The 69,257-nt window shown below is 47.5% G+C and overlaps 4 protein-coding genes and 1 pseudogene across 4 annotated transcripts; 3 read left to right on the plus strand and 2 right to left on the minus strand.

Annotated features, from left to right (window-relative positions):
* The first annotated feature begins 8,989 nt into the window (after positions 1 to 8,989).
* On the plus strand, positions 8,990 to 9,284 carry LOC121457310 (annotated as a pseudogene).
* Positions 9,285 to 14,727: 5,443 nt separating this feature from the next.
* Positions 14,728 to 16,136, plus strand: LOC121457795 (interferon-induced transmembrane protein 2). Its single transcript, XM_041666801.1, has 2 exons — positions 14,728 to 15,355; positions 15,823 to 16,136. Exons 1-2 carry the CDS (start codon positions 15,110 to 15,112, stop codon positions 16,009 to 16,011), a joined length of 435 nt encoding a protein of 144 aa, XP_041522735.1. The 5' UTR covers positions 14,728 to 15,109; the 3' UTR covers positions 16,012 to 16,136.
* Positions 16,137 to 20,944: 4,808 nt separating this feature from the next.
* Ifitm5 (interferon induced transmembrane protein 5) lies at positions 20,945 to 22,061 on the plus strand. The gene is made up of 2 exons (XM_041666108.1): positions 20,945 to 21,198; positions 21,745 to 22,061. Exons 1-2 carry the CDS (start codon positions 21,010 to 21,012, stop codon positions 21,955 to 21,957), a joined length of 402 nt encoding a protein of 133 aa, XP_041522042.1. The 5' UTR covers positions 20,945 to 21,009; the 3' UTR covers positions 21,958 to 22,061.
* A 1,599-nt stretch (positions 22,062 to 23,660) lies between these two features.
* On the minus strand, positions 23,661 to 30,600 carry Pgghg (protein-glucosylgalactosylhydroxylysine glucosidase). Its single transcript, XM_041666660.1, has 16 exons — positions 30,512 to 30,600; positions 30,009 to 30,143; positions 29,463 to 29,617; positions 29,038 to 29,318; positions 28,380 to 28,590; positions 27,869 to 28,304; positions 26,609 to 26,728; positions 26,297 to 26,428; positions 25,992 to 26,103; positions 25,815 to 25,887; positions 25,589 to 25,725; positions 25,311 to 25,444; positions 25,122 to 25,217; positions 24,905 to 25,002; positions 24,622 to 24,833; positions 23,661 to 24,546 (listed from the first exon to the last, which is right to left on the minus strand). The coding sequence occupies exons 4-16, from the start codon at positions 29,291 to 29,293 to the stop codon at positions 24,491 to 24,493; spliced, it is 2,073 nt and encodes a 690-aa protein (XP_041522594.1). The 5' UTR covers positions 29,294 to 29,318; positions 29,463 to 29,617; positions 30,009 to 30,143; positions 30,512 to 30,600; the 3' UTR covers positions 23,661 to 24,490.
* A 14,946-nt stretch (positions 30,601 to 45,546) lies between these two features.
* Nlrp6 (NLR family pyrin domain containing 6) lies at positions 45,547 to 52,228 on the minus strand. Its single transcript, XM_041667279.1, has 8 exons — positions 51,998 to 52,228; positions 51,171 to 51,442; positions 50,927 to 50,962; positions 49,023 to 50,748; positions 48,233 to 48,325; positions 46,652 to 46,822; positions 46,409 to 46,576; positions 45,547 to 46,011 (listed from the first exon to the last, which is right to left on the minus strand). Exons 1-8 carry the CDS (start codon positions 52,024 to 52,026, stop codon positions 45,888 to 45,890), a joined length of 2,619 nt encoding a protein of 872 aa, XP_041523213.1. The 5' UTR covers positions 52,027 to 52,228; the 3' UTR covers positions 45,547 to 45,887.
* Between the last annotated feature and the right edge of the window lie 17,029 nt (positions 52,229 to 69,257).

The following is a 69,257-nucleotide window of genomic DNA, read 5'->3' on the forward strand; positions in this document are numbered from 1 at the left end:
CACAGAGATCTGCCTGCCTCTGCCTCCCGAGTGCTGGGATTAAAGGTATGCACCACCACCCCCCAGCAAATAATGACGATTTCTATGGTTTGGGGAAGATGTTGATCAGCCGTTGGAGAGTTTCCAGGTCTCCTAGGGCTTGGGAACCTGAACTTTATTTCATCCTGCAGGTAAAATGGAGTCTGAAGTCAAAATGGCAGTGCTCAGGCCAAGGTGCTTTCACCTGCTCCCTTCATTTACAAACATAAATAAATAGAATAAAAACATTCTTTAAAAAAATCAGCTGGACAGTGGTGGTGCATTTAACCCATTTTAGGAGGCAGTCACTGGCAAGCCCTTGGGTGCACTCCAATAAAAATCAAGTTTGAAGTTGGACAATGGTGGTGCATGCCTTTAATCCCAGCACTCAGGAGAAAGAGGCAGGCAGAGCTCTGAGTCCAAAGCCAGAATTATCCACAGTTCCAGGACAGCCAGAGCTACACAGAGCAACAGGGTCTCTCTCTCTCTCTCTCTCTCTCTCTCTCTCTCTCTCTCTCTCTCTCTTACACAGGGCAGATGGGTCTACTCCTGCTCCTAGGGTTCATCTTTTTTTTTCCACTGAGCCATCTCTCCAGCCCCCCAGAACTTTTTTTTTAATATTTATTTATTATTACACAGTGTTCAGTCTGCATGCCAGAAGAGGGAGCCGGATCAAATTATAGATGGTTGTGAGCCACCATATGGTTGCGGGAATTGAACTCAGGACCTCTGGAAGATCAGCCAGTGCTCTTAACCTCTGAGCCATCTCTTCAGCCCCCTAGGGTTCATCTTGAGGACAGTTTCTGGTCAGCCAGCTAAAACCTTCTGTTTGTTCCTGTGTTCCCTCAGCCCCGCCTGGTGATTAGCTGTAGGGCATTGTTTACTCCATCTTGGGTGGGGTGTGGCAATTTCCCACCAGCCTGGTGGGAGAATTCCTTGTGCTGCAGCTAGGTATTTAAGGATTTCCTCAAGGTTGAATAACTGGCAGTCAGCTGATCTCCTTTCAAAAGACCCAGGTCTCTAGTGTGTTCTTTCAACCTCCAGGCCCTTGCCCGGAGTGAGAACTGTACCGAGAGGGTAACCCAGACGCAGGTGTTAACCCCACCCCCACCCCCATGTCTCTCTGTCTCTCTGTCTCTCTCTCTCTCTCTCTCTCTCTCTCTCTCTCTCTCTCTCTCTCTCCCCTTAGATAGCTCTGGCTGTCCCAGGAACACACTAAGCAGATCAGGGTGACCTTGAACTCAGAGAGATCTGCAAGCCTCTGCCTCCCAAGTGCTGGGATTAAAAGTGAGTGCTACCGCCCCCAAGTACTCTTTCGAAATGAAGATGGTTGTTTCTCCCAATAATCTTTAAGAGATTTTTTTTTTTTTTTTGGTTTTTCAAGACAGGGTTTCTCTGTGGTTTTGGTTCCTGTCCTGGAACTAGCTCCTGTAGACCAGGCTGGTCTCGAACTCACAGAGATCCACCTGCCTCTGCCTCCCAAGTGCTGGGATTAAAGGCGTGCGCCACCCGGCTTCCCAATAATCTTTAAGAGATCTTGATCTTGTACATACTGGAGACTCAACGAACAGGTAATGGTACCTAGTTCTCAAGCCCCTTTACAGATGGGAGGGTATGGCATTTTAACAAAAGAGCTTCTATTACAGACCTGCCTGCCAGCTTCTGCAGCACCCTTTAGAGCCTCCTAGAAGACAAAAGACCTTCTGCCTCCAGGCCTTGCCCTTGGTTTGGCACCCCCCCCCCTCCCTGCAGCAAAAAGTGGCCTCTCACCTCTTCAGCTTCCTGGAGGCTTCACTTGGGGAACAGATCTTCTCATCCTCCCAAGACGGGTAGACTAAATCTTTCCCCCAGAGGAAAAATCTTTGGGCCTCTTGTACTCAGCAGCCAACGGCAAGCACTGCTTCTAAGACTGGTGTTCTCTAAGGACCAAGGAGAGGATTTGGGATTGCCTGTGTAGTTAAAAAAGCTGGCTCATTTTATCCCTCCCAGATCTGTCTAAGGGCATTTGAAGGTACTAGTAGCTCATTACTTTCTTTGTAAAGTTTCCTGCTAAAATGCAGACAGGTGTGCCTCTTTAACAGGCTTTGTAGTTCAGGATCAACAGGTTTCAGGTGTATGAAAACTAACAGTCTCCAGAGCCTTTTGCTAACCCCAGTCAATTTCAAGAATATTTTACAGGTCACTTCTGCTGCCTGGGCCAATACCACCCCACAAAGTGCTCTCCAGATAATGCCAAACACCTGCAACAGCTCCTGGGGCTTCACCATTGGTATCAACTCTTCTGGATCAAGGACACCTGCCAACTAAAATCTGGTTTTTATCTGCTATTGTGTCCCATCCCATGGCTAGCCCCATTTCATAGGGCCAATAATAACAATATTTTTTTCTCCTAGCCACCTGCCTTCTCATCTCCCTCAAATGCAGCTGCCTAAGGACCCCAGGATAACAGTAAACTGGATACTGCTCCAGCCACACCTCTTGCTGAGCATAAGCTCAACTCCCAGCTCCTCCTTCTCCCACACTGCCCCATGCCCGCAGGAAGTAACCAGACTTGAGCCTATGCCCCTATATCCAAGGACTCTGGGATGTTTGATTGGAAGCGAGACCCCAGCCCTCTGACACCCCTATTCCAAGAAGTCTGGCATGATTGGAAGCATCACTCAGCTGCTGGCTTGGGAGTTGCCTTGATCCGGACTCCAACTCCTAGCCTGCCAAGCGCTGACCCCTCCCTGGGGAAGGTCAGGCCCACTCCCACAGGCTATTTAGGTGTGTGTGAGGTAGGAATAAGTGGTTTCAGGTTTTGAGTGCCCCCCCCCTTCTGTCTCTCTCTGTTCCTCACCATGCTCTTCCGGCCACTCACTCAGGAGTGTGGCATTCATTAAATGTGGGCATTTTTGATTTGGACTAATCTGGTTTAATTGGAGTTATTTTGCATCGGCAGAGAGGCTCTTCTTAAGATTTTTCCTAACATCAACCACATTCAACTTTCCCACAGGAAATGCGGGCAGTGACATGTGCCAGGGCCCTGCTCATAGTTAGGTTGCTCATGTTCTTTTATCTCGAGTCTCCCCAGAAAAAACCTTCTTTACCTTTGCTGGGTTGAGCACCTAAACAATCAGGACTCTATACATTATAAGACCGTCTTAGTTAGAATTTCTGTTGCTTCAGTTAAACACCATGACCAAAAGCAACTGGGTGAGGAAAGGGTTTATTTCATTTTACAGTTTGTAGTCGGTCACTGTCATCCAGGGAAGTCAGGACAGGAAATGAAGGCAGGAACCTGGAGGCAGGAACCCAACCAGAAGCAATGGGGGAGTGTACTCAAGTACTTCTTACCAGCCTGCTCCCCATGGCTTGCCTGGCCTATTGCACCATCCAGGACCACCTTCTCAGGGTTGGCACTGCCCACAATGAATCGGGCCTTTCCCTATCAATCATCCATCAAGAAAATGCCTTACAGGGTTGCTCACAGGCCAATTCTATGCAGGAATTTTCTTTTCTTTTTTTCTTTTTCTTTTTTGGTTTTCTGAGACAAGGTTTCTCTACCTAACAGTCCTGACTGTCCTGGAACTCGCTCTGTAGACCAGCTAGCGCTGGAATTAAAGGTGTGCCTCCCAACCGCCCAGCACAAGTGTTTTTTAAGACTCTTTCTTCTCAAATAACCATAGCTTGTTTCAAGTTGATATATAAACTAGTCAGCACAGACTTAGAGAAAAGACTCTCAAAAATCAGAGTAAATGTCAAAATACTAGAGTATCTTAAACAAAATGGGGTAGAGACGTGACTAGGACAACTCCTGGGTAGATTTTCTATGAAGGGTTAAACTTTTTTTTTTTTTTTTTTTGTTTTTCGAGACAGGGTTTCTCTGTGGTTTTGGAGCCTGTTAAACTTTTTTTTAAATTTTCCTTCTCTCTCTCTCTCTCTCTCTCTCTCTTTCTCCCTCCCTCCCTCCCTCCCTCCTCCCTCTCTCTTTCTTTCTTACATTCCAATCTCAGTTCCCCTTCCTTCCTCTCCTCTTGTTCCCCCTTTCCCTCCACCCCACCCCTCATCTGCTCCTCAGAGAGGGTAAGGCCTTCCCTGGGAAGTCAACTAATTTCTGTCCCTTCACCTTATTGAGGCAGAACCAAGCCCCCCTCCCCCACTGTGCCTAGGCTGAACAAGGTCTGTCTCCATAGACAGTGGGCTCCACAAAATCAGTTCATGCATTAGGTTAGCTCCTGGTCCCATTGACAGTGTCCCCACAGAGTGCCCAAGCCACACCATTGTCACCTGCATTCAGGAACCTAGTTCAGTCCTACGCAGGTTCCCTGCTGTCGGTCCAGAGTCAGTGAGCTCCCACTAGCTCGGGTCCCCTGATTCTGTGGGTATCCCCATCATGGTCTTGACCCCTTTGCTCATATTTATTGCTCATCCCTCACTCGATTATACTCTGGGGGCTCAGCCCGGTGGTTAACTGTGGCTCTCTGCATCTGCTTTCATCTGTTTCTGGAGGAGGGTTCTAGCTTCTGGGATTGTGGACTGTAGGCTGGCTTTATGTCTGGTATCCACTAATGAGTGAGTGCATACTGTATTTGCCTTCCTGGGTCTGGGTTACCTCACTCAGGATGTTTTTTTCTAGTTCTGTCCATTTGCCTGAAAGTTTAATTATGTCATTTTTTTTTTTACCACTGAGTAGTACTCCATTGTGTAAATGTATCACATTTTCTTTATCCATTCTTTGATTGAGGGGCATCTAAGTTGTTTCTAGATCCTGGCTATTACGAATAGTGCTTTATGAACACAGTTGAGCATATGTCCTTGTGGTGTGAGTGTGCATCCTTTGGGTATATGCCCAAGAGTGGTATTGCTGGGTCTTGAGGAAGGTTGTTTACCAATTTTCTGAGAAATCACCATACTGATACCCAAAGGGGCTGTACCAGCTTGCGCTCCCACAGCAATGGAGGAGTGTTCCCCTTACCCCACATCCTCTCCAGCATAAGCGATCATCAGTGTTTTTGATCTTAGCCATTCTGACAGGTGTATCTCAGGTATATCATCTGTAAGATGGAATCTCAGCGTTGTTTTGCTTTGCATTTCCCTAATGACTAAGGATGCTGAGCGTTTCCTTAAGTGTCTTTCAGCCATTAGAGATCCCTCTGGTGAGAATTCTCTGTTTAGATCTGTACTCCATCTTTTAAATTGGATTTCTTTTGTAGTTTGCTGTCTAGTTTCTTGAGTTCTTTGTTTGTTTCGGAGATCAGCCCTCTGTCAGATGTGGGGTTGGTGAAGATCTTTTCCCATTCTGTAGTCAGCCATTTTTACTCACTGTGTTCTTTGCTTTACAGAAACTTCTCAGTTTCAGGAGGTCCCATTTATTAATTGTTTCTCTCAGTGTCTGTGCTACTGGTATTATAGTTAGAAAGTGGTCTCCTGTGCCAGTGAGTTCAAGGCTACCTCCCACTTTCTCTTCTATGACATTCAGTGTAGATGGATTTATGTTGAGGTCTTTGATCCATCTGGACTTGAGTTTTGTGTATGGTGATAGATATGGGTCTATTTGTACTCTTCTACATGTCGACATTCAATTATGCCAGCACCATTTTTTTTGAAGATGCTTTCTATTTTCCATTTTATATTTTTAGCTTCTTTGTCAAAAATCAGGTATTCATAGGTGTGTGGTCAATATCAAGGTCTTCTATTCAATTCCATTGATCCACCTGTCTATTTTTATACCAATGCCAAGTTGGTTTTCATTACTATAGTTGTATAGCAGAGTTTGAAGTCAGGGATGGTGATGCCTCCAAATGCTCCTTTATTGTACTGGGTTGTTTTGGATATCTTTGGTTTTTTGTTTTTCCATATGAAGCTGAGTATTCTTCTTTTGAGGTCTGTGAAGAATTGTGCTGGAATTTTGATGGGCATAGCATTGAATCTGTTGATTGCTTTTGGTAAAATTGCCATCTTTACTATGTTAATGGAAGCATAAGTATGGGAGATTTTTTCCATTTTCTGATATCTTCTTCAATTTTGCTCTTCAAAGAGTTAAAGGTCTTTCACTTGTTTGGCTAGAGTTACCTCATGATATTTTATGTTGTTTGTGGCTATTATAAAGAGTGATGCTTCTCTGACTTCTCTCTCAGCTTCTTTATTATTTGTATATAGGAGGGCTACTGATTTTATTTTGAGTTGATCTTGTATCCTGACACATTACTGAAGGTGTTTATCAGCTGTAGGAGTTCTCTGGTAGAATTTTTTGGGTCACTTATGTATAATATCATATCATCAGCAAATAGTGAGAGTTTGACTTCTTACTTTCCAAGTTGTATCCCCTTGATCTCCTTTTGTTGTCTTATTGCTCTAGCTAGGACTTCGAGTACTATATTGAATAGGATACGGAGAGAGTGGACAGCCTTGTCTTGTTTCTGATTTTAGTAGAATCGCTTTGAATTTCTCTCCATTTAGTTTGATGTTGGCTGTTGGTCTGCTGTATATTGCCTTTGTTATGTTTACAAATGTTGAAAATTTAAACTCTTAGCTCCTAAAATCTCTCTCTCTCTTTCTCTTTTAGAAAGATTTATTTTATTATGTATATAGCATTCTGTGTGCATGTATGCCTGCAAGCCAGAAGAGGGCACCATATCTCATTACGGATGGTTGTGAGCCACCATGTGGTTGCTGGAAATTGAACCCAGGACCTCTGGAAGATCAGCCAGTACTGTAAGTGGAGACTGTGCCTTTGTTTCCCAGTTGCCAGACCCAAATAATCACACAGAAACTATATTAATTACAACACTGCTTGGCTGATGGCTTAGGTGTATTCCTACTTTTTGTTTTGTTTTGTTTTGTTTTGTTTTTTGAGACAGGGTTTCTCTGTAGCTTTTTGGTTCCTGTCCTGGAACTAGCTCTTGTAGACCAGGCTGGCCTGGAACTCACAGAGATCCACCTGCCTCTGCCTCCCGAGTGCTGGGATTAAAGATGTGCGCCACCACCGCCCGGCTTCCTACCTAGTTCTTATATCTTAAATTAATCCATTTCTATTCACCTAAGTATTGCCATGAGGCTGTGGCTTACCAGAATGGTTTCTTTCTCCATTGGCAGCTACATGGCGTCTCTCTGATTCTGTCTTCTTTCTCCCAGCATTCAGTTTAGTTTTTTATCCCAGTCTATTTTGTCCTGCCATAGGTAAAGCAGCTTCTTTATTAACCAATGATAATAAGACATAGTCAGAGTACATAGAGGGGAATCCCACCGTGCTCTTAACCTCTTAGCCGTCTCTCCAGCCCCACTAAAATCTCTTTCTTGCCACTTTAATTATGCTCTGTCTTTGCCCTCAGCTTAATTTACATCCTGTGATTGGTTTCTTTCAAAAGTCAAGCCTCTCTAGATATTGGGAGAAGTCAAGGAACAAAAGGTTTTTGGAGGACTGCTTTGAAAATACCCCTCTAGACTGACTGAAAAGCTTCAATCTAAAGTCTGTTGGGTTTCCTGAGGAGCATCTTGTAGACATGGGAGAGTGAGGTTGGAAGGTAAGCAGCTTTGAACAGGGTTTCTCATTGTAGTCCCGGCTGTCCTGGAACTCACTCTGTAGACCAGGCTGGCCTCAAACTCACAGAGATCCACCTGTCTCTGCCTGCTGAATGCTGGGATTAAAGGTGTGTGCCACCACAGCCTGGTGTTGTTTTTAAAATGGGTCTTGCAATGTATAATAGTCACCTAGGTTGGAGTCAAGATGATGAATATTAGGGTCAACATCTCGGGGCATCTTTAATCAGCCTGTCCTCTCTAGATTGCTGCTAGGACATAGATCACATGGAATGCACAGGCTGGCTCTGTGTATATTTTAAGTCACTCCTGCCCCCAGCTGGAGAGCCCTAGCCAAGAAAGACAATGAGTTCCACTTTTGAGGCTGACTTGGAATTACGTGGAAGTAAGTCAGAGTCTATGACCCAAGTCTCACTGTTGCATACCTGACAGATGTTATGCCCAGATCTGCAAAGTCCCCCCAAAATCAGCAAGGAGGCCGACTTCCGTATGTAAAAGCAAAGAGCCTTTATTTTGTACAAGTTTGCAAACTCGGTCTCTCCATGTGTCCAACGTATTGGAATAAATGGAGAGCCCCGAGCTCAATTAGAGTAGGGTTTTTATAGTAGTAAAGGTGAGGGTGAGGAATTTCTAAGGTTCAGGACCCCTGATTGGCTGACATTTATCTCGGGGTGTCCTGGTGAGTGTGTGCTGGCAGGTGATCCTATCTACAATGGTTAGAACGTTAGGCATTTCCTTTGGATGGTCTGTTCTTGGGTGGTGCTCGGGCAATCTCAGTTTGTGGTTCTTCCTGTAACCAGGTGTTGCTTCAGGGTAAACTACTGAGACTCAGGCCTCCATTAAACTTATTGATGGCTGAGTCCGATACTGGCTGGCTCCTACATTTACCCTTCATAAGCACCGATGACAGGACCCAATCATGGGTCCCGCTTGCCCATGGTTTTAGTGAGGTATCATTGGGACCTAAGAACTATTTTATTTAATAAATTCATTAATTGACAACTCTGGGCCTATTTTTCTGGTATATCAACCAGCACTATGGGTAGTTATTTTGTCCCCCATGCCTGGGAGTTCCCCCCTTGTCTCAGCCTTTCAACCTATTCTGTGCAGGGAGCATGGGACAACATGTTCCTTTCTGTAACTACTTCAAGATGACTTTGGGGCATTGTCATCAAGGCCCAAGCAGGTTGAAAGGCTAGCCAAAGGTAGGGAGGAAATTCAGGCAATGGGGCACTCATCAGATTCCGTTGAAGGGACAGGGAGCATTCATATCAGCTGAACTGGTCCATATCAGCTTTTGGGAAGTCCAGGACTTGCTGCATTCAGAGCAGGTTGGAGTGGGCAACTGATGCTTAGATGCGTCTGCCAGCCAAATGGGAGCCTATTGAGATAAGTTTGAACTAGGAACAGAAGTTAAAATTTATGTACTTAAAGAAAAATCCAGGGCGTTCAGTAGTCGCGGTTGGTGGGCAGCAGCTGAGCCAAGATGTTGCGGAATCTGCTGGCCCTCTGTCAGATTGCCCAGAGGACCATCAGCACTACTTCACGGAGGAATTTTGAAAACAAAGTTCCAGAGAAACAAAAGCTATTTCAGGAGGATAATGGAATCCCAGTGCATCTGAAGGGCGGGGCCTCTGATGCCCTCCTCTACAGACTCACAATGGCTCTGACAGTTGGTGGAACAGCATACGCCAGCCACCATCTATCAGTTAGCCATGACTGCGTTTCCCAAGAAGCAGAACTGACTTCGTCATCCCAGGCTTCACATGGTTCAATTGCATTCAGCGCTTGATGGACCAGGAATCTGATGAGTAATTGAGCTCTTTGGGGATCACTATTTATTGACGTGTACTAACTGTCAGCAATAAAGCAGTCTTTTCCATGGAAAAAAAAAAGAAAAATCCAGCTGGGCGGTGGTGGCGTACGCCTTTAATCCCAGCACTCGGGAGGCAGAGGCAGGTGGATCTCAGTGAGTTCGAGGCCAGCCTGGTCTATAAGAGCTAGTTCCAGAACAGGAACCAAAAAGCTACGGAGAAACCTTGTCTCGAAAAATCAAAAAAAAAAAAAAAAAAAAAAAAAAAAAAAAAAGAAAAGAAAAAATAAAAATCCATATTGTAGACAAGGAGCAGATAACAGGTATCTGTAAACAGAAGGAATAGACTCAGACCTTTGAGGCCTAGCAAAAACTACAGATTTTGTTTAGAAGCATGTATATTTTTCTGCTGTCCAGAGAACCACACATGATTTGGACAGAGATGCCTTTGGCCTAATGAGAAACACCATTTAGTTCATATTTAAATGGCAACTAGAATAAATCTAAAACCTTGAGCTTGTGGGCTAACAGTAAGTACTCATTGCTCTATCAGCTTAATAAAACTCTACCATAGAGGGGGGAAGGAAATCAGAAACATTTTCCATATCTTAACCTGTATTTACATCTTAAATCATTTATTTTTAGACCTTCAAAGCTTATAAACTTTTATATCCTCAGATCTTAAAACATTTTTAAAAGAGACCTAGTAGCTTTAGGATGAGCTAACAAGCTGGCTATAGCTTTGTGGAAGGATCTGGATAACTTTAGCTGCTAAACTGACATTATGACTGTCCTAGCCATCAATACTATCAGATATCCCAGAATGATAAATCAATTATATCTGAGTACTGACCAAGTCGTTTCCAAATCTATTAAAAATGATAGGGATCAGAGTCCATATACAGTTAGTCATACGTAGGTCTCCATAGCACTGGAGGCAGAAGTATCCAGAACAGCAGTCTTACAGTCTTAGCCAGGCCCATAAGGTGAAATATTTTTCCTGTGGAAGAGGGACATGGAAAAGACTGACCTTATTTTGTCTGGGCAAAAGCGGTGCAATCAGTTCTCCAATGTTCCGCTGTCTGTTCACAGTCTGGACCGGGTCCTGGCAGCAGGGGTTGTACTGGGGCACCTCGCCCAGTGTCAGCGTCATTGTAATCCAGGTGGAGACATCATGGTGTTCGTAATCTTCTTTGGAGCCCTTAGGCCACTGCTAGGATCTCCGAGTCTCTGTCTAATATAATAAGCCTTTTAATCATTATTTTAAATGCCGTATCCTGCAGATCTCTGAAGTATGAGGGCTGCCTAGGTATGTCTGATTAGACAAACTTTGTTTCTCATTACTTGTATTTATTTATTTATTATGTATACAATATTCTGTCTGTGTGTATGCCTGCAGGCCAGAAGAGGGCACCAGACCTCATTACAGATGGTTGTGAGCCACCATGTGGTTGCCAGGAATTGAACTCAGGACCATTGGAAGAGCAGGCAATGCTCTTAACCACTGAGCCATCTCTCCAGCCCTCTCATTACTTGTTTTAAGTTTGACTTTGAAAACATATACAGGGACCTAAATAAGGCTTATTCCCGTAATTAATTATATCAGTATTTCAGGGATGACTGACTAACTTGTACTTCCCAACAGTCTACAATAAGTTAGCAGCTTTCACAAGACTAGAACTCCACGCTCTGTAATGACTTTGAATTGAAGTTAATAAAGAAGCTGAATTAGTCATTCTGAGGGTAAAAACAGAACAAGTTTGTGTCTAGCTGCAAAGGCAAGGAACAGGTCCCAGGATAAAATGGGAACAGGAGGGAGTCTAAGGCTTAGCATTGCCCTAGGGTGAACTGAGACTCAGGCCTGTCTTCCTGCTGATCTATAGAACTCATCTTGGCAGCTGTGTACCGCATTGCTCTGGGAAAGCTGCCCTGGGCCCTACATTTCCACCCCCCCCTTCACAAGTACCAATGACAGGGTCCTGTCTGTCCAGGACTCAAGGAAGCGGTACTGAAACCTCAGTACCATCAGTCAAACAGTATTGACTCAAACAAAAGCCATCGCCGAGGTGAGAGCTGAAAGTAAGGTGGTTAACCAAGGAGACCAGTTGAACAAGCTTTCACACCATCTGGCTCCTACAACAGCTTGTGTCTGCCACCATAAAACTGCTACCGCCTGCGAGCCCTGTAGCCTCAGGCTGGGAAAGTGAGGCACCTTAGAGGTCTCACCCAGCCCTGCAGGCAAAGCAAACTCTGCTTTACTCAGGAGTATTGTAGAGAATCCTTGGTGTTGCCATCTGGCAGAGGCAGTAGTGTTAAAAGCTGGTTAAAGTTTTATAGTTAGCTCTGAAGTTTGCTGAGTGCCTGGTACTTGTTGATTCTGTTTTCTGAGACCCATGGCTTGGCCTTTCTGACTCTCAATATCCAGATTAGCATAGTTGCCCACAGTTTCAGCTCAAAATAGATTATGTTTCTCAAAAGCTGTGTATTTTCTTCCACAATTTATAGTTATGGAGCTTTTATCCTTTCTATTTGATTGCCTCACTGTTAGCGCTGTTATCTCTAATAAAAGGTAAAAGGGGAATTATGTGGCCCTGGCGGGTCCTTGCCCCACTCTTTCCTGTAAGTGTCCTGATATAACCTGCAAAGTTCTCCATCAGACCCAGCAATGAAAGCTAGCTTGGCTGTATCTGAATTCTGTATGTGAGCCTCATCAGTTCAGGATGGTATTAAAATCCAGACGTGGAACTTTTCTTAATTGTTCGAATGATGTGGATACCTCTCTAGGTTAGGTCAAATGCCACAGGGAGACTTTTGAATTCCTTAATGAAGGTGGGAGAGATCCTGGATAAATGAGGCTTATTTGGGTCACAGGTCTTAGTTACAGTCCTATTGCTGTGAAGAGACACCATGATCATGACAACTTTTTTTTTTTTTTTTGGTTTTTCGAGACAGGGTTCTCTGTAGTTTTAGAGCCTGTCCTGGAACTAGCTCTTGTAGACCAGCCTGTGCAATGGTATTTTGCCTGTATGCATATCTGTTTGAGGGTGTCGGATCCCCTGGAGTTGGAGTTACAGAAAGTTGTAAGCTGCCATGTGGGTGCTGGGAATCAAACCCAGGTCCTCTGGAAGAATAGCCGGTGCTCTTAACCACCAAGTCATCTTTCCAGCCCCGACCATGGCTACTCTTATTTAAACAAACAAACAAACAAACAAAAAAAAAACAAAAAAACCCCACATTTAACTAGGTGTAAACAGAAACTGCTTTCATTTTCCTTCCAGCCACACCCTCCCAAAAAAAATCACACAGAAACTATATTAATTACAACACTGTTTGGCCGATGGCTCAGGCATATTCATAACTAGCTCTTATATTTTAAATAAACCCATTTTTATTAACTTGTGTATTGCCAGAAGGCTGTGGCATTACCTCATTTTCTACATGTCTTGTATCCTCAGTGGTTGACTGGCGTCTTTCTTCTTTGGCAGCTACATAGAGTCTCTCTGACTCTGTCTTCTTTCTCCCTGCATTTAGTTTAGTTTTTCCGCCTTTCTCTATTCTGCCCTGTCATAGGCCAAAGGAACTTCTTTATTAACAGTAAAACATTTACAGCATACAGAGAAAAATCCCACATTAATTGGGGGCTTGCTTACAGTTTCAGAGCGTTAGTCCAAGATCATCATGGCAGGAAGTAGACAGACGTGGTGCTGCAGCCGTAGCTAAGAGCTTTATATCCTGGTCTGTAACATAGGCGGCAGGAGAGAGAGAGAGAGAGAGAGACAGACAGACAGACAGAAGGCCTAACATGAGCTTTTGAAATCTCAAAGCCCATCCCCAGCGACACACCTCCAACAAGGCCACACTTCTGAACCCTTCCCAAACAGTTCCACTAATTGGGGAATCAAGAATCCAAGACACCCTCCCCCATTCTCTTTCCCCTCTAGACACTGGGAACCACTTACCTGTTTCTGTCCTTCTAAGCACGGTTTTCAAGGCTCACCCCTGACTTGGCATATACCCAGGCTTTCTTTTTGTGACCCAATGACTCTATTTTCTGGATTTTCCCATTTGTTCCATTTGTCAGTTGATAGACATTTAATTTGTTTCTATTGCTGCTGTAGATGTGGGATATACAGTCTGCACGTAGACACGTTTTCATTCTGACAGACACAGAAGAGGGATCGTGGGTTGAAGAAGAGATCTGCCCATGCCTGCAAAGCCTGCAGTGTCATAGTTCTGGTTTTTTTGCTTCTAAAACACAATGACTATCTGCTTTTTCCCTAACACATCTAATGGGTATGAGCAGTTTGACATTGGGGCTTTGATCTGCATGTTCTTTTCTTTTTTAAAGATTTATTTATTTATTATGTATACAATGTTCTGCCTGCGTGTACACCTGCAGGCCAGAAGAGGGCACCAGATCTCATTACAGATGGTTGTGAGTCACCATGTGGTTGACAGGAATTGAACTCAGGACCTTTGGAAGAGCAGTCAGTGCTCTTAACCCCTGAGCCATCTCTCCAGCCCCCATCAGCATTTCTTGATACCAAGAATATAGAGCCTGTTGTCACTGTGCACATTTTAGAAGAAATGCTCATTCCCCGCCCCCCTTGGGTCATTTCTAAAGTTTTCTTACTTCTTATTTATTCATTTATTTGAGGCAAGATTTCATGTAGCCCCGGCTAGTTTCATGTAGCCGAGGATGACTTTGAACGCATCCTTCTGCCCACTGCCCACATCTCTCAAGTACTGGAATCACAGACTTGTACCCTGTTCCAGCTTTTGAGTCTCTCGGGTTGCACATCCAGCAGTGAGCAGGAGCTCTGGAGTTAGGTTTATTAATTTGCTCCTTCATCCATACTGCCCTGCTCGATGCAACTTAGGGGGAAAAATGTGTGGTTGCTGAATAGGTTACAGTGACAAATGATTTGTTGCATCCTTCACCGCAAGACAATTCACCTTGATTCTGACAGTTCCTCAGTTTCTTTATTGCTTCTGCCAGGACAGACTCGAGGCGGGGAGGTGAAGGGGGCTGGGGTGGGGTGTCCATGTGGCTATTCTACAGGCTTCACGTTAGCAACGACTGTTTCACAACTAGCAGGGAAACATCTGTCTTCCATAAACTCTCAGGCTGCAGCCAAGTGACTGGAATTTTCCTTCTTCAGCTAAGCCAGGAGCATCCAGGCCCTGGGCCGGAAGGCTCCTCCCTCCTCCACTGACGGCAGCATTCCCCAGCCTCTGCAACAGATTGTTTGGGCCAGGGGTAGGTGGGGGTTGTGGGAGGAGGCATGGATTTCATTAGGGGAGGCCCAGGCAGTGAGGCTGGGCTTGGGGATGTTCAAGGGGCGTGAGAGTGGAGGATTGTTTGGGTTTGGCTTGGCTGTGGCTCTGAACAGGCACAGTGAGGTGCTGCAACTATTTTTCTGGGCTGGGGAGACTTGCAAGCCTGGGGAAAGTTCCAGAACTCCTATTCTAAGCAGGAGGTGGAGACCTTGGGACAAGTTGTGTCCCTAGTACAAGTCATGACCCCAGGAAGTTTGTCTGTCTCTGTACCTTAACAGCTATCCAGTACTGAAGTAATTTGATCCTCAAGTCTTTAGTGCCGCCCCCTTCAATATCTAGCCAATTCCCTACAGTAAGGCCTTCTAGAGACAAACCCACCAACAGGAAAAGGAAATTTAGAGAAAGGGCGGGCCTACAGAGCCAGGGTAGCTGCAGCCATCCTCTCCTCCAGACGGGGTGATTGTTCGAGTCAGTACCATGAGCCATAATACCCAAGCCTTCATGAGCACCAATGCCGGACTTCCCCCAAGCTATGAGACAATCAAAGAGGAGTATGGGGTGACTGAGCTGGGGGAACCTCACAACTCAGCTGTGGTGAGAACCACCGTGATCAACATGCCCAGAGAGGTCTCTGTGCCTGACCATGTGGTCTGGTCCCTGTTCAATGCACTCTTCTTGAACGTCTGTTGCCTGGGTTTCATTGCCTATGCCTACTCTGTGAAGGTGAGTGTGGTGGAGGGGGCAGAGACTGGGAGGGGGACAGTGTGTGGGAGCCTGAAGCTCCATCTACTTAGATGGCACCAAGGTGTGTGTGTATGGGGGGCTCCCTTGTGTCAGAGAGTAAGTTTGTGTGTACACTTCCTGTTTGTGTGTGTCTGTCTGTCCGCCTGGAGACTTTCCTATAGTTCGATAAGATGAGGCTGCCTGAGGATTCTGGGGCCAAGACTTTCTCCACCCCGTTCCTGGAATGTCCCTTCACCCTGCAGACTGGGATCTAAGCTGTATGGAAAGTGGGGTGTGCGTCAGTGCTGAGGCCTCCCCTATCGTTTGAGTTTGTGTGCGTGAAAAGAGAGGCGGGTCCCCGGCCTGAGGGAGGGAGGGAGGCTGCAGTGGGCTAGGGGGACATGGGGGAATTGAATCAGAGCACCTGGCTCTCAGCTCCAGGGCCTCTTACGTCTGGTTTCCTTCAGTCCAGGGACAGGAAGATGGTGGGTGATATGATTGGAGCTCAGGCCTACGCCTCCACTGCCAAGTGCCTGAATATCAGCTCCCTGATCTTCAGCATCCTAATGGTTATAATCTGCATCATTATTGTCTCCACCACCTCTGTGGCTGTCTTTCAAGCCTTTTCACAGAGAATGCCGCATTCTGGATTCTAGTCCTGCCCCACGCGCCACAGTCCACAGCTGCCCATCCAGTGACCCTTCCTTTACCCTACGCGTACGCAAATGTTACCTTCCTGCATCTGTCCACAATGGATTCAATAAAATGCACATGACGACAACTCTGGCTGTGAGCGTCTGTTCTCTGGTTCTGTGCTAAGCTTGTCCTGCAGCCTTCCTGTCTGTAGAGCACAGAGTGTCCTTGACTTAGCAGGCTTCTGGTCTCTTGATCTGGGCAGCCCCTGACTAGCACCCTGTGTCGGTTTTTGGCTGTTCCAGACAAAAGGGATCTATCCAAGTATCATCCAACCTTGACACCGGGTCCCAGGATGCCCAGGAAGGGTACAGAGCCCTGAGCAAGGGAGGCTTCAGGAGAGAAAGACACTCAGATGCCCTTACCTTAAGGGAAAAGAAGCCTCTAGCCAAGATAAACTGTGTCCTTGTTCCCTGGTGGCCTCTTGGATATGACTTCAAACTCCTTGCCTGTACACTAGTTAGTTGGCGACTGCTGCGGAGTTTAGTACCCTTCGCTCTTTTCTTGTCCTGCACACAGCATTCAGATATATACAGGCGGGGTTTCAAGAATGCCTCTGGCAGTCTCTAAACAGTAGGGAGGACCGAAAGACAGTGAATTCTGCAGGGGTCACAGCGCCTATATTTCCACTTCACCTGGAGTGGATGCTGTCTACCTCGGTGCTCCACTGACATGTTACATGGCATCCCTCGAGTTCCTTCTAAAGGGTACCCCCTTTCTGCTTACCCAAGCCTGGTCCCTGGAAATCAGGCTGGGTTTCCAAGGACTGTTGTCCTATCCAATAGCTCTTTGCTTCCCCGACCACCACGATGATTTGAATGTATCCCAAAATTCCAGGAGTTAATGAGCCCTCACGGAGAGGTGCTACTGGGAGGGCGCTGTGTGGCTTCAGCAAGGGGAAGGCCTGTTTTCTTTCTTTTCTCCCTCCCTTTTTTCTTTTTTTTTTTAAAACAGGAAGTATAGTTTTTAATAGAAGTAAATAAGAGCAGCTAAGAAGGAGCCAGCTGTGGCCTGCAAGCCCGCGGAGTTCCCTTACTGTTTTAGAGATCTCAGCATGATTTTGACACAGAAGAGAGTTTCACAAGTCAGTGGGAAGAAGTTGGAATTTATTCAAAATAGGAAGGTGCCCAGGGTAAAATGTAAAGCTCGCCCAAGAGTGAGTGTGTGGACTTCTCAGGTGACACTGCGAAGTGTTTTAATGGTGATTATATGTGGGATTTTGGAAGGTTTTGAAATTTCAATTGCTTAACAGGATTCTAAGGGTCTCTTTCCCTCTCTAGTCCCCATTTCATAACTGAGGCTATACAGTGACCCTAAGGTACTTTGGATGGGACCACACACTGACATGGTAAAACCAGGAGCCCTTAGGATCGCACAGGGTTTCTGGTGAGATTCCTAGAAAATGGTAGGTTTATAGTTGGGAAAGGAGAAGCAGACAGTGGCGGTGGTGGCACACTCTAATCCCAGCACTCGGGAGGCAGAAGCAGGAGGATCTCTGTGAGTTTGAGGCCAGCCTGGTCTGGAAGAGCTAGTTCCAGGACAGGCTTCAAAACTACAGAGAAACCCTGTCTCAAAAAAAAAAAAAAAAAAAAAGAAAGAAAGAAAGAAAAATTAAAATACAGTTAGAAAGGAGGAAGGTCTTCAGACAATGTTAATTATGTTGGAATTCTTTTTTTTTTTTTTTTTTTTTTTTTTTTTTTTTTTTTTTTTTTTTTGGTTTTTCGAGACAGGGTTTCTCTGTGGCTTTGGAGCCTGTCCTGGAACTAGCTCTTGTAGACCAGGCTGGCCTCGAACTCACAGAGATCTGCCTGCCTCTGCCTCTGCCTCCCGAGTGCTGGGATTAAAGGCGTGCATCACCACCGCCCGGCTAGACAGAGTATCTTAAATTAGCCCCAGTGCTCCAGAAACTCTCACTGTGGTCTGTCTACCCAGAGCAGGAGGTCAGAAGCCTGAACCCCAGGGATAAGCTCTCCTCCCCTCAGACAGGATGGTAAGGGTAGGTCCTGCCCCCTTTAGACATTCATGGTGAGGGTGGACTCTCCTCCCCTCAGACAGGATGGTAAGGGTAGATCCTGCCCCCCTTAGACATTCATGGTGAGGGTGGGCTCTCCTCCCCTCAGACAGGATGGTAAGGGTAGGTCCTGCCCCCTTTAGACATTCATGGTGAGGGTGGACTCTCCTCCCCTCAGACAGGATGGTAAGGGTAGATCCTGCCCCCCTTAGACATTCATGGTGAGGGTGGGCTCTCCTCCCCTCATACAGGATGGTAAGGGTAGGTCCTGCCCCCTTTAGACATTCATGGTGAGGGTGGGCTCTCCTCCCCTCAGACAGGATGGTAAGGGTAGATCCTGCCCCCCTTAGACATTCATGGTGAGGGTGGGCTCTCCTCCCCTCAGACAGGATGGTAAGGGTAGGTCCTGCCCCCTTTAGACATTCATGGTGAGGGTGGACTCTCCTCCCCTCAGACAGGATGGTAAGGGTAGATCCTGCCCCCCTTAGACATTCATGGTGAGGGTGGGCTCTCCTCCCCTCAGACAGGATGGTAAGGGTAGGTCCTGCCCCCTTTAGACATTCATGGTGAGGGTGGGCTCTCCTCCCCTCAGACAGGATGGTAAGGGTAGGTCCTGCCCCCTTTAGACATTCATGGTGAGGGTGGGCTCTCCTCCCCTCAGACAGGATGGTAAGGGTAGGTCCTGCGCCCCCTTAGACGTTCATGGTGAGGGTGGGCTCTGCAGAACTGGCTGGGGATAGTAGCAGAGGAATCCCAGCACACTCCCGGCCAGGTGCACTTTATAAAGCCCCACTGGATGGATGTGTGAGCGTAACATCTGTGATGAAGCCTGGATCTAGGCTTGTATGCAGCATCTGTGGAGCGTATGAGACTGGGGAGTGAAGAGCTCTCAAAGACAGAGAAAGACCCAGTAAACATGCTCAGAGTTGGGAGAGTGTTTCTGGGAAGTTTCACCACTGGGATTTTGGATAGTTCCTTTTTTTTTTTTTTTTTTGTTTTTTGTTTTTTGGTTTTTTGGAGACACAGTTTCTTTGTTTAGCCCTGGCTGTCCTGGAACTCGTTCTGTAGAACAGGCTGGCCTCAAACTCATAGAGATCCATCTGCCTCTGCTTCCCAAGTGCTGAGATTAAAGGTGTGCACCACCACTGCCTGCTTTGGGTAAAATTAATTATGATATATATATATATATATATTTTTTTTCTTAAGATAGTGGCTCTGGCTGGCCTAGGACTATGTAGACCAGGCTGACCAGGAACTCACAGAGATCTGCCTGAGTCCTGAGATTAACATTCCTGGCCTATGACTAAACTTTTAAGGGGGAAATAGACTGATTATTCACATGTGAAGGTGGGGGTGGAAGCGGGGAGACTCCTGGGATGTCAGGAGTTTTTCTCTAGTAGAATCTTCTCTCTCTTTGGTCCTTATGCTAATGAGAGCAGATTTTACAATTCTGATGCTATGAAGATGTTATTATAATGAAGGAAAGGGTAGGTAGTGATCATCTGGTCAGTTTGTTTTTTCTGAGTAGTCACGTGTCCTGTTGTTTTTGGCAGCTCAGCCACCGCAGTTGTCCTCTTGCTTTCCCTGTACCTTACTAGCTGACCTCACGGGGACGACATAGCAGGACTAGAAGGCAGGATCTGTCTTCTGAAGAGATGTCTCTGAGCTTGGTTCCTAGCACCCACACGGGGCAGCTCACCGCTCCCTGTAACTCCAGCTCTAGAAGTCTGGTACTTCGTGGGCACCTGCACTCATATCCACATACCCACCCCACATCCATAATTCAAAATCATAACAATGAATATTTAAAAAGAAGTCTCTGAGATTAACAGAACTTGCAGAAACAAGATAGAAACAGTACTGCCAAAGACAGTGGCTCTTAAGGCAGGGAAGACCAGGGCACTGATATACAGGTACTTGGTGGTGGAGGAATAGGCCTGGGATTAGTAATATCACTCATCATCTTCCCGACCCCCGGACTGGAGGAGACCAAATGACAAGAGACCTTGGAGAAAGTCATCTGAGAGTCAGATGCTCTGACTAAGTCCCTGCCAGTCATCTTCCCTGCCCACTGAGGTCTCCCTGCTTCAGGTCAGGGACAACTCCTTCACACACTCAGACTCTTCTGCAGGCCCCAACACTGCTTGCTTGGTGGGTGTCTAGTGATCCTAGTGGCACAGGCATGAGTAAGCCAGGCTCTTGGCCTGCACACCCGAGGAAGGCTGGGCAGGGGAGGTGTGGAGCAGGGTCTAGCTCTTGCTAAGGGTTTGACCTGGGACGACCCTAAGGTCCCCTTTACTATTCCACTCAGATTTTAGGATTGGGAAGGGCAGCTCTAACAGGCCCAGGAGCTGGAGGGGATGCCTATCACAGGGAGTGGGGAGGGGCTTCTTACAGTTTGTGGTGGGACGGGCAGTCAGTCTCCCTCCTTATTCCTTTCTGCCTGCTATTTTCTTAGCATTCACCTCCAACAAGTACGTGTTTGCTCTCCCGTTTGTGCTTGTCGGCAGAAGGCGACCTGATCAAAGACTGGGTTCTGAGTTCTGGAGATGGAGGGCTATGGTATATGCAGCTCTGGTCCTGAGGGGGAGTTCTGGCTGCCCCCTCAAACTGAGGCAGCTTCAGGGTCCACCATGGAACTGTTTGCAGCCAGCGGCCTGGAACAGCCTTCTGTGAATAGTCAAGACTGCATGCAGGGGGCACTCTTGTGGGTGGTCCGCAGCAGCCGCTGCCCATGTGACGCGGTGGCTTTTGATGGGGTCTTTTGAGAGGGGTGGGGGATGCTGGGGTGCAAGGGCGGGCCACACTACTTGGCAGGCCGAGGTTGTAATTTGTGTTATATATAGCGGGTGGGGCTGGCCAGCCAGGGAGGGTAGTGTCACGCTATAAGCAAGCCTGGTGGTACTCAGAGAGCACAAGCCTCAGCTAGGAAGACACGGCGCTGGAACCCATGGACACTTCCTATCCCCGTGAGGACCCCCGGGCTCTATCCCGCAAGGCTGATGATGCTGCCCACACGGCCCTCTCCGTGGGAACACCGGGCCCTACGCCACGAGACCATCTCCTGTGGTCAGTCTTCAGTACGGTCTACCTGAACCTGTGCTGCCTTGGTTTCCTGGCGCTGGTCCACTCGGTCAAGGTTAGCTTCAAGGCTTGCAGGGGAAGGGCTGGGGAGGGAGAATGTGTGAGCGTGGGGTGGGGGTAGGAATTCAAAAGAAAAGTATACGAAGGGGTGTGTTAGTATAGCTACTGTCCCTCACCAAGTTTGGGGACCACAAGAGCTTATCCATCAATGGGCGAATGCACTGTTCACAGGTATGGCTATAAAGTCCCCCGAAAAGGGTAAAGTCCTTAAAGGTTGCCCATAGAGGGATTCCCACTGTAGCTCCTGAATGGGATGGAGTTCTTGGTTTCCTAGGACTCTTCTCCACAGGAGGCTCCCAAGGACGCTCCTGACCCACAATGGCCACTGATTCTCTATCTGTAGCCTTTAGGCTGGGGCCATCATGACTCAGGACCCTACCAGAAGCCAAACTGTGCCAAGCTGGGAGACTATAGGCCCAGCCCAGGGGATATCTCCTCAAGCCATGCCCCTCTGGAGTCCAGCCTGTGCCCTACAGTTGCCCGGGTGGTCTCTGGTCCCCTATGAGGGGGAACCAGAACGTGTAACATTTTGGCTCTGCAGGCCCGAGACCAGAAGATAGCTGGGGACCTGGAGGCTGCGAGGCACTATGGCTCCAAAGCCAAATGCTACAACATCCTGGCGGCAATGTGGACACTGGTACCCCCATTGCTGCTCCTTGGGCTGGTGGTGACCGGAGCCTTGCACCTGTCCCGGCTGGCCAAAGACTCTGCGGCTTTCTTCACCACCAAGTTTGATGACGAGGACTATAACTGAGAGTTCAAGGTCACCGAACCCAGGTGCCCAACACCAGCTCCTGGGAGTTAGAGCCTACCACAGTACCCTGGTCCCTGCCCAACCATGACCCTCTTGTCCACCATGTGTATTCGACATTGACCCACACAGACCCTTAGACTTTACCTCTAACCCAGAGGGTCCTCAGTACCTGTCTTTGCTCCCTTTTCCCCACTTACCAGGCTGAATCTCCATTCATGATTAAAGGTGGTAGATTCCAGAAACGTGTGTGGGTTCCTCCTTCTTGGTGGTAGTTATGTAGGGAGACCCAGCACCAGATCCTCTGGCCAACTCCCAGTCATCTGATTCTGTCCGCTTGGCGGCCCCTGACTACTGTTTTTGCTTGGCTACGGGCAGCCTGTGGGTTCTGGGGTGGAGGAGCCTAAGTATTTTAGGATGAAGTTCGGGAACTCGGGCCTTTGATTCCTACTACCCTGTGGTTTGATGGGCTGTGTCCCAGAACATGTGAGGGTGTGCCCCGAGTCCTCACATGCCACAGCGGTCTTCTTCCGTCCTGGGTCAGTAAAGGCTGAGGGGAAGGTAAGTAGGGTCCATTTTCCTATGTGGGACTGAACACTGGACTCTAGCCTTCTCTTTCGCTCGCCCATGTCCAGAGGCAGACAGGCAGTGGGCATGGATAACTCTGAGCCTCCAGTGATGCCAAGTGCATGTTCTCCCGTTATTTTCCCTTTGTGTCGCGTGCCCATGGCTCCCACACTAGATTCACAACAGACACACAGACACACCCCTGATGACGCTGCTGTGAGCCCCTCCACCCGACCTGCTTCTTACTGTGGCCGGCCTATTATAGAGCAAGCTAACTGCATAGCCCTTAACCAAAAGTAGGCTTGGGGGTTGAACACTCCACCCGGCCCCCTTCCTCCCCAGGAGCCCCTTCTCCCTGCCAGCTCTTTCTAGACTGGAGGTTTCTGCTGAGCTATCCTACTCAGAGACCAGAGGCAGCTCCCCACAGTCACACGGCTATAGCCAAAAGCTGGCCCTGAGGAGCTCTAGGCTCTGCCAAGCCAACTCCTGGAGACAGGGCCATATGATGACCTGTGTTTGGGAATGGAGATGAAGTTAGTGCTGGGCACTAAAGGACACTGTAGCTGTGCTTGGACAAAGATAGAGACAATGTGCTGACCATGAGCCCCTGGTCGAGTTGAGGAAAAGGCCAACTCCTGCTGGCTACAGGGACTTATCTGTTCCTGGGTAGATGTCCCCAAACACGGGATATTTTGCCAGCCTCCATTTATAATCTGGGAAAGGACTGCCTAGTTTGTGCCCCAGTGCTGAGGACAGAGTGTGTGGTCAAGCCAGTGAGGCATCAGCAACAGCTTCTGCTGCCCCAGGCTACTTAGACCCCATCTGCTGTGCCAGCCCACATATTCTGCCACCCTCAAGGCCCCAGAAGCTTACCATAACACATGCACAGAAGTGACTCATGCACACCCAGGTACTGGGCTACATCTGTTCTTTGGGGGCAGTGTCACTGACCAACCTGCTGCTGCCCATGCTCAGTCCTGGCTTTGAGGCAACGGATGAACACCCACTTCTGCCAGATAACGCCCTGGCCCACCGTAAAGAAGGCGGAGGAAGACACAAGGGCCCCACCTTGCCACTGAACTTTGAAACCACACCCCCAGATGCAAAGGGACAGGAATCCATCACAACCTGACTTCAGGAGCTCTTGCCCCCGCTGACTTTAATTAGCCAAGCTGGTTTGGTAGAGGGGCACAGGTTTTACCAGAATTCTGGCCCTGTTCTATGCACCTTGTTCTGGGAGGAACTCTGATAAAGTATGCCAGGAACTGAGGGCCAGGAGTGAAACCTGGGCAGCTTCTCGGCTCATTTAACTCCAGTTTCTCTGGTTGCCAGCCAGGAACTTCGTGGTCTTGATCTGATGTTCATCTACTGCATCCTCTGGTGACAGCACTGACTTCCTTCTCCCATGGTTAACGGCTTTCACCCTAGCCCACTATGCTAGACACCAACTGACGTCAAGAGGAGTCAGAGAAGAGGAAGCTCAAAGCCACAAACCCTTGAGAACTTGGCCAGTCAGGTGTAGTCCCAACTACAAACCACAGGAAGCTCTTATTTGGGTAGCTAAGCCCCTGCTTCTAGGACCCACCTGCTGGCCACCTCCTCAGCAGGGCTGCTGGCCATTTCCCATCCAGCTCTTTGACCAGAGCCATTCAGAGACCAGAGGTGAGCAAGGAAGTTAAGGACTAGGGAGACACCAAAATGGGGAGCTGAAGGGTTGGGTGCTGGGGTCGGCCCCAAAGCAAGGAATGTATGAAGCTCTAGGTAGACAGCCCAGTACAGGAGAGGGTAAGGAGAGGAAGGAGGAAGGGGAGGATACAGAGGGAACGCCCAATAGCCTTAATGGCTTAGGCCTGGATCCAGACTGAGAGACTGTGTGGGTGGGCAATGCAGCTGAGGGTCCAGAAGTGTCCGTGAGGTACTGAAACGGGTTCCTTTCAGGAAACACTGAAGAGTTGGAATTTCTGGACAGCTAGGGGGATGACTTTTGTATCCGGCCAGCTGAGTGGGGAAAGCAGACCTTATGTCCTGCAAAAGAGATGGTTAATCCTTTAGGGCATGCACCAAGACTTCTGCACCACAGTCCCAAAGGCTTTTCCTTACCTGGTGGCAGGGGGAGCCGGGTCAGCGATGGCCACAGCTCAGCCTCTAGCAAGGGCGCCCAGGGTTCTGCACGGACTGTGACCTCAAGTGTCATCGTGTCCTTGGAAAAGGTGAAGTTGAACTTGTTCCCCAGGTAGGAGATGCCAGAGACAGACACTCTGGAGATCAGGTCTGGACACAGGGGGTCAAAGGTCACACCTGCCTCAGTGATCCTGTAAGGGAGAGCTGTGTGGTGAAGAGGGTTGGGACAAGTGGGAATTGCACCGCTGGTCTCTGCGCTCACCTGAATCCTGTGCACCCGAAGAGTGCTGCCTGCAGAAAGCCCCCCATGCCCGTCAAGAAGTTCACTGTGCCAGACCCATCCGCATTCTCTGTCCACACCTGCAGGCAGCAAGAGTGGCTGTGACTTGGGTCCAGCCTCAGCAGGACCCTTACCCCGCTGAGATTCCCACAGAGGGAGAAGAGGGAGGCAGCGGGTGGTGGGCGGAAGACAGGCTGACCTTAAAGGGCTCAGTGGCATTGATGAAACTCTTGCTCAGGAGGACCTGGGCCCTTGAGGGGTCCCTCAGCTCCATCCAGCCCACGGCAAACATACTCTGAGGTCAGGATCCAGATATGAAGCAGTTAGACTCACCACGTGGGAAGGAAGGGGAGGACAATAGGGTAAGACTACCCACCAGGCTCCTTACCCAGGTCATTGCAGGGCCCTGGGGGGATGTCACAGCCTCATAAATCTCCAGATTTTTCCTTCGGATGTCGGGTCTCAGGGGAAAAGGAACTGGGTATCCCAGGAGCACGACATCTGCCTGTTTCACTTCTTCTCCTGATTTGGGGGGAGGGGACAGCAGGATAGGGATGCATTCTTGGTCAAAGGGATGAGGGTGTTACAGGATGAGTATGGGGTGGGGGGGGTGAGGTGTGTGTGTGACCAATTAGAAGGGCCCTTGGAGGACTCAGTACCACTCACCTCGCTCATAGCCGTCAAACTCAGGGTGGAAGTTCTGCTCAGAGTCAAACGGCACCTTGATCCTATCGGCCACCTCCAGCCACTGGTTGGGAACAGACAGACCCAGGTCCTTGGCCAATGCAGCAGCGAAGCGCAGGCTGGGGAGGGTACAAGCCACAGTTGCACAGCTTCTGACTGGGCCCTGTCTGCTGTGCTGGGCTAGGGAAGGGGATGTCTTCTGTCTGACCTGTTCTGGACCAGGACGTTGGTGTACACAGAGTTGTTGACTCCTGAGTGGTATTCATCTGGCGGCATGACTCCTGGTCACACGGGGCCACCATGACAGTTAGTGTAGGGGCTCAGGACACGCCCTTCCATGGTGGCAGTCCACGCCGAGCTGGCCCCTGTGCCTCCTAGTGCTCACCTTTCAGGTGGTACATCTTCTCCTGGGGGCTCCATTCTACGCGGCTGCACCAAAACTCAGCTACCGCGCTGACCACATCCCAGCCACCAGCCTCTTGGAAGAGCTGCAGGTCCTGCAGAGGGAGAGCAGGGTGAAGGACCGGGTGTACAAGAGGGCCACTGTGCACGGCCGGTGCCTACCTTCTGAACACCCAGAAAGCAGTGCCTAGCTTCCAAAGTCCCTCTTCACTCAACTTCCCAGGGTCACGGCGTGGAGTGTGGCCTCAAGAGGTGCGTAGGTGCACGTGGGACACAGTGGTGCCTCACCTGAGTGCAGTGGTAGTACAGCTGGAAGGCCAACACCACGGCTCCATTCACGTGGACCTCCTGGATCCCATAAATGTCCTCAGGGCAGACCTCCAGCCCAGTGCCTGCACTTTCCCAAGCGAACTTGGCTCCCTAGGAGGAAAGAGGATGCAGCGGTCAGGTCTTGGCCTGGAGGGCCAGTCCAGTCCTACCAGAGGTGCAATCCTTTGTGGAGGAAAGGAAAGAGGAGGTTTGGGGGTCTGGTGGTCACTGAATGACACTGGGAAGACCCTGGGGCAGGGACCCTATGGGATAGCACCCAGGCCCTGTTACCTGGTAGCCTAGGTTCTGGGCATTCTTCAGGGCCCCTCCCAGTGTACGGACTCTGTACTCCAGGATAGCCCTAGCAGCCTCTGGGTTGAACATCAGAATATTTGGGAACATCCAGAGGTCCTGAGAGGAGGAACCATTCTGGGGTTAAGCAGAAGTCCATACCGTTCCCCTCCCTTACTGCCCACATTCCATCCCGCCAAGGCTTCCAGCCTGCACACAGCAAAAAAGACATCTGGGGACTCCTTTCCCCCACCTACCCTTTGGCAATCCCTCTGCCTCTCTCTCTGAGTTTCCTCTCATGCTCACCCAGACCCACCTGGGGCCTCCCTCGCTTGCCCACTCCAATGTTATTTCTCCAGCTTAGACAGCCCAGAGTTCTGGTTCTCAGCCCGGGCAGTATCAGGAGATGCTAAGGGCTCTAGTTTGTATCAGGGCTCAGGCCTCTAGGGTGAGCTTGCTCTGCATTCTCTGGCTGCCTGACCTCAGCTTCCTTTGGCTTCATCTGCCAAATGGGCCACAGCACAGCTTTCCCAAGGTGTCAGATGTAGAAGTGGCCTTGAGTCTTCTCCCCCAATATTTCCTCAGCCAGTGGCCACTGAACCCTGCATGCTACATCCTTGACCCCTCCAGTCCTTGCTTCCCATCACCCAGCTACTCCTGGCAGATCTTTCCGGACTGTATCTCCACCCCTGTCATTCCTTTAAAAAGTCCCTATGGCTTCCTGCGTCCTCCAGTAAGCTCCAGGCTTGTACCCAGCTCACTCTGGGGCTCTGGTGGTCCTGGCCTGCTGTTCTTCCCACCTCAGTGAGGCTCCTCTGCCTTCAAACGCCACACACCCTCGGCCTTCCACAAATTCTGTTGCTCTAACCCACACCACTCTTCTCTGCCAAATTCCTACACACCTTTCTTCTGAGAAACCATCTCTTCCAGGAAGCCCTTCTGTCTATAGCCCCCATTTTTTTTAAAAAAAAATTATATTTGCTTTTTAAAGAAAGATTGATTTTTTTTATGTATAGTGTTCTGCCTGCATGTATACCTGGAGGTCAGAAGTGGGCACCAGATCTTATAACAGATGGTTATGAGTCACCATGTGGTTGTTGGGAATTGAACTCAGGACCTTAGGAAGAACAGTCACTGCTCTTAACTGCTAATCCGTCTCTCCAGCCCGCCCCCATGTTTTCTACGGTCTTGAGCTCAGGTAAAGGCAATGCCCAAGATGTTAACATGCAGTTCTTCCCGTGTAACCAGTGCAGGGTGTACCTGATCCCAGAAGATATGGCCCCAGTAGCACTCCTCCTGACTCCCATTAGAGAGGCCTCCAGGGCTAAGCCCATGGCTGATTGATCCTTGGGTGCCAGGCTGGGGAAGCTCACTGAGCAGGTAGTAGAGAGAACCACGGAGGGCCTGGCGCAGGGCCAGGGGTCCAGTCACATCTAGGCCACAGCTGGCCCAGAGCTGGGCCCAGGCGTCTGCATGGACTGTATACAGAATGCCCCTGGTCTGCAGCTGCAGGGCCTCAGCAAAGCAGCCCTGGGCCTCAGCCTGGCTGCCACCAACCACAGTCAGAAAGTCCCAGGTCCTGTCTTGCTCATCTTCTGCAAGGGTCAAGACTGGGGGTACCGGCATCCACAGCATGTGTACTTCCTGCTGTGGCTCTCCTGGCTGCTCAGGGGTGAGTGTGTGGCCATGGAGGTACCTGCAAGAGCATAACTGAGTCTCAGGAAAGGACTCCCTCTCTGGGGCACCTAGATTCACCCAGTGTGCTCCTTACCGGGCTCCCTGGAAGTCAGGCCCAACATGCAGATCCAGGTCTGGGCTTTCTGGGGAGAAGGATGCCTGTAGCAGCACCGTGATGGGCTTGTTCCCTGTTGTCAAGCGTGCAATGGATACGCTGAAGGCCAGGACATGGGGTAACACACGGTGAGCATAGATGCATTGGGAAGCCCGGAAGCTGGGGCCTTCCAGGGTGTGCAGGAAGGAACCTAGGGAGGGTTGGGAGGCTCAGTCATCCTGGGGAAGGTCTCAGATGGACTCAAAGCTGTGGACTCCCATACCACAGAGCACCATGACCTTCCTGGGCTGGGAGTGGGGTCCCTCAGATCTCATGTTGCCTCTTCCCACTGTGTAGTGGGCCCACCCAGATGAAAGGAAAGCAAGACAAACCACAGAGACCTCATTTGGGGAGGCAGCTTTTTATGCTTATTTTTTCTCTCCCTTAAATTAAAGGCCATTTATTTACTTATTTTTGAGATGGATCTTGTTATGTACCCGAGGCTGTCCTCCAATTCGCCATCTTACCCAGTGTTGAGATTACAGGCCTCAGTCACAGACTGGCCTTTGTGGTCCCTTCCCTTGTGAGATTTCATGGACAAGTGGGGAGGTCCCGCTCACCCAGAGCAATGGCTTGACCAGGATTGGTGGCTGCTAACCTGTGTTAGTATCCAGGGCAAAGGTCTCAGTCAGCGGTTCTGTTCCTGCAGGGGTCTTTAGCTGAACATTGATGGGACTGGGCAGAATTGCCCGGTGAGTGTTCCCTCCAGCTCCGTTGTACACACCATTTATATGTATAACGTCATGATACACACGTGTGCCCAGGTATGAATTGGTTACAGTGGCCCAGAACCTGGGGTCACCGGGCAGACAGTGGGTACTGAATATGGTCGGGTCATCTTCAGAATTGTCCATGGAAAGCTGTCTCAGTCCAGGTGGACTGGGGAAGGAGAGATGACAGTGACTAGCTGGGCTTCCCTCTGACTGACATAAACCGTCAAGTCTACGGTGACAGGCGTGAGGGGCTAGTTTAGGAGAGCAGTATATATAAAGCCCCCACTTAGGGGTTGCGCCGAGAACACACCCTTAACTCAAGAGGAATGCAATTGAATCTGCAAACCAGCTCCCTCAGCAACTGCAACAGGTCTCCCACTCGCGAGGTCCTGACCCATCTTCTCGAAGTAGGAAGAGCTGAGAGTGGAAACGGAGTTCCGCGCTGGCCCCAAACCCTCAGGGAGCCTGAGGCCGGACAGTGGAGGCAGAGGAATCAGGAGCTGTGGTGGGGATAGCGGGGAGTGGGGGGTGGTCGGGGGTAGGGGGGTATTGGGGTGGGAGAGGAGGAACCGGATGTGGTGGAGGACTGTGATGGGAGTGGTGGTGGCCGGAGGGCCCTAACCTGGAAGGAGCGAGACTTGGTTGGGGGGGGGGGGGGAAAGGAAGGAAAGAGGAAGTCAGTGAGTGGGTGGGGGAAGTGGGGCGGAGAGGAGGGTAGCAGGTTGACCGACAGGACGGGAGACTTGGGAGTGAAAGGACGAAAGTGAATTTTTAGAGTATTTGGTGGAAGAGGGTGAGGGCCGGTTGGGGACAGGGGTGGGCGGGGAAGGCGGGGACGGGCAGTTTAGCGACTCACCGCAGTCCAACTCCAGGCGGTGCGGGGCCCCGATGTTACAAGGCTCTGTGGGCTCTGTGCTAGCAGCCCCTGGCGGGAGGAAGGAGAAGCGACCCTGCGGCGTGGCAGGTGGGCGGGGCTGACTCTAGGCGGAACCTGGGAAAAATGTCGTGGTATTTGGGGCGAGTGCCCTGATTCAGATCGTACTGGAATTGGGCTTTGGCTTTAAGACGTGTGCAAGAGTGGGTGGGGCCTGAGATCCCTCTCTACAGTGACGTTTAGTCACTATAAAGGACACTGACTAGTCTTCTTGGACGGTCCTTCCCTTTGCTGGGGACCCCACCCTTTTGATCTTCGTCTGCCTGCTTTCCTGGTGGGACCGGGGCCTGTCTTGTCCGTCTCTCATCAGTTCCCTGCTTTGCCCCAGACTCCGTGTTTGTGCACCAGTTCAGTCAGAGCCTGGGCTTCGCCTGCTCCAGAATCTGTTTCTGCTGCTCAGATGCCCAGATCAAAGCCCTGTTTACCTTGTCTCCCTGCCACCAACAACCCACTGCCACCAATGGTTGGTGTCAAGCCCAAGCCTCCTGGACCCACTGTAGAGACTCCTGCTACTCCAGTGCCACCCAGCGAGGACAGTTAGGTTACACCCCAGTTAAACCCGAAAGTTTGCAGCTGGCTATATCACCTGACTGCACCCTGAATACTTTCTGCCGGCCTTGCTTTTCCAGTCCATTACCCACCCTCTCCTATTGTACAGTCACCACCTGTTAGGCCCCAAGAAGTTTCTTTTCCCAAAGTCTGGCATTTAGACAAAAGCCTCAGGGACTTGAGAAGATCGGTCTCATCTGCTAAATGGAGTCATTCTCCTTAGCTCTGGCAAAAAGACCTATGGCTCCTCCAGTAATTTTAGACCACGGTGCCTGTTAGCATACCAAGGTCTATGCTAGCCTCTGGGCTCCCCCAGTCTCTACCCTCAAGTACCTGTACAGAGTAATCCTGACTGACACACCCCACCCCCATCTTAGACCTCTCTAGCCCCTTCCCTTCACTTCTGTTTCCCGGGTTCTCTAATTTCCATATAACCCAGACATTTTGGCTATGAGCTGTCTTGGTGTCTTGGTTGTCATGTGCTCTCCCTGTGTCTCCAATCATGTCCTGATTTATTCTGCTGGCCCAGTTCAGTCCAGACCCTTCCAGATGCCTCTGACTGAACTCTCCTTCTTATCTACAATAAAACTTTCTTCTCAACCCTTCGAAGGAGCTGTTGGCGTCATTCGGCTGGAGAGAGACTTTGGCAGGCCAAGGGGCCCTGCGGAGGATGAGAGACAGAGACAGACATACCAGGCAGACAGAACTTCCGTGGGAAGTTTTATCAAGAGAGAGGGAATGGAAAAGGGGAAGAGAGGAGGGAAGAGACCAGCCTTGTGGCAGAAGAGAGAGAGAGAGAGAGAGAGAGAGAGAGAGAGAGAGAGAGAGAGACTGCCTGGTGTGTCTGTCTCTCACCCTCAACATGGCCTCTAGGCCCGCCAGGGTTCCCCTTCCGCCCGCCAGGGGTCCTCTCCCTCCGAATCATATCAGCTGTCAACTCCTCATTTTTCATTTACCATCCAGGCTTCTTTAGTATTTCTGATACTTTCCAAGCTACTCCCTTCCCTCACATACTCCCTTTCTTTCTCCCTTCTCTTTGAAAATCTCCCCAGAGCCTTTATGCGTCAGAAGTCCTTACCTTTAGTCTCTCCAGCCCTTCCTGCACTTTGCTGCCCTCCCCAACCTGTAGCAGCAATGACTGTCAGTGGCTGTAGGGAGACAAAGCCCAGTGTTGGGCCTGGGAGGCCCAGTTCCGCCTTAGAGACCATCACCCAGGTACAGTGAGGTCCTTCAGTCTACAGCAGAAAAGAATTTCAGGACAAGAAAAGAATCTCCAGTACATTTGGATAGAGACAGTAAGAGGTCAGAAAGAGACATGTCAAGTGACCTCTTGTGGCAGGAGAGCAGAGTCTGAACACAGCTTCATCAGAACCAGCCTGTGAAAGAAGCCAGTTGGCTGTGAAAGGCTGGATGCCCTTCCCACTTAGGCTGGTGTCCCCTTAGGCTGGTTCCCCCTTAGGCTGGAGTCCCCTTAGGCTGGTTCCCCCTTAGGCTGGTTCCCCTTAGGCTGGTTCCCCCTTAGGCTGGTTCCCCATAGGTTAGGTACAACATCTAGAGCATGCTAGGGACAGTTTGCAACGACTGGAAGCCCTTTCTGCACCTGGCTTCACATAAGGAACAGAGCATGTGTGAGAAATCCTACTTCACCCGACCGTGAGAGAGGTGGACTCTGCGTGAAGACCCTATAAATGGTCACACATCTCACAACCGCGTGCTTTTTGGGTTTTCCCCTTAGCTCACTGGACCTTTCTTATTTAGAGAAATTCTTTTCTTTTATTTTTTGAGTGGTTGGCCTGGAACTTGCTATGAAAACCAAGCTAATCTCAAAACTCACAGAGATTCAACTACTTCTTCCCCCTGAGTGATGGAATTAAAGATGAACACCACTACACCTAGCGTTTTTATTTGTTTGTTTGCTTGTTTGTTTTGGTTTTTCAAGGCAGGGTTTCTCTGCGTGTTGCTCTGGCTGTCCTGGAACTCGGGCTGTAGACCAGGCTGGCCTCAACTCACAGAGATCTGCCTGTCTCTGCCTCCCTAGTGCTGGGATTAAAGGTGTGTGCCACCACTGCCCAGCTATTATTTATTTTTGTTTAATTAAAATACAATTACATCATTTCTACCTTCTGTCCTACTCCTCCCACGTATGCCCCTCCCAAATTCACGGGGCCTCTTTTTAGCCATTGTTGTTACACATACATATACATGAATAAATGTATAAACACAACCTGTTGAGTCTCTTCAGTGTTGATGTAAATCCACCAATTGAGAATAAGACCACTACCTCAATTTAAAGCACAATTTGAAGCAAGCTTTAACTAAATACTGGCCAGGTGGATGGGCTTTGGTCAGGTCCATATCTGGTTCTCCAGAAAATGGACCTGAATCAAATTTTGCAAGGACTTAAGAAGGAAAATCCATAATTCATTACATTTCCCATCAGGCCCAGTCAGGAGCAAGCATACTTCCTGATATACCTCCAGCCTATACCCGATCACAGGCAAGCATACATCCTGATATATTCCCTGCTTGAGAACCTCCTGCCCACAGTGATTAAAAGCACTTCTAGTGCAGAGGGGTCAAACAAACTTGTTTAGGGGAGTGAAAGCACGTGACTTGCTTTCTCCCGTAAACGATAGCCTCCAGCATTTCAGGAAATATCTGTCCTTGGGCAAGGGTGTGTACAGCAGAGGCATTTTTGTTTCCTGGCTCTCTTAAGTAATTGTTGGGTCTGGGCACAGTTGGGCAATGATGGGGGGGGGGGGGCAGACCACCAAAGACTATTAAACCAGAAGCAAACTTTATTTCAGGAAAAGAAAAAAATTGCATGGGGCACACAAAGCTTATCAGCTGTAGCTGTGACCACAGCCAGAGATGGCTTCTGTAGCTATGACAAAGGGCGGTTTCCAAAGTCCCCTTTTTAGAGCAAGAAGCAAGCATTAGGCATGAACAAAAGAATTTTTACAATCTCAAGGTAAAACTCAGATAAAAATTGCTTTTTTAAAAAGTTTCTATTGACAGGTTTTTGGTTTTTTTTCCAGTTAAACTAGTGTTTGTATTTAGCCCGTTTTTTTTCCCCTCTGGCATTTCCTGATGGTGTTTACCAAAGTTCTACACTCCCCTGATACTCCCATCTTTGCATAGCAGGGAAGGGTATGGGATAATGCACAACCAAAAAGTCACATACATCCCATCATTTAAAAGTTAGCTTAGCTCACGTCAGATGCTGGTCATGAGTAGCTGGGGAGTTATCTAAAGCTGACCCTCAGTTTGCAGAGGGCCACTCCAGTCTTGCACACAGAGCTATGGGTTGCTTGTAAAACAAAGTAACCCACTGTTAATAGTTAATCCTTGCCGGGCAGTGGTGGCGCACGCCTTTAATCCCAGCACTCGGGAGGCAGAGGCAGGCGGATCTCTGTGAGTTCGAGACCAGCCTGGTCTACAAGAGCTAGTTCCAGGACAGGCTCCAAAGCCACAGAGAAACCCTGTCTCGAAAAACAAAACAAAAATAGTTAATCCTTAAACTGCTGACAAAGCTGCCGACAGCCTGCTCTCTTCCTCTTAGGCTTCCAACTTTAATTCTTTATCTCTACATTCCTGTTTTTGGAACCTATATTTCTATATTCTTGTTCTTAGACTGATCAGTAATTAAAACTTAAAATGTAACTCTGGCTCTCACATTGCCTTCCAGTTGGTGTTTTTAGGGCTGACCACTTGGTACTGAACACCAATAGGAGGTGTTGTAATGGATTAATAAAAATTGCTGCGGATCCCCGAGTAGCTTCTTTGGCAGAAATGCTGCAGGTCCCTGAGCGGCAGCAGGCAGCGGGCCACGTGGTGGCAGGCAGGGGGCAGCGAGTCTCAAAAGCAGCCAGTCCTAGGCAGGGACTGCTCTGAAGGCAGCTGGTCCTGGGCAGGGAACCATGCGGTGGTGGGGGCCCCTGCGGTGGTGGGGGCGAGAGACAGACTGATAGGCACGCCATGCAGAGTGAGGTTGGATATTTATTAAGTGGGTTATGGAAGTATAGAAGGGAAGGGAGAGAAGAGCAGAGAGAGAGAGAGAGAGAGAGAGAGAGAGAGAGAGAGGTGGGGGGAGAGGAAAGGAAGAAGATGTCTCTTGGAGAAGGAGATGGAAAAGAGAGCAAACTCAGGCTGGAAGCTGAAGATCAGCCTGTCTCAGCAGATGGGGGAGGGAGTGGGCGTGGCTTTTCTCTTAAAGAGACAACAATCATTACAAGTGTGAAATTGAAACAGGAGCCACATTGTTGTTAAGGAGGTACATTGTTACATTATTATTAAGTAGCCATACTTTACAAGAATACGTTTCTGTTTCCAAGACCTAATGTATCCTGCAAATCCTTATTTCAGCCTTTGCAGGACTTGTGACCCCACGATGTGTGCCCACCTCTTTTCCTTGCTAAACTCCTGAACCTTGACAGAAGATTGCCCTTTGCCTTACTAAACCATGTCTTCCCAGACACCTTGATGGCTCCTCTTCCACAGGATGTGTTTTTGCTCTTATTTTTATTGCCTCTTCTAACAGCCAATTATCTCAACACCTGTTTTATATCAACCCTAACCTTTCTCCATAAAAGGGACCTCAAAAGCCAGTGAAGGACTACTCTCTGAAATCCCGACTTTGGGAGAGGTTGCTGACTGGCCAGTACTAAATACAGCTTGCTTTAACCAGACAGTCATGGAATTGTTTACGGGTATTTTGCTTTTGTTTTTGTTTTTTTCCCCACGTCACACTGAGGCTGGCTCCTCCCAGGGGAAGACTAATTCTCCCTTTTCAGCAGGCAGTTGTTAATAGATTATAGCTCCATCTAGGGATGGAGCCCCATGAGCTTTCCCTGTCTACGTTTGGATGTCATCTGTTGTTGGAATTGTACAGATCTTAGACTGCCATGTTGTTCCCCACCACAGCCAGCCTTGCCCCTGCATCTTGATGTTAGGTCCAGGGAGTTATGCTATTCATGTGTCAGTGGCTCTGCATCCAACAGTTATTCTCTTCCTTTTGATTAGCTGTGGCTTTGTGCCATGTCCTCCTTTGTCAGGTTCCAAGAAATTCTTTTTCCCAAGGTCTGGCATTTAGACAGTGAAAGACCCCTAGTGTGGGGAGACTCTCATTCAAGTCTTGGGATAACACGGCCCCCCTCCCCCAGTAACTCACGAGAGACCCCGTCCTTGCTGCAATCACACAAGGTTTGATTGACAAGACAGGAACCAGTGCACTGGGGCTGAGACTCATAACCCACGCAGGGGAGGAGTTTGACCCCAGGAGTAACTGGGAGAAGAGGTTTTTAAAGGAAGAAACCACAGCCCAGTAATCTGAAAGGGGTAGGGAGGGTGTCACAGAAAATTCCGAAAATACCAGTGATGATCACAAGGGGGCAACTCTGTGTTTCTCGATTATACTCAAGATTACAATCTAACTTTATCTTCAGCTAGTTCCTGAAACTGAACCGGCTAATCCTAGATTTCTGATTCTTCTCTCCCTGCTTAGATTTTTGGCTCTATTTTTTCCTGGATTTATCCAGGTCTTTCAACAGCATTCCCTCGGTGACTTGAGAAGTTAGTTCCTACTTGCTAAAAGGAATCCTTATCTTGGGCAAAAGGAATGCCTGACTCTTCCACCAACACACACCTGTGGTGGCTATTAGCATATCAAGGGCCTCTGAGCGCCTGTTCCGCACTTGAAAGCCCCTTACACCAGTTCACAGGCTTCCTTCCTCCCAGGTACCCCTTCCCTTATAACCCTGGAGCTGTGGCCCCACTCCCACTTTCTCTGTTTATGGTAATGTGGAACAAACTTTCCCCTTTTCACCTACAGAGCTTCACTTTTGGTTTCTTTCCTTTACTCAGCGAGCGTTCGCACTGGCCTTCCCTAACTTGACTGTCTCCTTCCTTGACCCTCTGGATATTCTCTTTTGCTCAAGGGATCCACCTCCCACCTTCCCCCATCCCCTTGGTCACCCGTTCCATGCCATTTCCACGGCCTTTTGCCCTGCTGCTTGCTGACCTCCATCGCTGCACCTGCCAAGACAAAAAAGATTGACTGTCTTTTCTCCATCTCCCTTGTCCTGTAAGATTTACAGCTCGCCTGCTGAGATAACTAATCTTGGTTGTCAGTTTGACCACATCTGGAATCAACTGAAACCTAAGCAACCGGGCACACCTGTGAGAGTTTTTCATGACTGGATCATTTTGAGGTGGGTGCCCCATCCTGAATCAGGGATATCTGAGGTAAGAACACCCACCTTAAATCTGAGCCACCACAGCCTACATAAAAGGACATGGTAATTAGCTGGTATTCATAGAGTGAACACCAGCAGACATGCAGCCTCTTGGACAGAACAATGAACAGATTCTTGAGCTTTCCAACAGGAGACAGCCATTGTTGGACTAGCTGGAACCACAGCCATGATACATAAAACACGGTAAATACCTATATAATCAGGTGTACATGAAACATGGTATATATTTATGTGATATAGGTACCTGTATCATGCTTCTATATCACACATACTTACATATTATTTACTGGATGATATATATCATTTGTGAACTTACTGTCTGTCTCTTTGCTAGGTCCAGAACACAAACTCCAGGAAGGCAGATGTGGTAATGGGAAATGGCCTCCAGAGATTCAGGTATTTGAAGCTTGGATCCCAGTTGGTGGTACTTTTTGGGAAGGTTTAGGAGGCCACTCTAATAAATCCCATATACATATACATGCATATATTTTTTCTATCAGTTCTGTTCCTCTGAAGAACCCTTACTAATAATACACTTGCAATACATAGCCAAAGAGTTCTCTAGTCCCCTCTAGAATACTCTTTTCAGGATACTGAGACTCCAAAATAGGACCTCCAGATTCTCAGTCAACACTAGCAATAACTATGTATGATTTTGCAGTTTTTGAAATTACATTGCTCAAAGGATATAATTTACAGCCAGGTTCAAAGTTTAAGCAAAGTTAAAGATTAAGTAAAGTTTAAAAGTTAAATAAAATGATGTGAGCTGGCTTACTCGTTCTCTCAGTGAATTTCCTTTTGTAACTGAGTTTGTAAGGTGGTTTATGAGGTACATTGTTCAGTTATATGGGAAAGAGATGGCTGACATTGAATTTGAAGCCAGCCTGGTCTACAGAGTGAGTTCTAGGATAGCTAGAGCTACATAGTGAGACCCTGTCTTGAAAACAAAACAAAACAAAACCAAAAAACAAAAGGAAAGGGTCATAGACTGGTTGCATAGCATGTGCCAAGCCACGGGCTTACTCTGTAGCACTGCTTAAACCACACAGTGACACCTTGTAATCACGCTGGTGTGGAGGGACAGGAAGATCGGAAGTTCAAAGTCATCTTCTACACAGTGAGTTGGAGGCCAGCCTGGGTATATAAGACCATGGGCCTTAAGACAAAATGAAACAACTCATAAACGTTCTGGCCCTAAGAAAGTACATTGCGCTTGTTTACGAAATTCTTATTTGAGAGTAGGAGAGATGGCTCAGTGGGTAAAGTAATCGCTCTACAAGCATTAGGACCCGAGTTCAAATCCCCAGCACCCATACAGCCCAAGCTCTTAACCACTGAACCGTCTCTCCAGACCCAGGAAACACCATTTCCAATTTGAAATGTCTTAAGAAGAGGAATGCTGTCTTTGTAGGTGATGTTTATTTGAGCAGTTGTATTGAAAATCTTGGTTCTTTAGCCAGGCATAGTGGTACATAGGTGGATCACTGTGAGTTTGAGTTCAGCCTGGTCTACATAGTGAGTTCTAGTGTATCCAGGGTCACATAGACACTGTCTCATAAAACTGAAATAAAGAAAGAAGGTCTTAACTTTCAAGAGTAGAAAATACAAACCAGAACTTAAGTCCTTTTTCTTTTCATGCTGTCTCAATTTCCCATCTTCCTGCACATACTTATTATATTATGTGTTAATCTATAACATGTGTGTCTATGTATGTATATACCGTGTGTATCACACTTTGTTTTATTTGTGTATTTCACATGTAATTGATGTATCACACCCCTAATTATTGCATGTTTTAGACATACATTTAATGTATTATATACTATATATTACTGTATTTTGTTCTTATATTAGATTGGTATTAACCATGTTTTATGTATCAATACATATCTATGATTATACATCATACATATTTACATATTATATATTTATCTATCACATATTTACTGAATGATATTCATTGTATCATCTATGTACTTATTGTCTGTCTCTCTGCTAGGTCCAGAACACCAGCTCCAGGAAGGCAAGTGTGGTGATTTTGATTACAAATGTTCCCCAGCTGGGTAGTGGCACCATGTGCCTTTAATCCCAGCACTCAGGAGGCAGAGGCAGGGGTTCTCTATGAGTTCCAGGCCAGTCTGGTCTACAGGGTGAGTTCCAGGACAGCCAGGACTATTCCACAGAGAAACCCTGTCTCGAAAAAGACCAAAAACCAAACCAACCAAACAAAACCAAAAGACGCAACCAACCAACAAACAGAAGGAAATGTTCCCTATAGACTCAGGTATTTGAACATTTGGGTCCCAGTTGGTGACACTGTTTGGGAAGGTTTAGGAGGTGCGGTCTTGCTGGAAGATGCATGTCACTGGGTAAGCTTTAAGAGATTACATCCTTGCCCCACTTCCTCTCTCTACTTCATGCTAGCCTTTGACAATATGAGCTCTCAGCATTCTGTCCCTGCCACTGTACCTGCCGACTGCTGCTCTGCCTTCCTGCCGTGAGGGACTCTCATTCCTCTGAAACTGTAAGCAAAAATAAACACTCTCTTCCTTAAGTTGCCTTTATCCTGCTTTTAGTTTTTTATTTTTATTTTTTTTATAGCAACAGAAAAGTAACTAATGTAGAAGTTGGTACCAAGAATGGGTTTTTGCTTCAAAGAACCTGGCCATGTTGGGTTTTAGAATGTGGAAGACTTTGGAACTTTAGACTAGAACAATGATTGGATGCTTTAAGTAGAGCTCAAAGGGCCATTCTAATCAGATCCTGAAAGACAGTAGTACTGAGAACAATTTAGAACATAGAGGTCCAGCTCAAGAGATTTTAGAGGGGAACAATGTTTCCAACTCAGCTATAAGCTGTTCGTGTGATAATTTGGCAAAAAAACTGGTTGCTTTCTGCCCTTGTCCTAAGAACTTGTCCGAGGTCAAATTTTAAAATAATGGGCTAATTTCTCTAGTGGAAGAAAATTCAAGACAACATAATCTTGAATCTGTACATGGTTGTTACTGATAACACTTATGCATGTGATGGAGGAAGGTCATTGGCTAATAAAGGAACTGCCTTGGCCCATTTTATTGGTTAGAGGATAGGTGGGAGGAGTAAACAGAACAGGACGCTGGGAGGAAGAGGAAGTGAGTTCAGTCTCGACAGCTCTCCTCTCTGGAGCAGACGCCTGAGAGAGACGCCATGCCCTGCTCCTGGGATGAAGCTCCGACCCAGGATGGACATAGGCTAGAATCTTCCTGGTAAGCGCACCTTGGGGTGCTACACACAGATGATTAGAAATGGGCTAAATTAATATGTGAGAATTAGCCTAGAAGAGAATGGGCCAAGCAGTGTTTAAATGAATACAGTTTGTGTGTTGTTATTTCGGGCATAAGCTAGCCGGGCAGGCGGCTGGGGGTGCGGAGAACGCAGCCCCGCCACCCTTATTACTACATGCATGTCTACAGTGAAAAAGAGCAAGTAGGGTAAAATACAAACTGTACAGTTCGGAGAGGAAAGGGCACTAGGATGCCTACTGTATCCAGAGCTTGGGCTGGAAGAGAGAAGTGTAATTGTTAAGGAGACTAGTGTCATTAAGGAGAGAATCACTCTTGCTGGGTAGTGGTGGCAAGCCTGGTCTACAAGGCCAGCCTGATCTATAGAGCAAGTTCCAGCACAACCAGGGCTGTGCTACAGAGAAACCCGTGTTAAAAAGCCAGAAACAAACAATCAAACAAACAAAAACACAACAAAACATCTCCCCCAAACAAATAACAACAAAACCCAACCTCCCTGTAAAACAAACAAGCAAACAAAAACCACCAACAAAAAACAACCTCCCCCCAAAACAAACAAATAAAAACCTAAAAAAAAAACATCAAAACCAAAACCAACCGAATAAAAAAATCCAAAACAAAACAAAACAGGAGCTAACAGTAAGATGTTGTAAGGTTTGAAAAAAAGGTATTTTGCAAACAGGTTGAACTTACAGTCTCCTCAGGAATAGGAGACCGAAGCACCCAAGACTAAAAGCAGAACTCCTCTCTGTAGCAGGTGAGCAAGTGATTACAAAACTGAAATTTTCAGTTACCTTTATTATCATGGGAAAAGTACTGTTGTGGGTTTATGGTCAGACAGTTTCAGTAAAATTCCAGGAAACAACTGAAGCAGTTTATGACATGTGAATCGCAAGATTATAGAGGAAGAATGAATTTAAAAAAAAAAAGACAAGTTGACCTTTAGCTTAACTTTTAGCTTGGAGCATGATTAAAGCAAACACTATAGGGACCAATACAGAAATAAATAAAAATTTACCTTAAAGGGAAATGGAGTAATGTTGTGGAATATTAGCTAAGATGTGTTGTATTCTTCTGCGCTGTGGAATGTTGGTTTAATGATGCTGCATTTAATGTTGCATTCTTTTATGTTGCATTTGTGTAACTCTGTGAAGCTGTGTTACTGTGCCTGTTTAAAGCACCTGATTGGCCTAATAAAGAGCTGAAAGGCCAATAGCAAGGCAGGAGAGAAAGATAGGTCTGTTTTATCACAGTGAAGAGGCACGATGACCAATGCAGCTTATAGAAGGAAGCATTTAATTGGGCCTGGCTTACAGTTTCAGAGGATTAGTCCTCCATGATCATCATGGCAGAGAGCATGGCAGCAGGCAGATAGGCATGGTGCTGGGGCAGTAGCTGAGAGCTCACATTTGGTCTGCAAGTTGGAGGTAGAGGGAGAGAGCAAGGCTAGGCCTAGCATGGGCTTTTGAAATCTCACCCCCCCCCCATCCCAATGACACAGCTCCTCCAACAAGGCCACGCTTTCTAATTCTTCCCAAACAGTTCCACCAACTAGGAGCTAGACATTCAAAGATATGAGCCTGTGGGGGCCTTCTCATTCAAACTACCACAATAATTGCACACTTAATTTCCAGTTGGTGACACTCTTAGGAATATATGTCAGGGAGGCAGGCTTTGAGAGTAAAAGGACTAGTCTCATTTCTAGTTCATGCTTTGCTTTGTGCTTGTGGTTCAAGATGTGAACCCCCAGTTTCTACTCCAGTTGACACACCTGCTGCTTGCTGCCATGCTTCCCAGCCTGGGCGGGCCCTTCTCCCTCTGGAACTGTAAGCCCAAGTCAAGTCTTCATATAATGAGTTGTTTCTAGCCATGGCGCTTTATCACAGCACTAGAAAAGTAACTGAGAGTGTAGGCTTTTGTGTTTTTCATTTTAGAGGATGGAGGAATGAATCTCTAAAGGGATTGTGGAGGGAATTTCCCCTGGGGAGTAAGGGGCTCATTGCAGTGCTGAGCAGAGAAGACTCAGTTCTGGGGCATGCATGGCTCATCCTGATTCGCAAGGCCACACCTCTCTTGCAGTCAGGCCAGCATGCCAAGCCCATTTCTTCAGTGATGGACTGTGATTAAACCTCACTCTGTATATGTGGTTATAGGAAAAGTTGTGCCAACACCTACTTTTGTTGGAGGAGGTCACTTGTTGGTTCCCGGCTGCTTAGCCCCGAAATAATCACACAGAAACTGTATTATTTAAATGAATGCTTGGCTTATTACCTCTAGCTTCTTATTGGCTAACTATTACATATTAATTTAACCCATTTCTAGTAATTTCTGTGTCACCATGTTGCTGTGGCTTACTGGCTAAAGTTCCAGCATCTGGTCTCTGGTGGGACTTCATGGCATCTCCCTGACTCCGCCCTTCTTTCTCCCAGCATACAACCAACTTTCCCCGCCCAGTTCTGTTCTTCCCTGCAATAGGCTCAAAGCAGTTCTTTATTCATTAACCAATAAAAGTAACACATAGACAGAAGGACCCCCCACACTATTTCCCCTTTTCTGTTTAAACAAAAAAGGAAGGCTTTAACTTTAACATAGTAAAATTACATATAACAAAACAGTTATCAAGCAAGAATTACAGTTAAAATATTTATATCTACTTTATCTTTTATCATAACTAAGGAAAACTATAACTATAAATTCTTCAACTCCATCAAAGACTCCAGAAAGATATGATATTACTTAAGTAAACAGGAAGTACATTATAAGCAACTTCCAAAACTCTAGAATTGACAAAGACATCTCACTGCCTGGACAGTCACCCAAAGTTTTCCTGTACCATTGGGGCATCTATCTTCAGCCTATAGGCCTATTTGTATCCAGCAGACTTTTCCATGAAGCAGGAAATTTCAAAGACAGTTCTGCTTATATTGGCAGTTTGCCAGTCACTTCCTTTTGTATCCTGCGGAATGTCTGGCAGACTCTTTCATGTAGCAGGAAAGGACCATCTCACCTTTAGGCAAGTTCAGCAGTCATTTCTCTGTGGGTTCTACATGTCCAGTTTATCAAGCAGTCCAGGCAAGAGCAGTTTCTTGCTAAATGGTCAACCAACTCTTCAATGCCCATCTTCTTCTTGAAGAGCTTGGTGTTGCCAGGAGCAGATGTTTCTCACTGTCATGAAAACTCTTAAGTTCTTAAACATTTTAAATGCCATATTTTGAAGGTCTCTGAAAGATTTGAAGAATACCTATCTAACTGAAATATATCTCTATACATCTAGAAAATCTAACTAACATGACTAAAAGCTTGACTATTATAGATGATTATCTATTAACTTTTATTTCTTAATTTTACATTGCATTTTAAAATGAGCTTCACAAACATAGTACCTTAATCAAGAGCAGAAATATATGTATAACAAAATTGACCTTAAATTTGTATCAATAAAACAAGATCCATACCAATGCAAAGTATCCATCTCCATTACATATCCCCCTTTAAATGTAAATAAACATTTATAGACAATATTTGGGAATATGGACATAGTTCTGTCCAAACTTCTTCCTGCTGTCTATTGGGCAAAGTAATTTTTTGAGGGGTGTTCATGGTGACCTTTCAGGGGGTCGTGGTCTATCAAACAATATTAGTCTGGAAGCAATCCAGAGGTTCTCATTCTCTGTGGAAATAAAAGAAGAACCTCTTTTCCAAAGCAACATATCCTTAAATCAAATTTTAAAGTCACGATACCTTTACGTTGGTTTATCTTACAGCCTGTGCAATGAAATGTCTCTCTATACTTAGCTTCTTCACAATCAAAAAATTTAAAGAAAACACAATAGTATACAGAATCCAGACTCTCTGTGTACATTCCATCATTACGTGACTTATTCTTTTTTTCACTCCTTTTAATCTATGACTATCTATAGTCTTTAAAGTCTTTTTAAAGACTTTGTTTTATTTTTTAAAAAAACATTTACTTCTTTTTATAACTCTCTGTACTCTTTTTCTTCTCTCTCCCAAGCCTACATACATTTATCTATCACTGTGACCCATTTAGAGGTCTTTTATGTCTGAGTCTATCCTATTGTGAATCTGTAATTATTGTCCAGGAGCACTTCTTAAAATGCTAAGCGCTTCTTAAAAACTTAAGCTGTGCCATTGCTAGGGGAAATATGGCACTATCTGCTTGCTCCACACAGTCCAACATGGTGGAAGTCTGCTAGACTGCTGGGTGGGAGCCATCCTCACCACCTCAACTCTGATAACCAGTAGGCCCATGCTGCCACCAAGTAACTTGCAGTACGCTATCCACAAACCCATTTAAATGCTTGATAGCTGAACCTCCCAAAAGAGCCAGAACCGTTGTGCTGGTGAACCAGGAAGTCGCTTTTTTTTTTTTAAGAAGCTGCACAGTTTTTACTGCACCCGGTGGCACCTTACTTGCTGCAAGCCCATCTAGAAAAAAATTGTTGCTACCAAGAAACTGCTAAACTCTGTTCTTTTATGTCGAGAATTCATTCTCAAGCTCTCTCAGGTTTTTAAGTGGATTTTAGGTGGCTACATGGATGCCAATTTGCAGTGAGGAGGAAGGGAGGCCGCTAAGTCTGAAATAATCACACAGAAACTGTATTAATTAAATCACTGCTTGGCCCATTAGCTCTAGCTTCTTATTGGCTAACTCGTACATATTAGTTTAACCCATTTCTAGTAATCTGTATATGGCCACGTGGCTGTGGCTTACCGGCTAAAGTTCCAGTGTCTGGTCTCCGGTGGGGCTACATGGCATCACCCTGTCTCCACCCTTCTTCCTCCCAGCATACAGCCTAGCTTTTCCTGCCTAGTTCTGTTCTTCCCTGCCATAGGCTCAAAGCAGTTCTTTATTCACAGACAGAAGGGGCGTGCATGGCTCGTCCTGATTCTCAAGGCCATGCCTCTCTTGCAGTCCAAGCCAGCATGTCAATCCCATTTCTTCAGTGGTGGACTGTGACTAAACCTTGCCCTGTATATGTGGCTATAGGAAAGGTTGTGCCAACGCCTACTTTGACAGACAAGTGTTACAGAGATCAATGAAAGGGAATCAAAAAATCATTATTGTGTTGGAGACATCCACTGTGTTGCCCCACTCCCTCCCATCATCAAATAAAACTGTCATTCTTTTGGCTCATTGCCCTGCATCTCTCTGGCAGCAAGTCGATTCCTCTGGGTTAAAGTCCCAAGGTTTCCAGAGTGGCATCCTTCTAAAAGCCAACACCCCAAATTCCAGACTGAAATGGTGATCCACCTACCTTCTGCCTATAGAAGGTAATACTCTGGGGCCCTGCATCCACCTATACAAGAGATGTGGGCCAGATCAAATATGAGTAACACCATTAAACAATATGCTCAATTACTGCATATTCTTATTATTGTTGGGATTATCTGCAAGGGACAGATTGGAGGGTACAGAAAGTAAGGTAGCAGTGGTTGTGGGGCTGGGGGAAAAACTAACCTCAGAGTGTCCAAGGCATGGTCGGACATGTACCAGGCCTATCCAGGAGCCATCAAGGGCCTATATCTACCTGGGTCTTTTGTTTGCCCTTCTGTGGCTTCTTGACTTGAAAGACTTGCCTTGAGGGAGAAGCTGGCATCTTCCTGCTTTTGAATGGGGAGAACATCTTCATAAGGGCTTTTATTACAGCATCATTTACCCTGTTCTGGCTTCCAGGGCCTCGGAAGACACTGCTTCATCTCTTGAGAGGCTGAGGATGTGTGTCTAGTTTTGGATGTAGGATGGTCAGGTCTGGCTTTGATGTCTTCACAGCTTGAAGGTCCCTCAGTGACATGTCACTCAGCTCCACAGAGGTCAGACTGCAGCCACATGCATAAGACAGACAGGACAAGGATCAGTTAGGGGCAAGGGTCTATCAGCTGGGGGAAAGAACCCAGGTGAGAGTGGAGTGGTTGGAGCTGTCTGCTTAGCTATAACAGAGACACAAGTACCAGAAGCTTTGGGATCTATTCAAAGTTGAGAGCCTTTGATGGAATATCGACAATGATTAAGGTCACTGGCCCAGATTGTCTCCACAGGCTATGGATATTTATTTGAGACCCAGAGCTTTGGATAGAATCATAGAAAGTGAGTCTTTGTAGGCTGGGTACCCAGCTCTGTGTGTGAACTTGGTCTCAGGGAGGGATTCCTAGGCATCTACTCTAACCTAGAGTTGATAGGCTGTGTCCTCAGTACCATGTCTCCCCTTGCCTTCACCTGAGTGTCTTTAGGCAGCAGTTAGGGTGTTTCAGGGCTGAACACAGGCAGGACACCATGTAGTTAGGCAGCTGACAGCCACTGAGATCCAGGGTGGTCAGGACCCGGCTCTGCTGGAGCAGGATGGCCAAGTACTGGATTGCTTCTTGGAGGTTAGGCATTTGCATCCTGTGGGAAGAGCTGACTTCAGAGGTTGCAGGAGTTGGGATCCCCTACCTCCAACCCTCCAAAACCAGGCCTCACCTGAGTGTCTGCACCTGGCACGTGGGCCAAACCAGTCCGTCACTCAGTAAACGCAGGCCTGCCTCAGTGAGCCGACACTGGAGAAGACCCAGCTCCCTGAGAGCAGGAGCTACCTTCAGGGCCTCAGAGAGGTCTCGACAAACTGCATCAGGTAGTTTGCAGCGTGAAAAGCTGTGGTCAAAAAGTGTGTAGGTTGGTCTGCAAGCCCCTGACCGCTTTTCCGCCTCCAGCTGAACCAACTACCAATCCCCTTGTAGCCTGATGACCAGCCAAGAAATGTATAGCTTTTCATAAATACCCCGTGGGTTCAGTTGGGCCGTCATTCCCAATGGTTGAGCACTTTTACTATTTTAGACTTTTTTTCTATTACAAATCATGAGGTGATCACCTTCATGTACTTCGTTTTCTGGGCCAAATTTTTTTTTTTTCGAGACAGGGTTTCTCTGTAGCTTTGGTGCCTGTCCCAGAACTAGCTTTTGTAGACCAGGCTGGCCTCGAACTCCCAGAGATTCGCCTGCCTCTGCCTCCCGAGTGCTGGGATTAAAGGCGTGTGCCACCACCGCCCGGCTGAGCCAAATCTTTTTGGGTCTTTTGTTTTATTTTCAGGGTGCTGGACCCTTCCCCCCACAAACCCAGCCTTCTACCTCATCCTCTATTGAAGCATGACCATCTGCTTCACCGTGGCCTGTCACTATTATTCTTATAACTTTCCTTACTCTCTGCTCAACAGTGATAGCTAAAATAAGAACTCTACCCATGGAGCCTCAGCAAATCTTATATCAATCTCGAGGTGGAATTAAATTATCTGGATATATATATATATATTTCCAAGACAGGGTTTCTCTGTGTAGCCCTGGTCATTCTGGAACTCACTTTGTATCACTTTGTAGCCCAGTCTGGCCTCGAACTCAAAGATTCACCTGCCTCTTCCTCCTGAGTGCTGGGAGTAAAGGTATGAGCTCCCACTACCCAGCTCAATAATAAGATTATTATTATTTTGAGTATATACTTATATTCTTTTAAAAGAGGATTTGTTTATTTATTATATATACAGTGTTCTGTCTGCATGCATGCCTGCATACTAGAAGAGGTAACCAGATCTCATTACAGATGGTTGTGAGCCACCAAGTAGTTGGTGGGAATTGAACTCAGGACTGTTGGAAAAGCAGCCAGTGCTCTTAACCTCTGAGCCATCCCAGCCCTCAGCTGGTTATGTCTTACAGGGAGGACACCAAAGCATGGGCAGACTGATTTGCTCAAGGGTACAGAGAGTCAGGATGCACTAGCTGGTGACCCCTCTGAACACTTTCCTTCCAAGAGATGGCCCAGCAGTCTCCAAGAGCACCAGGGAGCTTCCTTCCATAGGAAAACACTGTTGCTTTTTCCGTCTCTCCCCATAGGCTGTGCAGCATCCCGTTTCCCACAAAGCCTAGCAACAGCCTTCCTCTGCCAGAACTTAATAGTGATGGAACCTGGTTAAGCTCGCCTCCTATGTTCCCAGCCTTCCTCAGAGGGCAAATTCTGTCTCTGTACCGGGCACCCAGCTTGGAATCCCCTCCATGCTGAGGCATGGTGACTCACATCAGGATATGCAGGCCACATTGTTGGGACGTCATGGCCTCACAGAGTGGACGCAGCAGGGAGACTGGGGGTTGTTTCGTGGTGTTTTGAGAACTGTAGGGAGAGAAAAAACAAGGTTGATGACCATAATGCTCCTTCCAGGCCTTTTTAGAAAGGACTCAGTTTTTCCTTTGTAATGTCCTAGGGTTCCAGAACTGACTCTGTCACTTATCCCACATCCCTTGTGTTTCCCCATCCCGACCCTCCACAACAAACTTGAACAAAACCCAAGAGTGGGCCTGTAGGTCGCTAGGACCAGGTCTTGCCACTGTCTTGGTGTATACTCTCAACAGATGGTGAGTCTTGGGATGGGTATTGAACAGAACTTAGTTCATAGAGAGCAAATGTCCTTGTCTGTGTAGGAACCTAGGATCTGGTGGAGCTGGGCTATGGAATAGTGCAATCGGTACCTTGGAGCCAGCGGTTGGACCCAAGTGGTGAAGTCAGGGTAGACTTTGAAGATAGACAGCAAATAGCGTTGGGGCAGAGGTACAAGGCTCAGCACACAGAGGACATGGAATACCAGAATGTATGAGAAACTGCATCAGGGAGGGGCCTAGGTCGCTTCTTGGAGCAATGTTGGCTTTGCTGGGAAGGTTGCCTTGATCTGCATAAGGCATGGTGAGGTCACTCTGGGGAAGAAGAGAGACAGCTACCTTGCAAAGGGTGGGTCATCAGGTGTGGACCTGTTTCCCAGCCCAGCGGGCACACATACTGCGCTGGTGAGAACAGCCTTGCCCTCTAGACTCACCCCTTCAGCCGCTTCATCAGACTCTTTTTCTTCTTCTCCTTTACCTCCACCAGCCCACAGTTGACCAGTTTCAGAGCCTGACCAGCTGGGCAGCACCGGACGCAGTAGCTCAGGACCTCGAGGTCCATGCGGGTGAACCGAACTCGCTCCAGGACTATCTCTGGAAGGTTGGTGAGAGACTGGCGAACAAAAGCATCCTCTTGTGTCTCATACAGGCAGTACAACAGTTCCAGTCCAAAGTTGAGGTCCTCCTCATCCTCCTCTGGTTCCTCAGTGTCCTCCAGCTCATCATTCTTTTCTGGCCCTACTGGAGCCACTTTGGGGTGGCTCTGTCCTTGTACCCACCGTAGGGTGTCCTGTTTCACGCGTTCTGGCACCACACAGCCAAAATAACGTTCAACGTCACGAACCCTTTCTGCACTCAGCAGTCCGAAGAGGAAGCGGGTGGTGAGTGCAAGATGACCACGCAACTCTGCGTCAGAGTTCAGGAGCATCTTCACACCTCCCGCAGGTGCCCCTGGAGCCCCCTCAGCCTCCAGTAGGTAGGACAATGCAGCCAAGAACTCCTGGAAGCTCTGGTCAATGAACTGGTAGGTGACCTCCTTTTCTAGAACGCCCAGCACTTCTTTCTTGCTGAGAAACAATGTCTGAACTTGAGAGCCCTGAAGCTTCAACTGCGCCAGGTCATTTTCTGAGAACTGTGCTTGATGCTTCAGGATGCCCTCCCGGGCCAGACGGCACAGCGTGCGCAGTTCTCCCTGCACCCGGGGTCCATTGGTGCCTGCAGACTTCAGCATGCTGGCGATGAAGAGCAGGTACACCGATGTCGTGGTCTTGGAGGTACGAGACAGATCCTGGCCCAACTCCAGTTGCTGCTGCAGCACCGTGCACACGATCCAGCACACGAAGGGCACGAAGCACAGCGCAAACAACGTCTCATTCTCTTTCACAAAGCGGTAAGCGCGCTCTGCCTTCCTCTCATCCCTGAAGAACTTGAAGAAATACTTCTTCTTGTCTTTGTCTGAGAAGCCGCGTACTTCTGCGCACTGTGGCGAGCCCAGTCTGCCCCGCAGAGTCCCTGGGGCGACATTGCGTGTAGTCACCAGCAAGCGAGCCAAGGGCAGCAGCTCCTGGCTCAGCAGTCCTCTCAGAACTCTCAAGCCACTTGTAGCCTCGAAAGGGTCTTTGCAGGGGGCGGCCTCCGGGGCTCCAACAGCAGGCAGCTCGTCTGCACCGTCCAGGATAAACAGTAGGCGCTGGGGAAGCGCCAGTATCTGCCGCACCGGAGCCTTGCGGTCCGGACACTGGTCAAGGATCAGGTCTGCCAAGCTGCGCGTACCCGGACTCTCCAGCAGCTCGCCGCACGGCATAAAGAAGGCGAAGTCCACCTGGCCGTGGTATAGCTTGCCGGCAGCCCAATCATAGAGGATTTTCTTGGCGGCCATGGTCTTGCCAATGCCCGCCGGGCCCTGTAGTACTACGGTCAGCGGCCGCAGGCCCTCGTCATCTCCCCGGAAGAGCTTATTAAAGGTGTGCGTATCCGAGCGCCTCGCGCGCTCAGGCTCCGGCTCCTCCGACGGCCCCAGCAGCTCATCCTCCACGGCGTTGCTCCCCGGAGCGATAAGCAGCTTGGTGAAGCGCTTGTTGATCTTCACGGAGCGGGCGTTTCTCTCCTTCACTTTAGCGTGCTGTAGAAGCACGTGCTCGCGGTATTTCTTCTTGTACTCTGTAAGGTGTGAGACCGGGGAAGGTAGAGATGGACTTGCCGCCGCCCTGGAACCAACGCCCTGCCTGTCTAAACCTGGCCTCACTTTCTTTTATTGTGTCATGGCTTCCTCCTCCAGCTACCTCACCCACACCCAAGGACCCCCAAGCAGTAATAGTGTGTGCCCCGCCGAACTTACCCGACAGGGAGACAACCACTGAGCTGGGGCCGAGTTCTGGAAGAAAAACCCAACATAAGGCTCAATGAGCATGAGGGATGGGGCAAGGCATTTCCCTGGAAGTCTCTGGAACAGTACCCCCGCCCCGTGCACGATTTTTTTTTTTTTTTGGCTCGTTCTCGGGAGTAGCACAGCTTCTTGTGGTGGAGGAGAGGACGGAGTAAATCTCAACTGATTCCGCCCCATGTAACCCAACCCAGCTTACGCTGCAGCTGCTGCGCCTTGAGCCGCACCGCCACATCTCGAGCATCCGCCTTCTTCAGGATCTTTCGGGTCACATCCACGGCTGGCTCTGACCCATAAAACTGGGTCAGCTTGTCGACGAGGTCCACGGCGTCTGAGTTCTCCAGTCGCCCCCAAGGGATGCTCCGGCCATCCAGGGGCGCATCCCGCAGCTTGTGGCGAAAGCGCTTTAGCTGCTCCTGGCTCAAGTCTTCTAGTGCGGCCAGAATCAGCTCCCTTGCCAGCGCCTCCCGGCTGGGAATGAGCAGAATTATTACTGATGTGACCTGCAAGAGACCTGTCCCCAAACCTCCAAAGCACCCCTCGCGCCTCGCACATTCTCCACAGGGAGCCCCAGGACAATGTGCTTCTAATTTCTAACTGCTTGTGGTGAAGTGGACCACTCCACATCTAGCTTTCCTGCGTCCTTCCTTTCACACGCCTGGCCACACCGGATAAAGCCAGTTAAGGTCTCTACACGGGTCTGTGCTCTCCTTTGTCCCTTTGATAGCGCTCTAGCACAGCTCGCCTAGGACATAGTGAGCAGATAGGCCTGGCCCTGGCAGAGTTCCTAAGTTCTGCACTCCAAGCCCGTGTAGCACACCTTGGTAAGTCCTTTCTGGACCACAGGCACCAGGGCCTGGGTCTGAGTTCCTTGTGGGGAGCAGACTCATAAATGACCCAGCTTGAGGTTGGGGGTGTATGGGCAGGCAGAGTTGCAATAGAAGATGGGTTTTAATCAGCAGCCCAGGACAGGCTCTCGAAGTGAGCCCACTCCTTTGGAAAGTTTCCCCTGAAAGGCACACTCACCTGGAGCAGGGGGCCCCAGCCGCATCCATGGGGTCCCGTCACAGGATCTAATGCTCAGAGGTAGATACAGGGAGCAGAGGTGATCTTTCCCTGGCTAAACTGGTTTCATCCTGGGACTGGGTGCGGGGGTTGCTCAGCCTTGTCCATTTCGGCTCAGCTAGAGTCTTGCTGAGAGCGTCACAAGGCTCCCTCACTTAAGCACAGTTCAGGCTTAAAGGGTGGTGACCTTTGGTTTTCTTCTATTTTATTCTATCAGTACTCCTCCTACCAGGTGTGGCATCCAAGCAGCTGTGTAAAGGTGATTCAGGTTGTCAGAAATCGCCTTAGGTGACTTTAATTTTGCAGACTGGGTGTGAAGGCAAAGGGGGAGTGTGTGGGCAGGGCTTTGTGGAAAGGTTCTAACCAGGGGAAGTGGGGGGGGGGGGGGCGGGCCCTGAACTCTGCTGCCTGCTAATCCTCCCACACCCAGCTAAGGGGCAGAGATTGGATGCTTCTGACCTTAGGACCCGCAGGTGACTACAGGGACGTGGAGCTCCACTGACTGTGTGGGATGGTCGTGAGATAGCCATGCGTGTGTAGCGCCACATGGCAAAGATAGCGTGGCGTTCGAGTGCAGGAATACCTTTACAGTCCCTGAAGACACAGTTCACACACGCAAAGCTCTATTGCCCTTTACAGCGCATCCTTTTCTTTAAGTTCTTGAGAGCAAGTCTGCTTTGTCTCCCTCTCTTCGCTTTTGAAGGTAGACGATGCAATGCCAAGTGAGGGCCAGTGAGATGCCTTCTCAGATAATGGCGCTCGCCTGACAACCTGAGCTCCGCCCCTGGAACCTACATAAAGATGGAAGGAGAGAACCAACTCCATGAAGTCGTCCTCTGACCCCCATACCTAAGCTGTGGAATGCATACCTCCCAACAGTAAATGTTTCAAAGTGGGAGGCTGAAGAGATAGACAGCACATAAGAGAACTTGCTGCTCACGCAGAGGGCTAGTTTAGTTTCCAGCACCCACGTTAAATAGCTAACAACCACCTATAACTTCAGCTTCAGGCCATCCAGCTTTCTCCTCTGGGCTCTGTAGGTACCCCCACACAAGTGTGCGTGCATACACACGCATGTGTGTGTGTCCACCACATGCATGCCTAAAAAAAAAGCAGGGGTTGAAGAGATGACTCAACAGTTAAAAACACTGATTGTGAGTAGGGCAGTGATGGTGCACACCTTTAAACCCAGCACTCTGGGTAGCAGAGGCAGTCAGATCTCTGAGTTCAAGGCCAGCCTGGTCTACTGAGTGAGTTCCTGGAAGCCAAAACTGTTATACAGAGAAATCCTGTGTGGACAAAACAAACTAACTAACTAAAAAAGAAAAAAAAACAACAAAAACTGACTGTTCTTCCAGAGGACCCAGGTTCAATTCCTAGTATCCACACGGCAATGCAAAACCATTAAGTACAATTCTAGAGTTCTGACACCCTCTTCTGGGCTCTGTAGACACCAGGAATGCACAGGGTTTACAGACATACATGCAGGCCAAATACACATACATATAAAAATAAATTTCAAAAAATGAGCCAGGGGCTACTGGTGCACGCCTTTAATCCCATAACTCAGGAGACAGAAGCAGGTGCATCTCTGTGAGTTTGAGGCCAGCCTGGTCTACAGAGCAAATTCCAGGACAGTCAGGGCAGTTATAGAGAAACCCTGCATAACTCCAGTTCCAGGGGATCCAGCATCCTCACACAGACATATATGTAGGCAAAACACTGGAACACATAAAATAAAAATAAATTATTAAAACAATGCAAAAAGAAAGAATGAAAAGAAGCACTCATGGTATTCCTGTCCCATGGTTTGATGTATGGGTCTGACTGTGTAAGCCCGAGGACTGCTGTAAGCTTGAGGATCAGAGTTTGAATCCCCAGAGCCCATATTGGAAAACAAAACAAAACAAAACAAAACAAAACAAAAAGGCGTGGTAGCCCACAAGAGATGAAATGTAATGGTGACATTCCCTGGGTGGCTTTCCCCACACTGTTCCTTAGAAATTGTGTTTTCTGGTCTTCTAAGAATGCTGGGTTTCTAAACCTGGCTCAGTTCTGCTTCTACTTCACCTCCATCAGCCCTCAACAGTGTCCTTCAGATACTCTTCTCTGGTTGTCGGGGAGAAGACGGCAATGCCTGAGACCGAAGGTCAGCGCCGCTTTGGCTGTTGGGCATCTATCACCGGAGGTGTGGGCCCTGGGACCCCAAGGTTGGGGCTAGATTCCCCACCAGCTCTAGAGGGCCCCTCTGTACTTGGTGGCCCATGCACTGCCAGGGCTGCTGATAGCAGCTGTGGAGAGATTTTGGTCCAGTTCCAGGGGACCCGACACTTTCTCTTGACCTCTGTGAGCACCAGGCACGCAGATGAAGCACAGACATACATACGGGTCTATACACATAAAATAATATTTTTTGAAAGAAACTAGAAAAATAAAGGCAAATTAAATTCAAAATCATCAGGGAAAAAAGAAAATAATAAAATTCAGAACAGAAATCAATGAAACTGATAGTAATAAAATAAAGCAATAAAAACCAAGCTGGCTCTTTGGGAAGAATAATTTTTTTTTGTTTGTTTTTCGAGACAGGGTTTCTCTGTGGCTTTGGAGCCTGTCCTGGAACTAGCTCTGTAGACCAGGCTGGTCTCGAACTCACAGAGATCTGCCTGCCTCTGCCTCCCGAGTGCTGGGATTAAAGGCGTGCGCCACCATCGCCCGGCAAGAATAAAAATTTTAAAATCCTAGCCGAACAAAGAAAGGGAAAAAGGAAATAAAAAACAAATCACTAATATCAGACCTGGAGAGAGGTCATCACTACTGATTCCATGAGTTAAAGAATAATCAGGGAACATTCTGAGTAGCCCTCTGTCTATAAATTTGACAAAATGTACCTGTCTTTTTGTTAATGTTTGGAGACAGGGTCTCACTAGGTGCCTTGGTTGGCTTGGAACCTGTCATGTAGATCAGGCTGACCTTGAACTCAAGAGATCCACCTGCCTCTGCCACCTCCCAAGTGCTGGAATTAAAGACGTGTACCTCCAAGCCCAGCTATGTACCAGTTTCTTGGAAAATAAAATCTTCTAAAATCTATAGAAGAAATCAGTAAGTGCAATAGCCCTAGGTGGTGGATTGAATGAGGTGCCCTCCATATTACTTCCTAGGTTTGGATACTTAGTTCCCACGTGGTGATCCTGTTTGGGAAGGATTGGGAGCTGTGGCCTTGAAGAGGAAGTACGTCACCAGGGTTGGATTTTGGAGCTATTTTGAGCTATCTCTTTCCTATATCTATTCATAAATTTATTGAGTCGATACCTTGTAACTTTTCAAATATAAGTATAGGCTCTGGGGGGCTGGAGAGATGGCTCGGTGGTTGAGAGCACTGCCTGCTCTTCCAAAGGTCCTGAGTTCAATTCCCAGAAACCACATGGTGGCTCACAACCATCTGTAATGAGGTCTGGTGCCCTCTTCTGGCCTGCAGACATACACACAGACAGAATATTGTATACATAATAAATAAATAAAAAGGTATCATTAAAAAAAAGTATAGGCTCTGATTGTTTCAGTGATGGAGTCTGAGAAACATTTAAAGAAGTGAATTCGAATTTTCTGACGAAGCCAGTAATGTCTTAAAATGAAAACCTGACGAGCCATCTGAGCCCAGCTTGCCCGTAGCATAGCGAAAGGAATCTTAGGATAGTTCTTTTGTTTGTTTGTTTTTTGATTTTTGAGACAGGGTTTCTCTGTAGCTTTGGAGCCTGTCCTGGAACTGTCTCGTGTAGACCAGGCTGGCCTTGAACTCACAGAGATCCGCCTGCCTCTGCCTCCCAAGTGCTGGGATTAAAAGCGTGCGCCACCACCGCCCAGTGTAGGATAGTTCTAATCTGAGGGAAAAGACTCACGTTTGCTGTTCCAGCTATGTGTCTTTATTGTTTTGCGTTAATTTTAATTTCTTGCCCTAATTGTCTATAATTTCTTAGCTCTAATTCTGATTCTTTTTTCCTTTTCTTTTTCTTCTTCATTTTCCTACATTCTGTATCCTACATTCTTTATTCTTCCGATCTTATTCCTTCCAATGTTACAAATTCCCAAGCATGTGTATATGCATATATACACACACTTTCACTAACAACTTGTTAGTGCTAAAAAACAAAACAAAACAAAACAACAACAACAAAAAAAACTACAAGGACAGTTCTCAGGGACACAGGCATTATTTGAAGATACCTCGCAAATTTATCAGCTCATTTGTAGCTAATCACAGCTGCAGCTGTGAGGAGGTTCCAGCAGTCTCTTAAAGTGGCCTCTACAGGTTACAAAGGGAGAAAACGAAACTATTGAGGGATCAAAGGAAAGGTAAAGAATACGTGCATTGTTTTACATTTCCAAAGCACTAACATCTGGATGTGGTTAGTCAGTTAGGTGATAGTGATCTCTGGAAGGACTATAAGATAAGGACAGACACCTGCAATACCACCCAAAGGCATCATAAGTCTTTGAATGACTTAGCTCTAGCAAGGCCAGACACCTGCCATTCTGCCTTGTTAAAGTTCCCCCTGTGATTTCTCCACAAGGACTTCAGTTTGGCCAAACCATCCTGTCAGGAAGTTAATGATAGAGAACAGGTTCCCAAGTTGTTTTATTGCAGTGTGGGACAAAAGGTTTCACTGTCTTATTTGCCAGAGTATACGGTTTGGGGAAAAAGTCATCCTTCTAACAGAACCTAGGGAAATTGTACTTGACATATAAGGAATCCAGTCCCAAAGCTGAGTTGGAGAGGAAGCAGAAGAGAACGTGCAGTTTGAGGCAGCCAGCCGTTCAAAAAGCAGTGTTTTTCACAGGCCATGCCTATGTGAACTTAACCTCCATCAGATGTGTAAATCTCTGGGGGGTTGGCCTTCTAAATGTCAGCTGATCTACTGCATAACTTTGCAGATCCCATGAAAAACCTACTAGAGACCCCAGGACAAGAAAACTGTAAACTGGGTCTCTCAGGGACACAGATACAATGGTCTCCCATTAAGTACCAACAAGTGGAATCCACCTTGTGTAAAATAAAGTTATATCACAACCAAGTGGGATTTGTTTCTAGCAACAAAGCCTGCTTCAATGTACAGATATCCATTAATGTAGTCCATCACATCACATGGTCATGTTGATAGAAGAAAAAAAGGATTTGAAGCCGGATGTGTGGTCCAAGTTCTCAGGAAGCTGAAGCATGAAGAATCAAAGTTTGAGGCCAGCCTGGGCTACATAGAAAGACTCTGTCTAAAACAAAGGGCATTTGGGAAAACTTCAAAACTAATCTTGACTTTAAAACAAACAAACAAACCCGTCGAAAAGGGTCAGGCCTGATGGTTCATGTCTTTAATCCTAGCACTTGTGAGGCAGGGCCAGGAGGATCTCTGTGTTTGAGGCCAACTTAGTCTTCCCAGTGAGTTCCAGTCAGGGCTACATCATGAGACCCTGCCTCAAAAACAAAGAAAGATAAAGCTTAGCGGGGTAAGAATGAAGTGGAACTTCCTCAACTTGGTGAAGAATATCTGCAAAATGCCTACAGCTAACATCATACTCATTGGTGGCAAATGGACGATTCCCTACAAAACTGAGAATAAGACAAGGTTTGTCTCTCACACGCCTATCAATGTTGTACTAGAAATCTTAACCCTGTGCAATAGAACAAGAAAAAAAAAAAGGACACACAGATTGGGAAGAAAAACACACTGTATTTGTATATGTAGAAAATGCCAGACAACAAAAACATTTCTAGAACTAGTAAATTATTGTAGTGTTGTAGAACACATGGATCATCTGCAAGTTATTTGATTTCCTGTTTACTAGCAACAAATAGTCGGAATTTAATATCTAACACACATAACTGGAGAGATGGCTCAGTGGTTAAGAGCATGTACTGATCTTGCAGAGGACCTGGATTTGGTAGCTAACACTGATGTTGGGGAGCTCACAGTTACTATAACTCCAGCTCCAGGGGAGCCAACACCCTCTTCTAGACTCTCTAGGCTCCCGCACACACACACACACGCACACGCACACACACACACACACACCACCCCTCCACATACACACATAATTACTGACAAAATAAATCTTAAAAAATTCTCCTTAAAAGGCTTTTATTGGCATTGGCATCAAAAAAGGGAAATACTTAGGTATAAATATATTAAAATATGTAGTTCTATGAGATAAACTCATAAGTTGTATGAAAGAAATTAAAGATCTAAATAATGCTCATGGAAACAAAATTTTAATAACATTAAGATGTTCTTCTCAACTTGACTTAAGTGTCAATGCAACCAAAATAAAAATTCCAACAAGATATTTTGTAGCTATCAAAAATTCAGTTCTAGCCGGGTGGTGGTGGCGCACTCCTTTAATCCCAGCACTCGGGAGGCAGACGCAGGCGGATCTCTGTGAGTTCAAGGCCAGCCTGGTCTATAAGAGCTAGTAGGAACCAAAAGCTACGGAGAAACCCTGTCTCGAAAAATCAAAAAAAAAAAAATTCAGTTCTAAAGGTTCTATGAAAAGGCGAATGAATCACAGGACCATCCCCGCTTCCCAGTCTGCTGAGATGTGAATGAGCAGTTGCCACACCTTCCCACGCAGCCTGTTGTGGTAGGCTACATTCCCTCATAGCAGTGAGAAAAGGAACTGTACAGCTGTAGTTTAAGATATAGATAGCGGTCAGGTGTGGTGGCACACGGCCATAATCCCAACCCTTGGGAGGCAGAGGCAGGTGGATCTCCATGAGTTCGAGGCCAACATGGTCTAAATAGCAAGTTCCAGGCCAGTCACGACTACATAGCAAGACCCTGTTTAAAAAGGAAGGAAGGGGGCTGGAGAGATGGCTCAGTGGTTAAGAGCACTGCCTGCTTTTCTAAAGGTTCTGAGTTCAATTCCCAGCAACCACATGGTGGCTTATAACCATCTGTAATGAGATCTGGTGTTTTATTCTGGCCTGCAGGCATGCATGCATGCAGGCAGAATACTATATACACAATAAGTAAATAAATCTTTTTTTAAAAAAGGAAGGAAGAAGGAAGAAAGGAAGAAGGAAGGAAGGGAGAAGGAAGAAGGAAGGAAGAAGGAAGGAAGGAAGAAGGAAGAAAGGAAGAAGGAAGGAAGGAAGAAGGAAGGAAGGAAAGAAGGAAGGAAGAAGGAAGGAAGGAATGAAGAAGGAAGAAGGAAGAAGGAAGGAAGGAAGGAAGGAAGGAGGAAGGAAGGAAGAAGGAAGGAAGGAGGAAGGAAGGAAGAAGGAAGGAAGGAAGGAAGAAGGAAGGAAGGAGGAAGGAAGGAAGGAAGGAAGGAAGGAGGAAGGAAGGAAGGAAGGAAGGAAGAAGGAAGGCAGGCAGGCAGGCAGGCAGATTTGTGGACGTAACACACGGTGGTGAGCCTGTGGGGAAACCAGAGTCCTTGCACATCACTGGTTGTAAAAATGCTGCAGCCATCTTAGAAAACATTTTTTTTTTAACGCCAAAATGTTGGGCATAGTGATACATGCCTCCAATCCCCGCACTCAGAAGTAGAGGCAAGAGGATCTCTATGGATTTAGTCAGCCTGGTCTAGAAAGGAGGACCGACAAGGATGGGAGAGGACGACTTCCAGTGGGAGTAGAGCGAGTCCTGGGATGAGGGAGGTTCTGAGAGGCCACTGTGCAGACAGGCGCTCAGCTCTCCGGATGCACAGAAACAAGCAAACAAACAAACCCACACTGAGTTATTCACAGAAACGTGTTTAAAGTTTGCAGGCTACATTTTTTGAAAGATTCATTGTTGTTGTTTTATTTTTCAAGACAGGGTTTCTTTGTGCGGCTCTGGCTGTCCTGGAGCTCACTCTATAGATCAGGTTGGTCTCAAAACCACAGAGATCCACCTGCCTCTGCCTCCTGAGTGCTGGGATTGAAGGAGTATGACACTACTGCTTGGCTTTTCCCAAAAGATTTTAAAAAACAGAATCAGCTTTTTCTTGTGTTAACGAAGAGATTTAGTCAAAAAGCCTAAAGTCCAAGTCGTCACCCAGACCCCTCAGAGTCTTCTTTCTTGGCTTCCACATCCTTTCCTTCAGCAGGGGAAGGGGTGGGGAGGTGGGGGATTGGAGTGGAGGGGGTGTGTGCACTGGTGGAGAGGGCAGGGCTATGTGCTGTATGGGAACCTCACCTGCTGGTCCACCTGCTCTGATGAGGCTTCCAATGTTGACACTGGCCAGGGCCTTTGCAAACAAGCCAGGCCTCTCTCAAATGGCTTAGCACTGAAATCGGCTGCTTTAATGACAGCAATAATCCCACTGTCTATGGCTTATCATCTTGGTGCAGGATGAAGGAGGAGTAGATACAGGCAAGTTTGGAGATGGAGGCCAGGGTGAGGCTGGCTGGCTATGGTGCTAGTGTCTGGACAGAGCAAGGGGCTCACCCCGGTGTGGTCTCAGCTTCCTTGAGGGGATGAAGCACCTTGGCAGCGGCTGAGGAAAGCTCTCAGGACGTTTTTGGTCTGCAGTTTCATGAGGGGTTCTGTTTCCCAGCTGAAATCCAGTGACCACAAACAGCCCCCAAAATTCCTACAAATTGGCATTTGGACTGTCAGCTCAGCTCTGGTGACAGCTCTGTAGCCAGACATTAATCTAAACAATCAGTCCTGAGCACTATAAGTTCAGGTACTAGCTGTCTCCACCTGGGGCAACTCCCTCTTTGGGGTGACCAAGTCCAAAGCAGGGAGTGGGGAGGCAAGGGGCACGGCGCACCCTTCCCTGTTGGGCATAACCAAAATTCACACAGCTGCTTCTGCCTACTTCAGACCAGAATCACTCCTGGCCTACTAGCTGTAAGGGAGTAACATGTGCCAGCCTAAATCACAAGTCCAGCTCCACCGCAAACCTGCCTCTCAAAATGTCACAATTCTGATTCCTCCAGGCTTTTCTTTCTTGGATGTATTACTGAGCCCAGGCTCCACTCTGGGGAAACAACATGGATGGTAGTCTGAGTGGTGTGCTCTCCAGGTTTAGGTGCAGAGAGCTGATGCCAGGTCAAGAGGCAGCCAAGACCAAATCTAGGTCCCAGATCCTGGAAGATCCTCCGGGGAGACCCACATACTCCGACCAGCCTCAAGGCTACAGGCTACAGCCTCCTCTAGAACCCTAGGTCCAGCCTTTTGGCCTCAGTGCACAGGGTTACCTGTATCGAAGCGTCCAAACAAGGTTGAAGAATGCCCCCCAAGGGAAAACTTGTCCTCAGAGCTCACTTACATGTCCCCTCAGCCCATTTTTCCTGTCCTTTCTCCCACCCCGTAGGGGCTGTAAAGTAACCTCAATGGAAGGACCAAGAGTCTGCAGACAGCCTTGAGTGATCCCACACCTAACACTTGCCTGGATTTGTGGCAAATCACGTGCCTAGCGTGTGCCTGGACTTGAACCCCTGAGCCCTAGCATGGCTAAAAGTGAATTAGTAAAAATAAAATAAAATAAAGGGGAGCAATGGAAAAGCAGGAACCCACGATTTAACCCTGATGGCTGTTGAGGATTGTTCTCTGAGGGCATGAACCAGATATAAGACGAGGACTGTAAAATTACTTCTAGGAGTTTCCGGGAGTTTCAGATCCACAGAAACAGAAAGTGAGATCGGGTGCCAGGGACTGGGAGGATGTGTGTGTGTCGGGGCGGGGGGGGGGGGGGGGGGCGGGTGTCAGTGCTGAATGGGGACAGAGTTCAGCTTTTGATAGCAAGTCCGGAGACGATGGTGGCAATGACTGAACAGACACCGTGGGTGTGCTGTCCTGACACCAGCTGTGCACTTAGCTGTGGGCAAGATGAAAAACTGTTTTAACTTTATTTTAAAAATTTATCCTCATGGGCTGGAGAGATGGCTCAGAGGTTAAGAGCACCGGCTGCTCTTCCAGAGGAACTGAGTTCAATTCCCAGCAATCACATGGTGGCTCACAACTATCTGTAAGTGAGATCTGATGCACTCTTTTGGCACGCAGGTTACATGCAGGCAGAACACTGTATACATAATAAATAAATAAATAAATCTGTTTTAAAAAATTTATCATTACGGTTATTTGTGTGAGTGCTTGCGTGTGCATGTGAGTGTATGTGTATGGGCACGTGTGTGTGGAGGTCAGAGGTTAACTTGCAGCACTCAGTTCTCTCCAATGCCCTTGTGGATTCTAGGGATTGAATTTTGCTGGCTCAGAAACTTTTTATTAGTCATAAAAAATTATGTAAGAAGCAATGGGTTTCACTACAGGATTGTCCTTGCTTCGTCCTTGTTGATCGTCTTCCCTGACTTCCCTCTCCCAACCACGGCCCCCTTTCTGCCAGTCCCTCCTCCCTGCACTGTCTTCCTCTGCCTTTGTGCCCTGTGTTCTCATACTTTATCTTTATCCGTCCTTTTCCCCCTGCTCAGCTCTCTCTCAGGGCTTCTTTTTTCCCCTCTCTTGGTCCCCTTTCCAGTATGACCTGTATTCTATATTCCCTCATCATAAGACAGACAGACAGACAGACACACACACACACACATGCACGCATGCACTCACGCACGCATGCTTGCTAATCAGGACTCACGCTAAAGAAAACCTGCAGCATTTGTCTTTCTAAATCTGGGAATATTTCAGATAATAATTTCCAATTCTACCTATTTTCTTTTTTTTTTAAAGATTTACTTATTATGTATACAACATTCTGCCTCCATGTATACCTGCATGCCAGAAGAGGGTGCCATATCTCATTACAGATGGTTGTGAGCCACCATGTGGTTGCTGGGAATTGAACTCAGAACCTCTGGAAGAGCAGCCAGTGCTCTTAACCATTGAGCCATCTCTCCAGCCCCTACCTATTTTCTTATAAGGGTCATGATTTTATTTTTAAGACTGAGTGAAACCCCTGCTGTGTCTTTTTTACTATAAGTAGATGTAGCTCCTTGATTGCCTGTTTAGCGTGCTCAAGACCCTGGATCCTGTTCCAAGAATTGCCAATGAATAAATAAAAAATACAAAGGGAGTCATTACACCCGCAGTCTGGTTAATTATTAGCTCCAGTGTTCTCCCCAGGGCCCCTGTTGCATGTATGGGAAAGGCTGAAACCAAGACCTTGGGTCCGATAATTGTGCTGTCCCACTGGGAGCACAGGGCCATAAAGTCGACCCTTGTCACCCTCAGAAGGCAGGAACAAATCCATGCCTGCCTCCCTCTTAGTCTAGGCTGGCAAGAACCCTGACCCCTCCTCAAGGCTGAAGTAATCACCGTTGCCAACAAAGCACCCTCCATAGTCCTGGCACTTCCTGTGGGTAGGGGTCATGGGGAGTTCTTGCTTTTAAAGGACCTAGACTTGAAGCTTCGAGACAGACATCCCTTGCGGGCCTTAGCGGGCGGCAGAGGAGAACTTCCTTTAAAGTGCTCTGGGTCAGTCCTTCTATGTTTGAGGACAAACCTGGGAGCAAAGAGCCTGGTAGCACTCAGTGCAGAATGCCCTCAGGCCACACAGAGACTTTTCCTGGGGTGAGGGAGCAAAACCCTGTGTTGTAGAGCAGGATGGAGGGCCTCCCAGCTGCTAAGACTATGGGGACCTTTGTGTTACACTGGGAAACCACCCCTGGGGCCAAACTTCAGTCTCCCCTTCCTTATAGAGCTGGGTGCTCAGGGCCCTTAGGGTCCTGTTGGGCTAACAGTCCCACCCCCTCCCAGGATGGCACTCTGACTGTAGTGAAGGGTGGTGGGCACCCAGTCTTGCACACCTGTCCTGTGAGTGCCCCACCTTACAACTCTGACTCCCGTGTCTTCCCATGATCTCCATGGCGTTCTGTTCTTCCTTCCTCTGCTTACACCTGTCTCATCCCCAGAGACCTCTGGCCCCCACACCCGTATGCCCCCTCCTCTACTGCCGAGTTGGCTGTTGGGTCTGACTTGGAACTCTGCTGCTCATTGGCTCACCTGTGTCTTGTGCCATCCTCCCTCCCTGCCTGGGCTGCAGTCCTGACAGTTTAGTTGTGAGTCTGAAAGAAGCGATCAGGAAACAGCTAGGACCTCTTCCTGAGTGAAGGTGTCACTCAACCCACGCCATAAAAATTAGCGCAACATAGACCAACACCCTGCGTTCAATAGCTACAACCACAAAACCCTTAGTAACGAACCTGGATGGGTACAGTGTCAAAAGCATAAATGAGCAGCCATGAGAACCTCAGCAACTAAAAGCGCTGGTCACAGAAAATTGACAACCTGAGCTGGATCCCCCGAAGCCACATAAAGGTGGGAGGAGAGAATCAACTCTGTAGGTTTTTCTATGACTTCCACACGTGTGTGGCATGAGCATGCGTGCCCGTGTATAAATAATAATAACAATTAATAAGTTCAAAAGTATAAGCAAAGAAAGAGGAAAAAAGATAAATTGAAACTGGGCATGATGGGGAAGCTACAATGACTGGAACTGAAGTTATTGCTTGATACCCCTTAACAAAGTAGGTTTTGTTTTTGTTTTTTTTTTTTTTTCCAAGACAGGGTTTCTCTGTGGCTTTGGATCCTGTCCTGGAACTAGCTCTGTAGACCAGGCTGGTCTCAAACTCACAGAGATCCTCCTGCCTCTGCCTCCCGAGTGCTGGGATTAAAGGCGTGCGCCACCATGGCCCGGCAACAAAGTAGTTTTTAAATGAAGAAGAAAGAAAAAGGCAACGGGCTTGAAGAGGAAATTTCCCGTATCCCCTGGGAAAGGTTATCATTAAAAATAAAACAGCTGGGCATGGTGGTGGGCTCCATTAATTCTAGCACTTGCAGAGGGACAGAGGGGACAGAGGGGGCAGAGGGGCAGAGGGACAAAGAGGCTGAGGGGGCTGAGGGGGCAGAGGGGGCAGAGGGGAAGAGGGGCAGAGGAACAAAGGGGGCAGAGGGGGCAGAGGGGGCAGAGGGGCATTGAGGTGAGAGGTAGAGGTAGATCTCTTTGAGATAGAGGCTAACCTGGGTCTACACAGTAAGTTCCAGGATATCCGGGGCTACATAAAGAGACCTGGTCCCATAATAAAATAAAATAAAGCACAAATGGGGGGGGGAGGAAGAAAAGATGCTGAACCCACAGAAAATAATGAAACCACTGCTGGTAAGTTTTGTGGTTGTTGAAAATAAACAAAAGTAGGAACTCAAGATACTTATCGTTTCTGTGGTTTCTGAGTCGAGCACTGTTGGGGTCTGGGACCAACCCCGACATGAAGTATTTCTTGTACCAGAATGGAGGTGTGGGACTAATTGAGGCACAGTTCACAGGGCAATATCAGGAGGGAGTGTCATTCAAATCCTGAAGATCACCCACGTTTATTATCCAAACAGCTTTTAAATCAAAGCATAAACTGAGGGGGAAGTTCATTAGCATTCTGTTTCCTAGGTGATTAGGTCACAGCCACAACCATGCCTGCTCTGTCCTGTAGACTGAAAAACACCTCTTCCCCAGGGAACCTAAATTACTACAGAAGGAGCAGAACGGTATTAGCACATCCTGGCCACTTGCTTTGGATGGCAACAGGTTGTCTCACAATCAAAGGCTAGGCGACCACCTTCTGTGAGGCAGGTGCAGATTGTACCTTGCCAAGTCGCTCAGAATTCCGACCGCCATACCATGTAGGAATATGGCCTGTGTAATCCGGCCCTCCAGGGTGCCGCTACTCACTGGAATCCAGTGTCTATCACAAATGAACAGGTTTTCGCACGTGGTCAGGACCAACAATGGGATGTTGTTCAGCCACAAAAACGAAGACATTTCTGACAGGTGCCAGAAGGTGGGCAAACCTTGAGCTAGGCGATCCAGCACAAAGGAACAAATGTAGGAATCTATTACTCTGCATAAGTGAAGCTCACAGAACAGACAAAGTCAGAGACATAAAGTAGGAAGAGGCTAAGGCAAGAGGATTGATTTGATTTAGAGGCCAGGCTGGGTTAAATAGTGCATTTGAGGTCAGCCTGGAGTACGTAGTAAGACCTTGTCTCAAGAAAACAAACACCAAAACACTAACCTGCAAAAATAAAACCCACAAACAACACAGCAACAACAAAGCAAAACAAAACAAAAAACCCTCCAAAGTGACAGAAAGTAAGAGAACCTGGAGTTATTGCTTGATGGGGAAGGGGTCTCTGAGGTGTTAAGAATTTTATAAACAGTAGTGATGACTGCACAGTATTTTGGGTGCAGTTAATGCCACTGAACTGTACTCTTAAAATGGCAAAAACAAGCCTTGCACCTTCACTTCCTGGAAATCTGAGCCTTGCCAGGCATCCAAGCTCCACTGGCCCGAACTACTCCCAAACCCTAGCGCCCTGGCGACCTCCACTTTCCATAACAGTTTCTGCTTCTGCACCTCCATCTAGTCCTCCATCCTCTCTCTACAAAGAGCCCTGTCGTCACCGTCACCGCAAAGACCTGTAGCTGCCATAATCCCAGGTTCACAGATTTATCAGTAGGTTTATCTCAGGTTCTGCACCCTACACCTTGTAATTTGCCGCGTCCTGCAGATCCTGGCACTTTGAGTACTCATTTCTGCGCTCTGAACTCGGATGTCTCTGAAGCCTGCCAACACCCTGAAGCTCCACTGGTGATCTCCAAGGTGAAGCGCAGTACTCAGTTCTGGCCAGGATAACAGTCCGACAGCTCCACCTGCAGGTCACAAAGGAGAACTCCTGGGTTGCAGGCAGGGACAAGCTGTTCCTAGGTATTTTCCTGGATGTTGTCCTAGGTACTTGCGGCGAGTGGTGGATTTCTTTTCCTTCTTAGAGATATCATCCTATTGATTCTGTTCTCCAAAACAGACTCTCGGCACCTCCTGACTCTGCCTCGGCTCATGCCTCAGCTAACACTTAGGCAGAATAAGCTTGTAAAAGCGGTTGTCCCATCACGCACCTCTTCTCAACTCTTCCCCTCCCTAGCCACGCGGCTTCCGAGATGATGGTGTGCAGACACGGCAGTTCCTGCGGCTTTCGGCTCTCCCCACCCCCGCTGCTCCTCTGTTTTGTTTTGCACACAGGCGCAGTCCCCGGTGGGCAGTAGCAGCACAGGCTGTGTTGTCGCACAGGTGAGCCTAGTGGGTCCAACAGTCAAGGGACAGATTCGCCCTCGAGACATTTAAATTTGGTTGTTGTTTAATAGAAAAGTTTATTTGGCCTTACAGCCGGGAAGCAAGGGCAAGACTGGCTGGAACGGTGGCAGAAGCAAGAGGCTGGGCGCTTATATCTTGAACTGCAAGCATAAAACTGAGAGCGACATTTTAAATTAAAAGACTTTAAAAAAAAAGATTTATTTATGAGTATGACTGTTTGGCCTCTATGTATATATGTGTATCACATGTGTACTGGCTGCCCACCAGAGGCCAGAGCTCCTGGAACTAGAGTTGCAGGTGGTTGTGAGCCACCTTGAGGGTGCTGGGTATGCAACCTGAGTCCTCTGTAAGAGCAACAAGGGCTCTTATGCATGTAGCCATTCCTGCAGGCCAAAATGCAGACACGTTGAGTCTTATAAGGAGTGACTGTATTTGTCAGCATTAAATAATACATCTGAAATAAGAAATTAAGTATTTTAGGAGCTTAATATGAACCCCAAAATATATATATTTATGTATATATATATGTACATATACATATATATTTATTTGTTGGTCTAATTCTGTCCATTTTCAGGCCTGCCTCAGTCTTTTAGAATTTTCTTAGAATTACACTCACTAAAGCCAAGGTATAATCTGGGGACACTAGCATTTGGTAAAAGCCACAGTTTTTAGAGTTCAGGAATGGGAGCATTTGTAGATTCGTTAACTTCAGAGTATTCTTTTGCAGTCATCACTTCTTACATCTGATATTTCTGATGCTTTGTAAGCTGCCATGTTTTGTTGAGTTAGATATTAATCTTATCCAAAAATATCTCATGGACATCCTTAGAATAATAATGCTTGAATGAATGTCTAACACATAAAATGAATCATCACACCATGTAATTTTTTTCCTTGCTTGCTTTTTGCATTGCTGGGCTTTCAGGATGGCACTCTGCACACCATGGGGTAAAGTGTTAGTTATGGGTTCATATTAAGCTCCTAAAATACTTAATTTCTTATTCATATATATTATTTAATGCTGATAAATACAGTCACTCCTTATAAGATTCAACGTGTCTGCATTTTGGCCTGCACAAATGGCTAACTGCAGGAAAACCCTGTTCTAATTCATAACTTTCTTGCTCAAGGTAAGTCAGATTTTGGATTATTTTTTTTTTATGCCTTCAACTGACCACAAGGCTCATTCATACTATGTAAGGTCATTTGTGTCACCAAAGTCCACCCCGCTTGCCTGTTATTGTCACCACAAAAACAGTCTCGAAGAGCCATCTAGAACAGTGTTTGACCAAGTAGCTGGATTTCAGAGTCCAGCCAAATCGACACATAAAGTTAACCATTATACATTAACAAAACACTGGGGTTTTTAAACTCTGCAGCCAGGTCCATAGGGCAAATCCGCGTGAAGAGAGCTCGAGTCAGCTTGCCTTCCACAGAAGGAGATCAAGGCATGGATGCACGACCCTGTTGGACTAGAGATCCACTGTAAATAAATTCACCAGAGACAGATGAAGGTTGCCAGCGCCAGTTCCTAAAACACACTTCAGCAGCAGAGGGAAACTACAGAGTCTAAGAGCTCTTTAAAAAAATTTTCATTTTAATTTTTTTTTTAAGACAAGGTTTCTTCATGCACCCCTGGCTGTCCTTGAACTCACTCTGTAGATAGGGCTGGCCTTGAACCCAGAGACCCTCCAACCTCTGCCTCCTGAGTGCTGGAATTAAAGGCGAATGCACCACCACTACCACCTGTTTTTTTTTTTTAACTTTTTAATGTTTGATTTTAATTTTTTAAAGTTACTTATTTACTGGGGGGGGGGGTTCACAAGCCATAGCCTTTCTGTGGCGGTCAGAGGATAGTTGTGGAGTCTATGTCCTCCTTCTATCCTGTGGGTGGTAGGCACTGAACTCAGGTCACCAGGCTGACCCATCTTGCTAGTTATGTTTACTATTTTCCAAACAGGATCTCATGCACTCTAGGCTGGCTTTGTGCTCTCTGTGTAACTGAGGAAGGCCTTGAACCTACGATCCTCCTGACTATACCTCCCTAATTTTGGGATGACTATCACTATGCTAGGTTTATGTAGTGCTGGGGATGAAATTCAGGGCTTCTGATATGAAAGAACTCAACCAACTGATGCTGCACCCCCG

Source organism: Microtus oregoni, unplaced genomic scaffold, assembly GCF_018167655.1.
Source record: "Microtus oregoni isolate MIOR12 unplaced genomic scaffold, Mior012 000016F_ref0000370, whole genome shotgun sequence".
Taxonomy (NCBI): domain Eukaryota; kingdom Metazoa; phylum Chordata; class Mammalia; order Rodentia; family Cricetidae; genus Microtus; species Microtus oregoni.

What these genes read in the sequence shown, in the direction of transcription:
- Pgghg (XM_041666660.1), bottom strand. Translation starts at nt 29,293, where the DNA reads ATGGACAATTCTGAAGATGACCCGACCATATTCAGTACCCACTGTCTG. An exon ending in GCCATATCTTCTGGGATCAG is followed by an intron (nt 26,729 to 27,868) that starts GTACACCCTGCA and finishes TCCTCCTCTCAG; the next exon opens with GACCTCTGGATGTTCCCAAA. An exon ending in CCGGCTCCCCCTGCCACCAG is followed by an intron (nt 24,547 to 24,621) that starts GTAAGGAAAAGC and finishes TCTCTTTTGCAG; the next exon opens with GACATAAGGTCTGCTTTCCC.
- Nlrp6 (XM_041667279.1), bottom strand. Translation starts at nt 52,026, where the DNA reads ATGGATGCGGCTGGGGCCCCCTGCTCCAG. An exon ending in GCTGGGGCCCCCTGCTCCAG is followed by an intron (nt 51,443 to 51,997) that starts GTGAGTGTGCCT and finishes GCTCATTCCCAG; the next exon opens with CCGGGAGGCGCTGGCAAGGG. An exon ending in TGCTGCCTAAAGACACTCAG is followed by an intron (nt 46,012 to 46,408) that starts GTGAAGGCAAGG and finishes ATGTGGCTGCAG; the next exon opens with TCTGACCTCTGTGGAGCTGA.
- Ifitm5 (XM_041666108.1), top strand. Translation starts at nt 21,010, where the DNA reads ATGGACACTTCCTATCCCCGTGAGGACCCCCGGGCTCTATCCCGCAAG. An exon ending in CGCTGGTCCACTCGGTCAAG is followed by an intron (nt 21,199 to 21,744) that starts GTTAGCTTCAAG and finishes TTGGCTCTGCAG; the next exon opens with GCCCGAGACCAGAAGATAGC.
- LOC121457795 (XM_041666801.1), top strand. Translation starts at nt 15,110, where the DNA reads ATGAGCCATAATACCCAAGCCTTCATGAGCACCAATGCCGGACTTCCC. An exon ending in CCTATGCCTACTCTGTGAAG is followed by an intron (nt 15,356 to 15,822) that starts GTGAGTGTGGTG and finishes GGTTTCCTTCAG; the next exon opens with TCCAGGGACAGGAAGATGGT.